General features: G+C 36.5%; 1 protein-coding gene, 1 long non-coding RNA gene and 1 pseudogene across 7 annotated transcripts; all 3 read right to left on the bottom strand.

Annotated features, from left to right (window-relative positions):
* Positions 1-23,938: 23,938 nt before the first annotated feature.
* Positions 23,939-27,508, bottom strand: LOC145796953 (uncharacterized). Of its 6 annotated transcripts, none has more exons than XR_014337745.1 (5): positions 27,319-27,508; positions 25,519-25,691; positions 24,853-25,079; positions 24,708-24,769; positions 23,939-24,195 (listed from the first exon to the last, which is right to left on the bottom strand). It is a non-coding gene; the product is annotated as an uncharacterized LOC145796953 (long non-coding RNA). The 6 variants fall into 6 exon arrangements; XR_014337748.1 differs by having other exon boundaries at positions 24,853-24,964; XR_014337746.1 differs by having other exon boundaries at positions 25,519-25,635.
* A 22,557-nt stretch (positions 27,509-50,065) lies between these two features.
* On the bottom strand, positions 50,066-50,776 carry LOC145796952 (protein SPIRAL1-like 1 pseudogene; annotated as a pseudogene).
* Positions 50,777-51,506: 730 nt separating this feature from the next.
* On the bottom strand, positions 51,507-62,669 carry LOC145796552 (anthranilate synthase alpha subunit 1, chloroplastic-like). The gene is made up of 11 exons (XM_082881778.1): positions 62,517-62,669; positions 62,035-62,219; positions 60,981-61,170; positions 57,815-57,966; positions 54,605-54,720; positions 54,259-54,505; positions 54,082-54,138; positions 53,739-53,891; positions 53,021-53,101; positions 52,708-52,794; positions 51,507-51,932 (listed from the first exon to the last, which is right to left on the bottom strand). Exons 1-11 carry the CDS (start codon positions 62,653-62,655, stop codon positions 51,609-51,611), a joined length of 1,731 nt encoding a protein of 576 aa, XP_082737904.1. The 5' UTR covers positions 62,656-62,669; the 3' UTR covers positions 51,507-51,608.
* Between the last annotated feature and the right edge of the window lie 9,420 nt (positions 62,670-72,089).

Below are 72,089 nucleotides of genomic sequence, written 5' to 3'. Positions count from 1 at the left end.
CGGCCGGCCATGGGAAGTAGCCGACCGGCCACCTGAAACCAAGATAAGCAGCCGGCCATGTTCCTTGCTACAGGTACATCTCAAATATGCATCTCTTTTCCCCCCAGATTGTGTATCCGGGGGGGTGCATTTTTGGAGGGAAACTTGGATTGTTTTCCCTCCATTTTTTCCCCCATTTTCCCCCCTCTTTTTGCCTATATAAACCAGCCTCCAACTGCATATTTAGGGTTGACAAAAATTTCCCTCTAAGGCCCTTGCATTATATCTCTCTCCCTCTCTATATTTTCCAAGCTAAAACACCCTTAGCCCTACACCATTTCTTCACCAACCCATAGCCCTACCCTTCCATCCTCCATTCCAGCAGTTTGAGGGTGTTCTCCAGAGCTTAGGAGTGCTGCATTTTGGTCCAAGAAGCTACCAAAGTTTGGTCTTCAAGGGTGAGTGCCATTCCCACTCTTTTGAGCTTATTCTTGTATCATTTCTTAGCCATACATGCTTGCTGTTTTGAGCTCTGGCCATAACTGAAAGTGGCATTTTTTTGAGCTCCTTTTCACTTTTGTTTAAGGGCCCCTCACTGTTTGAGGCCCCCTTGATGCACTTGCTTCATTATCCTTCTTGTATGCCATTATCTTGTGTAGTATTTTTGGCCTAGGTATAATCTGTTTTGAGGCATGTCATAAACTATAAAGGGGATTATTTTGAGTCCTTCTTAAATTTTGTTGAAGGGCTCAATGATTTTTGAGGCTTATATCTTCCACTTGCCTTTATATCCCTTCTTTGGGTCCATTTTTGCATGATTTGTTAGCCTATTGTGCTTCTGTTTTTGGGCTCTTTTCAGAACTGAAAGTAGTCTTATTTTGACCCTCTCTTCATGTTTCATTAAGGGTCTTTCATTGTTTGAGGCATCCTTTATATACTTTGTGTTATATCTCTCTTTTTGGCCTTATTTTGTGTAGAACTTTAGGCTTGCATGCATACTGTTTTGGGTCCGGCCACCAACTGTAAAATGCCATGTTTTGGGTCCCTCTTCAACTTTGTTGAAGGGCCCTCTTGTGTTTGAGGCCAGAAACCTTCACTTGCTTCTTTGTCCATCTTTTGGCCCATTTCTTGCATGAGAGCTTAGCCATACTTGTGTTTTTTTTTTGGGGCTCTTTTCAGAACTGTAAAATATCATATTTTTGGTCCCTCTTCAACATTGCTGAAGGACCCTCATCTGTTTGGGGCCAGAATCTGTGGCTTGCTTCATTATCTCACATTTAGGGGCCATTTTTGCATGCTAGTTTTGCCCTATTTGTGTTTGCTGTTTGGCCCTGCTTAAAAATGGAAACATACTTGTTTTGGGACTGCCTTGAGCCTGTCTTTACATGTCATGATCAAATAATGCATGCTTGATGTAGCTACAAGTCATTTCATATGCCTAATTTTGCATTTCGGGTACCATTTCATGCATCGGGTGCCATGCTTTCATGATTCGGGGCTGTTTCAGGTCATATTTTAGCGCTGAAATTTGCATGCTAGTATGCCATATTCCATGCCTTGCCATGTCTTGTTAGAGTGGCATTCGGTGCCTTAGGGTCGGTCCTCGGTTTGCGTGCATGCGTGTACGCATCTCGAGTGTCTCATTTTCATCTCATGGCCTCTTATGTGAGTGTGGCTGAGGTCCACTCGTGTTGGTGTAAGTCCATTGTGCATTGCGTATGCCATTTCATTTCATAGCATTGCGTATGCTAGGTTGTATGTTAGCGCATTGTGTATGCCATGTCACATCGCGCATTGTGTAGGCCATTTCATAGCATTGTGTATGCTAGGTTGCATGTTAGAATTGCATTCATGCATGTCATGCATATTGCATTGTTTTTGGGATAGGAGTTAGCCTGAGCACGGGAAACGAGGTACGTTTCATACTCCGAGTGACGGAACGTGTCTCAATTCCCCGGTCGCCGACACTCCGGATTATCCATGATGGAGTCTAGGCCTTGTTGTGTTTTCATATGCATTCATTCTATATTGAGTTGCACAATTCGACTTCTCGGCCATTATGCATCGATATGCGTGATTGATGGCACGAGGATCGAGGCATGCATACATTTGTGAAAATACATTGCCATGCCCTTTTCCTGCCCTCTGTTGCAGCAAATCAAGAATCAGCAGTCTTCCGGAGCTTGGCGTGTTTTCCAAGAATAATTGCAAAACAGAGGCTAATTGGGGCATCTCAGTGGATTTCCGCGCGAGGCAGCCCAAACATACATCATTCATCAGAGTCGAGGCAGTCCCTGGCTTGCATGCCAGTTTATTATTTTTCTTAATTAATTTGTAAATTAATTAGGAATTTGTATATATTTGGACTGTATTATTTTGGACTGTATTATTTGGGACTGTAATTATTTGGGACTGTACATTTATTCGGACCCTCTACGCGAGGGCGTAATTGTAATAAGTGTGCGTGCGTGTGATGTATGTCTTCCAACCCCACGTCTTTCTCCCTTTTATTTACCAGCTTATGATGGTTAGATTAAGGCATATTTCAATTAGCATACAGTATGACAGCATGTTTTCATCATTCATCTGTTTTGCATACACCGGGCTCGGCGCATCATACTAACTGCATTTGTATTTCAATTTCAAAGTTGAATACTTGTTAGCTGTTGCATCTCATATGCCATCTTTAGAATAGCCGAGCCTATCTTAGTTGCATTTTGCATGTGTTGCATTCGGCATTTCTGTATAATTAGGATCATGCATGGATTTCTAATTAGTTTCTGTTTTGGCTTGGAGTACTCGGTGAGTTTTATGCTTTAGCATCCTTGCATGCGTGTGAGTGACTGCCATGAATAGCATGCTTACCATGAGGCTATATGCTTATGTGATATAACTGCCTGAATGCCTGTGGGTGAAGGTTGGGTTATTTGGATTGGAACAAATCATCAACTGTGAGTTTTAAGCCCACTAGATAGTGGCAAAACCATCTTTTCTAAGCCCACTCGAGGGTGGCAAAATCTGCATTTTAAGCCTACTTGCGAGTAGCAAACCATCTTTCAAAAACAAACATGAAATGTTTTGTTCCAATTCAGGCGACCCAGTCTATACTTGTATGTTGTGCACATCACATAGTAATCTAGGCTAATAACCGGAATAAGAACGCATAATGTTTTCAAAAATAGATATCATGGTTAGTAGAGGCCGATCTTTGATCGGGCGAGCGGGGGTGCTCATGAAGTGACCTTCCCCAGTCGTACCCAAGTTCCTGAGCCGAGGCAACTTTGGTGATGACGGACACGTGGCCTTAGGCAAACGAGTCAGGGTTTCCTAAATTTCCCAAAATAAAATATTTAGGTGGCGACTCTGTATCTGGCAAAGCAGTCCATGTTTGGCACTTCTTTCAAAATCTGTTTTCTCAAAACGATTTGCCGGATTTGGACTCTTTGGTTCAGATTACGAACCGTGACAAATTTGAGAGTCCTGAGCTGTAGTGAGCCCAATATCGAACGGAACGGGGGAGCTCGTTCCCTCCTGGGGCGTTCAGGGACGTCTACAAAACCGTGCAGACTGCTCGAGCGACCAAAGGTGAGCTTGAGCAAACTACCCTGTTTCAACAATTTTTGAAGAACCCTTCCACATGCATATCTTCATTCTCATGCTCTTTTAAGCATTCTTGGGCATCATTTAGGCATCACTAAAGATGGAATAAGCTAGAAACACATTAGAGGAAACTAAATTAAGATGTAATGTTTGTTTAGTCAAAATGTTTCAATGTGTATCTTTGTAATATGTTTTGTATAGGTTGGTCGCCCGAAGCTTACATTAGTTTAAGCCTATTGTGTGTAGTATCTCTATAAAGATATATTTGAAATGTACTTTAAATTGTTTCAAGAATGATATTTATGAAATGTTATTTTATTTGAATGAATGAATGTCCTGTTTGAAAAGTATTTGTGGCATCTTATAATGAGACCCTCGCCTAGGAAAAACAATACCATGGCCCTTCAATTATTGAATTGACAAAGATCTCTAATGAATGACCCAAGTAGTCCCTTTGCTAGACCTTTATGGTCGTTTTGTATGTACCTTTGCAGTCCCTTTGCTAGACCTTGACGGTCCCTTTGATTAGGCCTTTGGGCCCCTTTATTACTCTCTTGGATGTATCACGTATGATGTTTGATTAATGGATTTCGATATGTCAACTATTCAATTTGAAATCATTAGTTGATTACTTGGAAATGCAAGATATGATTTGTATTGTATCGGACTTCATTCATGTAACCTCTTTATTTTGATATTACTCATTGGGCTTTAACTCACCCCACTCCCTTATATATGTAGGTGGGCATGTGGATCGCCAAGTCTAGAGTTGCTCGAGAGTCCACCCCTTTTTGAAAAACCATTCGTGAAGTTCCTCCGTGATGGGGCATTACTTGGTCTCTAGTGAAGCCAAGCTTTGTCAACCATTTTTTGTTTAGTCTTTTGTTTATGCTATTTGAGGAACATGTTTTTGTATATGAAGTTAAGGTTCAAGTTTGTTGTAAATATTGCTATGGATGATTCAAGTTAATTATGAAATTTGTCATGTAAGCACCGCTTAATGGACTCATTATATTTTGTTATTGCTTCCACTAAGCTCTATTTATAATTATATGTTTTGATTTTGTCTTTGAGGCCAAAGGTAATCTAGGATTACTGGCCGGTCATGACCTAGACCTCTAGGTGCAAGTTCTGGTAGTGACAAGTTGTCAGACTAAAAGCACAGCATACTTGTTTCCTACATTTCCTGCATGAATGCTATTGGCAAACTCCACACATAAACCATATTGGCAGAACTAAAACGTCTCATGAAGAAACTAGCTTTGGCAATCCTATAGAAGCACAAACCTATTGCCTATTGGAGGTACATGGGTCCAACCTAAAACATGTCATTGTCACAAGTCAACCCCGTAAGATGACATGTGGACCAATTACTATGGGCAAGTGCCACTGCCATGCTCGTTTGTGCCGAGCTCATCCAGGCTCACTTGATTTTCTAGCTTGCCGACAAACACCGCCGAGCAAGTGCCTCAATCTTGAAGAACTAAGATGTACCACGCTCACTCACTACCTAGGTTGGGATTAGGCCCCAGGCACCTTGCTCACTTAGGACCACAAGAGGACACGTGAATTGAGGGTGGTGTTTGAGGATATGCCTTGGTGCTCACCAAGCTCCCCTTCTCGTTGGGGCAAGGCACGCTCAGACCAGTCTTAGAGAGATAGGGGACTTGAGCAAGACAAGATATCTCAATGGCCATATCATACAGACCTTGGAGTCACACACCCAGAAATGGATGTATCATATCTACCCTTTGTCTATGTACGATGTAACCCAAAGTTTGTTCCAGGAGTCGCAGAGTTGACCCAATCGACTTTGCCTAGCTAAGGAGATTGAGCTACTTGTCCTTAGTTGAGCTAGCTCCCCTTTGCTTATGACCACATATAAAGAGGCTCACCATGCAAAAAATAACAAAACTTACATCAACTTGCTCTCTGGCATAGGAACTCTCTACGACCACCCTCTCTCTTCTACGATTGCACTTGGCTCTCTCCTCTACCAACTTCGGTGGTCCTCAGTCATAACAGTGCCTGCCATCTTCCCAAAGGGCACTTCTCAACCAGCCCATCCTCTCACCATCTATACCTACTAATAATGTAGCATATAAATAAAGATAACCTTTGACTTTGTAAAGAGCCCCAAAAAACTTATCACAATCACTTGGTGCCAAGAAAACTCCATCTCCATTTGTAGCAGTCTTAAGTTTTCAAACAATTAAAATAAAGTTTTTTGTAAAAAATTTACATCCATAACCCTATTCAATTTCACAACATTGCTTCACATTTGAATACTAAGAGCATCTCTAGTGGCAAACGCTATAATAGCATTGCCATTGCTATAATTTGGCAACGAATAGTAGAGAATGGTAAAATTATAGCAATGGTGCTCCAATGGTCAAATGTCATTTTGACAGAACCAAACACAAAAATTGGTGGTCATCCCGATCACTAATTTTTGTGTTTGGTTCTGTAAAAATGGCAATTTTGCAAAAATTTATCTGTTTTGCTGGAAGGGATGGAAGGAGAGAGGGAAATGGTTGGTTTTGACTGAGTTGGTGAATATGGAAGCTGCCAAATTTGACACAAGCTTTGGTATTTGCCAAATTTGGCAGTTGCCATATTCACCATTGGAGCACCACTATTGTTATATTATAGCAATGGCAACTCTAATGGCAAACCATTGGAGACTGTAGACTCGACTTTCTTCGCGCCCCCTTTCGGAGAGCTCGAATTGGTCTTACAGTTCGGACTCCTGTCACGGTTCTGAATCTAACCTCACAAAGTGCAATGCGAGACTGATAAACACCATAGAGTCCAATCCGGAAAATCATTTTGAAAAATCGATTTTGAATCAAATAATATCAAAACTGGACTGTTTTGCCGGATTACAGAGTCGCCACCTAAATATTTTATTTTTGGAAAATTTAGGAAACCCTGACTCGTGCCAAAGGCCACGTGTCCATCATCACCAAAGTTGCCTTGGCTTGGGAACTTGGGTACGAGAGGGGAAGGTCCTGAAATGAGCACCCCCGCTCGCCCGATCAATGGATCGGTCTCTACTAAGTATGAACTAACTTTACTAACTTTACTACGTGGCGCACACAAGCAAGTATAAACTAAGTCGCAAGACTTGGAACATTTCAACTCATGTTTGCTTTCAAAAATGGTTTGAATTTGCCACCCTAAAGTGAGCTAAAACGCGATTTTGCCATCAAACATGATGGGCTTAAAACATGATTTGCCACTTCACAAAATGGACTTAAAACTCATATTCGTTGAATTCTTCCAATTCAAGTAACAAAGTCTTTATCCACATGCATTCATGCAGTTAATCACTTAAGCAAATAGCCTCATGGCAAGCATGCTATCATAACAAGCATGCTATCATGACAACACTCACACTTATGCAAGTATCCTAAAGCGTAAAACTTACCGGGTACTCCAAGCTAAAACAAAAGCTAGTTAGAAATATGCATGATCCTAACTATACAAAATGCCTAATGCAACACATGCAATAATGCAATTAATAGGCTCGGCTACTAATATAGCATTTGATACAATTTGATAACATGCTTTGAAACACGTATTCAAAGAAGTGTATTGAAATTGCAATGTAGTTTGAATGATGCGCCGAGCCTCGGTGCATGCAAGACAAATGAATGGATCCAAACATGCGAGCATAAGGTATGCTAATTAAAATATGTCCATAATCTAACCATCGAAAGCGGATAAATAAAAGGGAGAAAGACGTGGGGTTGGAAGACATGCACACACGCACGCACAGTTATTACAACATTGCACCCTCTCAAAGAAGGGTCCGAATGAATAAGAGCTAAGCTAATCTACGCTAAGCTAAGCTAATTATTACAAAATGAAACTAATTAACTATTCTAGCTAATTAATTATTACAACACAATTGAATAACTAGCTATGCTAAGCTAATTAAAATACAACACTTGAATTGAATAATTAGCTACGCTAACTAATTAGTAAAGCGATTTAAACGGCCTCGAGGGACGAGGGATGCATGCATGCTCGGTTGCACCACTCGAAAATTCCCTTGCCTTGCCATCGGATGCCTCTATTTGCACTCATTTGATCTCTGAAAATTACACCAACTTCTAGATTGCCTCTTCTCCAACACAAGAACACATTTGTGCAAAAATTCACTGGTGGCCGGTCAGCTACAAAAAGTGGTTGTCGGCTTGCTCAAGTGGCCGGTCGGCCACCCACTTTTCTAGACTTCTTCTTTTGCTGCAACAGAGAGCAAACAGAGGCAAATCAATGCATTTTCAAGAAATATATGTACTGTTATCCTCTTTATCATCTCTCAAGCTCAAAGGAGTGTAGTTCTTGGCTCTCAAGCCATCAACCAAGCATTTTCATGCATGATGGCCAAAGAACCAAGTTTGTTGTAAGGCCCTGGTGTCCCACATTGGGAATGGAGAGGGAGTTCCTGGGCTATAAAAGTAAAAACCTGGACCCTTATATAGCATCGAGGCCTTTTCCCGGGTGGTGAAATCCCTATTAGAACTCCCCAGTTAAGCGTGCTTAGGCTGGAGTAGTTCTGGGATGGGTGACCCACTGGGAAGAATAAATCCGTGCGGGCGTGGCCCAAAGCGGACAATATCGATGGCATGTGAAGGGTTGGGGCGTTACAAATGGTATCAGAGCTGACTCTACGAAGTACCGAGTGTGGGCCCCTGGCGTCTCTCGGTGTATGTGGGCGGGCTTACGAGCTGGCAAGCTACTGCACAGGGACGTGCAGCCCTAAGGGGGGGTGATTGTAAGGCCCTGGTGTCCCACATTGGGAATGGAAGGGGAGTTCATGGGCTATAAAAGTAAAAACCTGGACCCTTATATAGCATCGAGGCCTTTTCCCAGGTGGTGAAATCCCTATTAGAACTCCCCAGTTAAGCGTGCTTAGGCTGGAGTAGTTCTGGGATGGGTGACCCACTGGGAAGAATAAATCCGTGCGGGAGTGGCCCAAAGCGGACAATATCGATGGCATGTGAAGGGTTGGGGCGTTACATTTGTACAAAGTCAATGAATACACAAACAAAACCAAAACAACCACCACCCTATCATGCACGATCAAAGGTGACGACGACCAAGAAAAATGACACGTTTCATCACTTTGAGTATGAAACGTCTCATTTTCCTTGTGTTTGGATTAACGTCCGATCGAAACACATGTAATGCAACACAACATGCTTATCTTATTCATGTTTCACTTGTCAAATTTTGTTTACACATTTTACATTACCAAATCATTTTTTAACCGGTTAAATCCAAGATGAGTGTCCTCTAATGAAAGATGGGTCAACCAAAGGATGACTTAAGACATGAGAGAGATCATGCCGTTGGTTAGTAAAAACCCTCAAAAGATGATTAAAACCATTAAGCACGAGTCTCAATCTCATGCTTAAACACAACCTTAAGGCTAACCAACCTCAAAGAAAATGGAAAAATGAAGAAATGAGGGAGGTGGCAGATATTTCAGTGCTGAATTGGCATGCAAAATGACACTAAAACATGAAAACAACACATGCAATACATGCTAAGAGCCTAAAACATTAAGCTAGTGAAGGAGATTGCACCACAACCACACAATGCAAGCCTCAAAGGGCCAAACTAACTCAAAACAGAGTTAAAACATGTCAAAAAAGTGGCTAAAACATGCTGAAGTTAAGCTAACACAAGCTAGAATGATAGGCTAAACCATTAGACATGCTAGACTAGTAAGCACAATTGCACTACAAGTACAAAAAGTAAGCAACAAATGCTCCAACCAACCTAAAATAGAGTTGAAACATGTAAAAATAGAGCCTAAAACATGCTGAGATTAAGCTAATTTAAGCCACAAAATCATGCTATCATGTGATGCTAATTAGACATGGAAGTTAGACATGGAAGTGAGACACAAGGAGGGGAGGCTAACCCCTCCATTTTTGGACTTCAAAACATACTTTTTACCACTGAAATAACTCTGAATTTTAGTGATTTAAAGGCCCAAAAAGTTTGACTTTAACATGCTAAAAGATGATACAAAGGCTCACACAAATAAGCAACACGAAGAGTAAACAACCCCTTAGCACAAAATGACTTCAAACCAACATGTTAAGGCCCAAGAATCAGAACTTTTTGTAGTTGAAAACTAGGCTCAAAACAGCATAAAGAGATAGCAAAACAAGTATGTACAAAGAGCTTAAATGAGGTAAGTCTTATACCTTTGAAGCACAGCACAAAACAGCCACTGTCTTAGGCTCAAACAACCTTCCAACAACCCAAAATAGGTCCCAAGAGGCCTCAGCTCCAAGATGGTCTAATTTGGTTAAGGGCTAGTATGCAAATGTTTAGAGAATTCTAACTATAAGGCACAAAATAAGAGGAGAGAGAAGGAATTCTAGAGAGAGGGGGACAAATTTGCTCAAAAATATCCAACCCTCCAAAATGGGGGAGAGACCCCTCTATATATAGAAAATCAAGCTAAAGGCTTGTATTCATCCCTCCATACACGTGTATGGAGATGAGCATTAGTGAACAACAGCTGGCATAACTGGCAAATAAATATCTGAAAAAGGAGAAAAATGGTCGTCGGCCATCATCAGTGGCCGACTGGCCATAAACATAGCCGACCGGCCACCACTGGTGGCCGACAGGCACAAGTAATGGCCGGCAGGCTAGGGAGATGGCTGACAGGCCACCCTCTTCTCCAGAAGTGAAGCAACAAGCTCTTGGTCCACAACCAAGCACAAAACAGATAAGATTAGAGGTTCCAAGGCAAGGCGCTCAGCCGAGACCTTTAGGGACTCAAAACGAACACGAGCAAGCACAATTATCAGGTGTTCAAACGATGATGTCCGAGTCTTGAGGACGGTCAAAAATGGGGTGTCTATAGAGATGCTCTAATAAAATATAAAAATGAGCTCAGTTCCAGTATGAAACAATTGAAATAGGCACAAAAAATTTCAACTTTGAAATGAAACCTCTGGATTTCTGCTGTTGAGCTTAAAATTGAATTGAAGAACTAATGAACTAAAACCTAAAAAGTTAAAAATTACAATAATCTGCAGTAATAATCACAATGGTCAACCCAACAAAAAATCAACAGCTCAAGAGAAAAGGCATCACAAGCAAATTAAGATACAGTGCAAATTAACAATTACCAAAAGTTAAGAACATTTTGACAGCAAAAGATATGCATAAAATATCAGAAATTATATCAAACACAATCAAATTTAGCAATAATTGCTTCAATTAGAAAAGAGGGACTCATCTATTTCGATTTTGATCTTCTCGGTGTCGTCGAAACGGTCCTTCTTGGGTGGTATTGGAGGAACCAAAATCCTCTTCCATTCTTCTTGTTCCGATGCCTTGCCTATACATACACATAAAGAGCATCAACAACATAATTCAAATAAACCCCCCCCCCCAAAAAAAAAAAATTCCATTCAGCAAACTGAGCCCAGAATAGGGCTACGAAGCGCTCACATTTTTGAAAGTGTGGTTGAATCGCTTCCTTCTGGCGGTCTTCTTGTCGCCTCTACCACGGTAAACTGAGACACAACAAAACAAAATTCAGATTGAAATAAGAATATATATATATATATATATATGGGGTAACATAAGAATGAATGTGCACACGTAATGGAAGTGATGGAGAGGTTGAGAGTAAGAAAGAAGTTGAGAGAGAGAGAGAGAGAGAAGGGGTGAGTATGGTTCGAATTGGTCTAAATTAGGATAAAATTAGGACCAATCCTTATCTACTGCTCCTAAAAAATTGGAACCAATCCAATCCGTTTAAATCGCGGAATCAATCCGAACCAATCTATTTAAACATGTATTGGATCAGTTTAAGACCATGGATTCAGATAATTAAATAACAAAAAAAAAATATAGAACATTTTAATTTCATAAAAATATAAACATAGCATCATATTAGTTCTACAATAGCAACATGTTTTTCCATAATAGCGACATATTATTCTAGAATTTAAACAATCATAGGAAACCTAATTCCACCATAAGTATTTAGATCATTACAAATTAAAACTTTTAGATCATTACAAATTAAAACTAAAAACCATCAAACAAAAACAAAAGAAAAAGATACTATGCGGGTTTAAGTTTGGGTTTAGGTTTTATATGGAATAAGAGAAGATACTATACGAGAGGGTATATAATATAAATATAGACTATTTGTGTACGGTCCGGATTGGTTCTAATGTAGAACCGTAGGGTTCAATCCGAAACCGATCCGCGGACTACAGATTTTTAATTTTTCAATCTAGAATCGAACTACGGATTCAAAAAACCAATTTAAACCAACCGAATTGGACTGGATCGGATCGGATTACGAATTTCACGGATTCCTTACTCAGCCCTAAGAGAGTGATTGGGATCAAGAAAAGGAAAGCGTAAGGGAAAGAGTGAGAGACTCAACGTTTCGTTTAGGGTGGAGGACGGGCCTGGTGATCCAACCTGCACTTTTGCACCTTACTTTTGTTTTGAGAGATGAAATGTGAGAACCTGAATATACAAATCAAATAAATAATTAAGTAATAATTATTTTACAATCTCAAATATTTTGTTTGTGAATCTTTAAGTGCAAACTAATTATTATTGGGAGGTCTTTTAATTAATTTTAAACCTAAAATAAATTTATGGTGGAAATCTGTAATTTAGGGGTAATATTTATTATTTAAAAAAAATAAGGAGCAAGTTAGTAAGTATATTTTGATTTAATAATAGTTGTATTTTATTTAAATTAATGATGAGAGGAAATATAATAAAATAAAACACAGGATAATAATTTAAAATATTTTAAGTTTAGATATATATAAAGCAACCCTAGTTTTCCTAACAAAAACCCTAACTCTTATTATAATATTTTTCCACAACACTTTCAACACATAGCAGCCGTGAGAGAAAGAAAAGAGAGAGGGAAAGAGACGACAAGGTGGTTGGGTGAAGGGTGCCTAAGATTGTTTCAGTTTTGTGGTGTCCATTAGCAAGGTAATTTTCCTCACTTTCCTTTTTGTTCTTATTTTCTTTACCTATTTCCTTGCCGTTGTGAGTGTTGCATCGTTGGTGGGTTTTGGAATTATTTATATAGATGTACCTGCATACATACTTATACTAATTTAAACAATAAGGTTAATTGGTCAGTCATATATATTACATGTGTATCTTAATTGGTTTGTGTGAGAGTAGTGCATTTGTGGCAAAGGAATTGTTGGGTATGGCAGGTGTGAAGTAATAGGGCTGTTGTGGTGTGTTTTGATGATTAGATATGTAGGGATATTATTTAGATTTCTATGTATGTAACTAAAAATATAAAGGTATGCAGGTGGGGTTTTCTTATTTCTTTATATTTAATTGGTGGATTGGATATGTTGCGATGGAGTTAAATTCATGTATAAAGAGTGGTGTAATTCTTAGTCTAAAAATTCTATATAGAATCGCAAACTTTAAAAATCAAGAAACCATATCAAACGAATGAATTTTGAACTGAAATTTTTATAGTAGATTAATTACATTTTTAATTCCACATCTGAATTTTCTCATAATTTTTGGGAGTTAAAATCTTTATTAACTGGTGCGTTCAAATCTGTCCAGAAAACTGGTGTAAAACAGTAAGTTCGGGAGTGTCGTTCTCTTTGGATATACATCCGACAATTATCAAATTAGCGCCATTAGAACCGGTTACGAGTCTAGTTTCGTAAATTTTTGGCCTTGCATTGATTGCTCGTGTATACTAAGAGAACCATTATTTTCCTTAAAGTGGTGCAGAAAATAATCTGGTTGGATATAATTAATTGTAAAAAATTATTTTGACAAGCAAATCAAGTAAAACCAATTGAGTTTGAAACTTAGGATATATTAGTTGTTATCTGGAGGGTTTTGGAATTTTCCAAATAGCGTGTAGTGGGTTTTGTAATTTTCAAAGTTAGCAAATAGATTGAGAAAACTTGTTTAAAACTCTGTTTTATCTTAAAGTTACTTTTAGTTAAGTTTCGATCAGAACCCATGTCTTGGGTAATTTTAGACCTTGAAGAACATGAATTTAGGTATTATTTAAGAGTAACGATGAGTGGGGTTGAACCGTGTTAGTGCGCTTTAGTGTGGGGTACTTAATTTATTATTCTCTTTAGTATTTTTAAATTAGTGGTGACGTGTAGTCTTCATACTTGGTTCAGGGCACTAGTTAGACTTTCATACTCTATTTGAGAAGTATATTATTTCGTTTACAGGTGAGTAGTTTCATGCTACATATTTTTATAAATGTTCCCCTACCCTGAACTGTTGGAAAATTAAATTGTTGTTTCAAGACTAAACTGTTTCGATAAATTATTATATTATCAATAGAATCAAATTATTTCTTAAACATGTGTGAACTTGACATACTGTAAACTATTTGTTTTGGTCTTATGTTTATAATGGTGAACTACCATGTTTTGCGAAACTGATGTGTGTTGATTATTGGGACCATCTGTATATTTTAGTCCAGGAAAATTATTCCACTGTACATGTGTGTGGTGACTTTGGCCACTAGGGAATAGATCCGGGTTGAGCCGTGATGATTCTAGTGCTCAACGTTTGTAAGGAAAAGACCTAGGTTAAGCTAGGTGACCTTCAATCAGATCGTCTTAAAGAAAAGGCCGGGTTGCCACCCTGAGGATGACTCTTAGTTCGGTATTAGATCCAATGGGGCTTATAGCCTTGAGAACTGTGTGGCATGTTACTTATTATTTCTTGGTACCTAGAAAATTATTGGTGTTCATGTTGTAATCTGTTTTAAGTGAAAAATGACATTTATCATGTTCTTGAGAGACTTAAGTATTTTAACTGTTGAACTGTGAAACCTTCATTTGAAATAGATTGTCTTTAACAAACTGTATGTCAATCTAGCTTCTGTGATATATATCTTATTTTGGAATTGAACCATGTTTTCAGAACTCTATTTACTATCCATGCTGCTACTCACTGAGCTATCAGCTGACTTAGTTGTTTATCATTTCCAGGTGTTAGAAGGGCTTAGAGTGGACTCATGGAGTAGCGGGGACTCAATTGCATGGACCTCTAGAACATTCATTGATTTTCTTTTAGCTTGTTATGTCGGTTTTGTGCATACATTGTGGTTGGATTTTATTTAGAATTATTTTATTTTGTGGGCGATTTGTGTTCCATTTAGGATATATTTTTGGAAGTTGGTTATGGCTGGTTTTACCATTTATACTTGTGACTTGTCACTGGATTGGGTCTTGATTTATTTATTTCTGTGCTATCATCACATTTGTTCTTTGTGATTTTGGATTTGTGTTTAAGCTTACGTGTGCCTTGGGCAAAGGCTCTGTGGGCCACTGCCGATTATACCCGGGTTTGGTATGTGACATGAAAGACAAGACTCAATTAACAGTGAGCTGTGTCTACAAAAATTATGTCTATTTTAAAAGGATTGGGTTTATTTCATGTTAGGATTTTAATATGACAAAATTTGAGGGACTTGTGAGCTTCAATACGGATTTCGTTTTGATAATTTGAATCATTCAATTTCTAAGATCCACATTGTATGTTATTCATGAAAAAAATTAGAGTGATCTAATAATTGTAATATTTTTATTTTATTACATTTGTCTCTAAGAAAATGGATGGTCAATTTTAAAAGTATATTTGTCAACCATTTTTTCAAAGACAAATGCAATAAAATAAAAAACAATTATGATTATCGAATCGAACTAATTTTTTTCATAAATGATATATATTATAGACTCTACAAAATGAACGGTTCAAATTATTAACACGGGACCCGTAGTGGGCCCTGTAGGTCCCTTAAGTTTTGTCATGTTGAGATCTTAACATGAAAGAAACTCGACCCAATTTAAAATTTTGCTAAGAATTAAGAATTTTATAAGACTATGAAACCTTTCTAATGCTTGAGTTGGTATTTTATTGATATTTAATCCCATGAGATTGAAAATAAAAGGATTACAAAAATAACAAAGTTATATTCTATATAGAATAAGATTTTTATATAATTTCATAGATTTAATCTCAGCCAATTAATATCATTATATAATGCACAAACAAATTTATCTTATATCTCCAATCTAAAAACACCTCCAACCCACCCAGCGTATAATGCAAGTTAGTTAAAACGCTTAGTATAATTATTTTTTTTTTCAATTTTAATGCACTAAGGATATGATTAGTCATTTTGTTCCAATTCACATTCACTAGTTAAATGTAATTAGTCTTTAAAGGTTATGTGAAATTTATTTGATCCTTATGATCCTTCCGTCCATCTTTATAGAGATGTACTAACAATTGAAATACCAATTGTAAATAGAAAAAAATAACTCAATGTTCTTTATCAAACTTAAATATAAAAATCATGCTAGTAGAAGTGCATCAAATCAAGGCATCTCTCATGACGAACATTTTTTTTTTTCTGTAGTAGAACTCAAGCCAATCTATAGATTTGATTATTAAACCATACTATGTGCTCTTTCTTCCTTCTCTCTTAAATTCTATCTCTATCTCTCAACCCAATGCAGTGATTGATTATGATATGTGCCCACGAATCCTTCCCCTCTTCCAATATTTTCTCTATAATGTTTATATGAATGTGTATGTCTAGATATTAACGTATTGTTGTATATATTTGAATTGAGAGAGAGCAAGGAGGTTACAAAGATGAGAAAGAGAGGGAGTTGAGAAATTTTAGGATGTGGTTTTGTAACTGTTTGTTTCCATAAGAGAGTAACTGACATTAAGTAACATTTGTAAGGCTTCAGGACACCAAATTTAGTGTTTGCTTTATTAAATAGTATAGATTATAGAGAGGTTGTTTGTAATTACAAAATTGCACTTGAGGGTGTTTTCAAAAATCAAATTTTTGTGACATCCATGCCAAGTTAACACAAGTTTTTCTTTTTTTTTTTAATATTCTAAATATATATATATATATATATTTAGAGAATTGACCCACTTTTTCAACTATTTGAGAAACTAACTTGCTTTTTAAAATCACATTTTCAAAATGTAATTTATGATGACATGATGAAATTGCATGTTCAACATGCGATTTCAAAAAGCAGGTTAGTTTCCCAAATAGTTTGAAAAGTGGGTCAATTCTCTAAATAGTTTTTTTTTTGTTGGAATATTAAAAAAAAAAAAACTCAAGTTAACACATAGATAGGGTATTTTGAAAAATTGAATTTTCGTGACATCCATGCCAAGTTAACATATATATATATATATATATAATATTATAGATGTATTAAATAAAAATATCAAATTTTGAAAATGGGAATAGTTGAGAATTAAGATTAAATAAATCTAACATTTATGAAAAATGTTTTATATGACATAGTTGAGGGTTAAGATTAAATTTAAAAGAAAATTTCAAAAAAGCCCTCAGAGCTTGAGCTTGACCTTTATAACAAAATAAATTTCAAAATTTTAATTTTATCAATTTAAATCCTAATCTTTTGATTTGTTCTTAATCTAAACCACAATATATTTTTGTTAAGTAAAATTGACAGAAAAATAGTATTTTAAATATTAAACTCAATATAGATGTACATAAAATGTCTAAAATATCATTTTTTATTGAGTTTAATAACTAAAATATAAATTTTTCCGTATGTTATACGTTATGAAAATAGGTAGATGGTTTAGATAAAATAAATAAATAAATAATTTAGGATTTGAATCGACAAAATTAAAAAATTATAGGGTTAATTACACTTTGCACCCCTACACTTTGCATCAAATCTCACTTTGGGCCCTATACATGAAATCATGACAGTTAATCCCTACACTTTTAGCCAAATCCCACTTTGGTCCCTACACATGAAATCGTGACAGTCAACCCTCTGCACTTTTACTCAAATCCCACTTTGGTCCTTGCACAAGTGTTAATATCCCTCTTTTGTTGTTTTATTTTTAAATTTTTAACAAAATCTAGTGATGTGACAAAAATGGAACTATGAAACGAGGGTAAGAGAGGAAAATCATCCATATTTCCCACCAATACACTTTGTCCTACGTGATAAACACATGAGAGTTATATAATACAATATATATAGATATATATTATATATATGTTCGTATGGTAAAAATTGAGATGAAAAGAAAGTAGAGCTTTTGAAATAAAAAATAAAAAAAATGCAACAAAAAAATAAAGAGAAAGAAAGATGAATAGACAGAAGACTGTTATAGTGAAAAATAAAGTTCCGTAATTTCAATTATGCAAAATCCTAGTTTATCTTTTTAATTGTTCACAATTTGTGTTTTATTTTAGGCTCATACAATCATATTTTGATCTAAATTTTAGGATAAAATATAGATGATTTTTCTTTCTTACCCTCATGTTGTAGTCACATTTTTATCACATGATTAGATTCTGTTAAGGATTTAAATAATTGTGTAACAGAAAGAGAACATTGATACTTGTATAGGAACCAAAGTGAGAGTTTACCAAAAGTATAGGAGGTTGACCGTCACAATTTCATATATAGGGACCAAAGTGGGATTTGACCAGAAGTGTAGGGGTTAACCGTATGATTTCATGTGTAGGAGCCAAAGTAAGATTTGGTGCAAAGTGCAGGAGTGCAAAGTGTAATTTATCCAAAATTATAATTTATTTTGTTACAATAGTCAAATTCTAGAACTTTTTTTGGTAATCTCTCCTAAATTCAACTATTAGCATTGTTTCTCAAATGATTGAAATGCGTTCAAACATGAACAATTTCGCTAGTTTATATAACTAAATACATTAAATTAGTTTTCTAAAAATGTGTTATGTGGCATAGTTGAGGGTATTCACACACAAAATTTTATTAAAAAAATTAAAAAAAAAAAGAAGAAGAAGAAGACATAGTTGAGTGGTAAACTCGAATAAATCTAGTGGTTATAAAAATAAATAAATAAATGTTTATTATGACAGTTAAGGGATAAGACTGAATAGTTGTAACTAGTGTTGTTGTCTGAAATAATGAAATGCCTTTAAGCACGAACATATTTGCTAATTTATTTAAGTTTTTATTTAGAATAAAGAAAGTACACTTAAGAAGAAAAATGCACCCATCAAATTTTGGAATTAAAATATAATGAAGAAAAATTAAATAATTATGCCAACTTAATTACAAAGTTATATTTCTTTATTTATACTACTAAAATTTAATTTTTATTTAATATATGAATTTATTGGGTGAGCTTAGAATTGTAATATAATTTTAAGATAAAGTTTGGCATAAAACATTCATCGATGTCAAGTCAAATTTAGCTCGATTTTTTTAAAATTTTGTTCTAGGTTTGATTGGCCTAAACCCTAATTTGATCCAATTAATGCTCACCCAAAAAAATTTAAGAAAAGGAAATTTATTTATTTATTTATTTTACAAAGAATAACTCCCATTTGATAAATATTTTTGTTAATGTTGGCAATCCTAAAAAAGGTGAGAAACTTGACTCTCTGAAAAAAGTAGACTTAGAAATTTGTTTGGAGAATTTGTCAAGAAACATAAATAATGGCTTAGAAACTCCGGTTTCATTTTTGAAATCTATTTTCAGAATTTATAAAAAAATAATAATAATAATAATTCGATAAAAATAAATATTTAAAAGATATTTTTATATTTTTAAAAATTATTTCTACATTTAAAAAAGATAAAATCATATGAAAATGATGACCATTTTTTATTTTCTACACCTACTTAGTTTTAATTTTTTTTCAAAACGTTAAAAAAAGAATTTTTGTGAAAATCAAACCAAACAAAATTTCATTTGATTGGAATGGATAATAGAATTCATTATTCCAGTAGGCATTACATGGTAGATCCTATTTATGTGATACATGATGATATATGCACATGATCACTTTTTCAATTATATTTGTAACATAAATTTGAATATAATTTTAAAAAAGAAAAGAAAAACAAAAGAAAAAAAAAATATTTCGGGCAATACTAGAGGTACTTAAAATTTTTCATTTTGTTATACTTCATTTATATTTGGATAATTTTCTGAATAAAATTTCTAAAATTGTAGTGTTACTATTTTCCCTTTAATAAGTCAGAAACCTAGATATTGGTCCCAGATTCGTGTCATGAAATGAAGTGTGGTAAGGATTGAATAAGTGAATTACAGAGTCCATATGTAGAATGAATTTGAATAACATATTAATATTTTTAGACAATTTTATAGATAAAATTCAGACCTAGCTTTGGGGCAAAGCCCACAAAGCGCTTTAGGCCTCCTAAAAATGTTTTAATAAAATCCCAAATTGCCCGCTTATATTTGAATAGTTTGAAGTTGTTTATAAAAAATTCTACTCCCAATTCAAAAGGCTCACTAAATCAAAAAGAAAAGGAAATTTACTGAAAAATTCTCTTAGGGAGATAGGTGCATTGATAAGTTCTCTTGATCTTTTAGTACATCAAAAAGTCCAGTTTACTTTTAATTTACAAAATCCTTTTTTTTTTTTAAATTTAAAGACCAAAATACCCTTATGTTCCATTATCACTATCGCTGCCACATCTACTACCGCCGAACTTCTGTGAACAGCCGCTAAAGATTCACTAGAATGTTCAAAACATTGTCAAAAAATTGCAGGAGTATCGTTGGAAGGTTCTGAACTTCATCAAAAGTCACTAGAATGTCTAGAACGTTGCTGAATGTCGAGAATTTCGCCGAAGACTCACCGAAATGTCCAGAACATTGTCAGAAAAAAAATAAAGGGAAAAATTAGAGTGAAAAATAGCAAAATTTAACCACATCCTCTCCAACATCACAAAATAGGGGGGGGGAATTCTTTATTATACAGGACACATAATTTTTAGTTCACAAAATTACAAATATTTAGAGTTTGAATTTATTGCTCATAAAACTCCACAAATTTGTTGTCTCAAAATTGAAAAAATTATTAGTTTGCTTGTTTGAAATTTATCAAAACATAATTTCATATCACGGCAATGGTGAAGATCTCTAATCAGTAGGTTCTAAGGGTTTATAACTTTTCAGTTTGTTAATATTTGCTAAATTTTTTTTGTTGTTTTAGTAAAGGAGAAAAAATGCTGGAGTCATAGAGAAAAATAGAAATGTGTTTTTAAAATGTAAAAAATTAAAATTTTCAAATCCTATAACTAAAACTAAAAAAAAATATTTGTTCAAAACTTGAAAATTTTCTCTATTAAGACAGGAAAAAAAAAGTGTGTAGTAGAGAAAAAAGAAAAAGAAAAAGCGAGAGATCGAAGAAAGAAGATAGACATAGAGAGATGATTGTGCTCTGATGATCATTTTTTATTTAGATATTGCTGGATCTTATGTAGATCTAGTCAGATTTGATTTAAATATGACAGACAACAATAATGAAGGAGCTTCAATCATCAATGGCAAGCAAAGACAGATGGGGGAGTGTAAGAGGACACTAAGAGGGGTTTCCCAATGGCGAAGGAGGTGAGTGTGAAGCTGAGGAGAAGCGGCTGTGACATGCTATCGGTGGTTGCTGAACCCCAATCGATGATGGTTGGTGGTTGCCAGTCAATTTACATATCAAAAACAAAAAAAGAAGATGAATGAGTCTTTTTATATGCAAAAGAATTTTTTTGATCTACACAAACACTTGTACGATTTAATGATGCACAGATTCTAATAGTAGAACCTATGTGTAAAGACCCAAATAAAAATATAAAAATGTGGTGGTGGGAAATTATTTGAGAGAGAGGCTAAGAAAAATTTGAGTGGGAAGGATTTTTTTTATAATATATATATCTCTCTCACATTAGGAGAGTGGTTACATTCCAGCTGGGGTTTGCTCACTTTCGAGCTGGGGTTTGCTCACTTTTGGTGGGAAAATGATGAGAGTTGTAGAGAAAAGGTGGTGTGGTCTACTAAAAGAAAAGAGGAGGTGCTGGAGTGGGGTCAAAAGGTGTAGAGAATGATTTATTTAAGAGAGAGAGAGATGGGTCTGATTGCTCTCAATACTATACACACTATAGATACATGGCAAGAAGCATTGGGGGACCCAGGGGAAGGTATCCCCAGTATTATGGTGCATATAATGAACTCAAGGCTGCTGGAGTGAATTTCTTCCAAAAGAAGAATATAGTGTACCTTTACTTACTCTTCCACAGACCCAGCTGATTAGTCACCTTGCTTCAGAATACCCTCCTCTTTCAGCATATGAGGAAGCTGCTGTGCAAGCGTCTCTCCAGTCTGATGCTTCTGGACTCAGCTTGGAAAAGATGCAAACTGCTCAGGGACTAGAAGATATGGTCTATAAATTGCTACGCACAGCAACATATGCTCCATTGGCATCTTCCCCTGTATGGGCACAAAGTCTTCGCTGGTAGCTTTCCAGGTCTCCGGCGGTTTTGGAGTGGTGGGATGGTTCTTTTACAGCCCTGGCAGACTGGGTTTCGTGATGTTGGAACCATCGCCATTTCTGGGTAGAGCCATCTTGATCACCGTCGCTAGTGGCTCGCCGGTGTAGAAGGTATTCCGATGACGACACCGTTGTGAATGGAGTTGGAGAACAGGTATTTTCCGGTCCTATATTGTTGGTAGCCCAGAGTTTGAGATTTTTGTAGATGGGCGTGTGCCTCATGACCTGCTTCATGTGCGTGATTCAAAGGTCGGTGCTGAGCTAATGAGAGTATTTAGAGTGAGATTTTGTCAAAATATTATACATGAAAGTTGGAGGGCTTGTCGTGATCTTCTCAATGATGATCTCGGATCCATAATTGGGTGATGTTTGCATTTTCGGATTAGCTCTTCTTTAAACTTGGGGTAGGGATTTTCTTTGAGTTATATATATATTTTTGTAATATCTAGATGATTTTCAAAATCATCCTCTGATTAGTTTTGAAAATTGATTGTTGATTAATTCAAGAAGATGAGTGATTTTGAAAGTGGGTTTACTTTCTTTTCCTTTAAAAATTGAAGTTTGGGTTTTTGAACTTTGTTGATGAAAGAAAAATGTTTTTGGTGAGATCTTCTCAACTATTTGAAAATTGTTGATTTTGGTGAGAAAACGTAGAAATTAGGAGTTTTTAGAAAGATGTTGAAAATCTTTGGAAGATGTTGAAAATCTTTGGAAGATGTTATATTTATTTTGTGTGCCAAAATAAATGATGTTAGAAAATTGTTTATTTATTTACATATAAATGATGTTTTCATAGAATATGGGAATTGTTGAAGTTTTGAGAATTGTTGTTTAAAAGTATTAATATAGTCTTGAGATGACTAAATTGTTGGAAATGTTTGAAATGTGAGAATTATGTTATCCCTTGGATGAATTGAAATAAAAGTATTTATTCATCTTGTGAAATTGCATTGAAGTGAGAAATGAGAATTTTGATCACAATTGGAATATTGTGTGAAAGTATTGAAAGTGAAAAAATATTGCATTATATTATTAATCATTGCAGTAGCATATCAATTCATTTGATAATGAAGAGCTTTGAAATTTGATTTGAAAACTTTGCATTTAGAAAAGAATGTTAAGAAACAAGTTTTCATGAAATGGTTTTAGGGTAAATACGGTGGTAAGTCTTGAAATGTGGTGTAGATTATAGGTGTCGAGCTTTCCATTTAATACTGATAAAAATGACAGATTAGAGGTATCAAGCCTTCCAGTTGATACTGGTAAAAATGGAAAATTTGTAGTACTTGTACAGTCTACTTACAGACACTGACTTAGGGATTACCAGAGTTGTATTTACGGCACATTGAATTAAATTAATAAATTTTGAACAATTGAAATTGCATGATATCATTGAGCATGATGGTTTTCAAATGATGAAAAATATTTCAAAAAGGACATAGCATGACATGTGCATTTCATCTCTTGAGACTTGTATAAAATGTACAACAAAAAACAGTTTTGGCAACACAACAAAATTCGTCGCCAAAAGGCAAAAATCGTCGGCTAAAAGCTTTGCCGACCCATAGAGCTTCGCCGGTAACTCGTCGCTGAAAGTGTGTCGGGAAAAGTTTTTACCAACGAAAAATTCATTGCATCGCCAAAAGCATGTCTTTAGCGACAAACATCTTTGTGGGCAAAAACCTTCAACCATCATTGCCAATTTACCATTGCGTCGGCAAAAGTGGTTCAAATAAGATGATTATGTGTCACTTTTGCCGACTCAAATTTGCATCAGTAAAAATGATACTTTTGGCAACAATTTGATTGCGTCGGCAAAACATCTAATTGTTTTATAAAAAATAAAAAAAAATAATAATTTGGTATTTGGGTTAGCAAAAATTACCATCACAAATAATAAAATATTTTCCAATAAAAAAAATTATTAAATAATATCCACACTTTAATTCACTGACATCCAAATACATATAAATAAATAAATAAATTCTATTTATGATAGCAACAATAGCCCATGTGTTCTTACAATTCAAAATTTAAGTTTATGTACAACAATACCTAAAGTTAAACTAACTACAAAATAAATAAAATCAAGTCAATCCCAATTGGAACGATGTGTTTAATGCAACTATAACATCACAAATGACAATATGCAAATGCATGTGAACAAGCCTCTTCTCATTTCCAATTAGTACTTGAGTAAGATCATAATCTCCATCTTCAACAACCTACATTCAAGAAAGAAAAATAAATTTTTTTTTATTATTGATATTGTCATAAATGAAAATTTAAACTTGCAAATTTAGAGGACTGAGATTTAAGGGAAATGTATAAAGAAATCTCAACAGAATTGAGTTAAAGCATTGAGATTAAGATTTTTGTAATTAAGATTGAGATTAAGACTAAGAAATGTCAAAAATTCATAACATAATCCTAAGGGTTTGTAATTAAGATTTTGTTTTTTTAATTTATGGTGCACCTTTCGTAAGTATATAAAATTAATTCGTAACTAACACCACAAAAATTCAACACTTTTTTTATGATAAGGTGGTGTGTACAATAGTTTGACTCTATAAAGTAATATAACACACAAAAATATGTTATTTACAACCAAAAGGCTAAAGCTGTTGTCTAAGTAGATGATCAAGATGCTGACTTACATATGAACTTGATTACAAAAAAAAAAATCAAAGCAATAAAGTGGTAAAATAAAATGGGTCTCAATCCACATTGAAATTACCTGGTAACAAGTAGGAGGAAGATTGCAATTACTCGAAAATTTGTGGAAGAACCTCAGCCCACCTAATAAATAACAAAACCATCATACATATATTCTTATATATATATATAAGAAGTATATATAAAGAGAACAAAAATGAACATACCCACTGAAGGAAAAACAGAGGAAGACCTCACTACAAGAAATCGCATTTTTCGCAACGGAACAAAAAAATGCCCCCTCTTTAAAATCTTCTTTAACAGTACAATGTCCACTTCCTGATGAAGGAGTACTAGTTTAACCCTCAAGCATGTAAAATTACAAGCTACGTTGTCAAAGACTCAAAATCACTCTAATCTCATGAACAGCAGGGGTAAAAAAAAGACAGACCACCTACAAAAATAGAAACCAAATCCAAAATTCACATTAATAGACATGATTATTAGTGGAGCCCACTTATAAAACAAATCATATCCCGCTATATACATTTTGTGTCCAGCTTATGTGCTCTCTTAGACTTGGCAAAAAAACTGATAAAATGGAGAGAAGCTAAAGAACAAGAAGCACTGGAAAAATCAAGGGAGCATATCTTCTTTTTAGGGCAAGTAAGTTATAGGGAGCATATCATCCAACCCATTATATCACACATCCACTCAATACTATCTGAGAAACAAAGAGTGTGAACTGAACATTAATAATGGGTTTTTGCACTGGCTGCTATTCAAGATCAAGACAAAGCTAGATTTATAAATCAAGATATTAATCAAGGTCTAGGAAAAGGAAACATTTATCCCGGAAAAAAGAATTAAGTCAATAAAGAGAATTAAGATACCTCTTTAAAAAGTTGGAAGTGATATCATATCACTCAACCTGAGGAATGTGATGAGAATACCACACAGTTGTATCAGTTGCTATCATAAACAATGAGAACTGAATTAGTTGGTTTAATCTGCAACCATACCCAAAGCCATCTCAACAAGAAGTCAATAGCATGTATGGTTTGCTCTGTCACAGGTTTGTTAAAAGAGTGCAATACAAAAATTAAAACAAAAAAACAGAAAAAACAAAAAAAAAACAAAGCCCAATTAGTACACATTAATGTGTGATACATATTAAAAAAAATAATAAGAATAAAGTTTAGAGAAAAAAAAAAAAAAAATAGCATCAAAGAATAATAATATGAATTGAAAAGAATTTGATATACTACTATTGTTTCTTTTCAAGACTTGAAGTTTGTTCTCTTTCTTGGGTTTGTTTGGGAATGACCATTTGGACTAAAATAGTCAAAAAAGATAAAATATGTTAAACAAACACCTTACCTCTCTCTCTCTCTCTCTCTCTCTCTCTCTCTCTCTCTCTCTCAATATGAAAGTAAAACTAACAGTAGATTACTTGAATTTGTTTGGTAGAGGACACACTTTGGGTTGGGATTTCTGAAAACTACACAAACCCTGATGCACCAAAGTCACTGTTGGTGATCAAGAAGCTCGTTGATGATGGCCAATATGCCGAAGCTACTACTGAAGCGATCAAGTTGTCAGACAATCCTTCAGCTGTATGCTACTTTATTACCTTTTATTGTGGCAATTTTGGGATCATCAATTGAACCATGTGGATATTATATACAAAAATGTGCTATTATTGTATCATTTGTCCATAACTAAATTTTGAAGCACTTCAATCCAAATTAGAAGTTTTGATTGATGGAGGCATTGAAACATTTAACTAGCAACACATTTAACACTGTTTGGATCATGGATTTTCAAATCCCTACCCAAATCCATGACACAAACACAGCCTAAGAAAATAGAAACAAATTCAAATCTTGTTTGTGAGCTTTCAATGCTAATTCTATGGTTAAACTTAAATAATTGGATGATTGGATCTTTTATGCAAACTGATTATGTTCTGTTTCAAATTTTCACTTACACAATCTCATTGTAAAGCTCATATAGTTGTGAATGTGCACCATTGTACATGAGGAAATTTTCAACAAGCATCTACAAACAAAATTAGAACACCCAAGGTGATTCAAAAAGATACAACGAGCATATTACATCCACTTTGGTTAATTTGGAACTTTCTGCATCCATTAAAGCTAGCTTACATCTGAGTTGTAATTGATATAGTATCATATTGGGGTTAGTATTCCTGATCCTAAGTGAAATTTCATATTTTTCTATGATTTTTCTTTTTTATTTTTCATAACCTTGTAATTTTCCTGTGATGATGAGAAGGTTTACCACCTTCTGGGTGATATCAAGCTAGAATTTGATGATTCTCATGCTTCATATAGTGAAGAAACATATTCAAGAGTACTGGACTTGGATACTGCAACTACAAAAGTGAAAAACATTGTTCCTACTGTGCAATCTAATAAGAAATAGGGTCAAATAAGCAAGAAAAAAAAATCTTTAAAAAGCCCTAGCAATTCACTAGAAGCTAGAGATATAATGGTTCTCCCCTAGTTCAAAACTCAATAGAAAGCAGATAGAATTGCAGGTTATGCATGGAACCCTTGACAAAGAAACGAATAACTGAAACGAATGAAATACACAGCAAATAGAACAAAGATTCAGATAACAAATTGAGAGAGAGAAGTAAAATACAGAGCAAAGAGGGGACGACCTACCGAGCCAGAATGAAGAGGCGATGGTGTAGCACAGCAACGGCAAATGGCGAAAACCCGACGGTCGACAAATATCTACGTGGGCGTGCGATTGTGAGGAGAGAACTTCCAATCGTGAGAGAATGGCTGTGCAAGGAGAAAATCGTGGAGAGAATAGGGGTTTTTTTTGGAGGGAAGGTAAAAAACATGGTCACTGTTGTTTGGTTTGAGTTCAATTTTATTATTACTAGTGGCACACATAATGTGTGTGTAATTTAAATAAGTTAGAATAAAAAAAATAATAATGAAATTAATATTATAATGTGTATTTAACTTAAGTGGTATGTGATCATGAGTTCAAATCTTGTCCATCTCTTTATTTAACTTTTTTTTAAAAAATAAAAAATACCTTGCCCATCTCTTTATTTAACTTTTTTTAAAAAAATAAAAAATACTGCCACATGGCATGAGGAGAGTAAAACTTCAGGACACCATAAGAGGTGTTCACTTTATAATAGTATAGATAGATTATTTATTTTTCTTACCCAAAAAAATCTTTCTATTCTTTTTAAATATATTTTAAAATTAAAAATTATTCATATACTTTGTAAAATTATATAAAATTGATATGTACTTTTTAGTATGTTTGGTTTCAATTTTTTAAATTCAATTTTTTTAAAATTGAATTTTTTTTTTTTGTTTTTCGTGTTTTTTTTAAGTGAATATTTTTAAAATTTTGAGTTTTTTTTTTTTTTTACTTTTTTGGATGCACCTTAGTTAAATGTATCTAAAAAGTAAAATATTTATGAAAAAATATTTTAAAAAATTAATAAATACACAAAATATAAAAAATATACTGAATTTTTGTTTTTTTTTTTTTATTTAGTGAAATTTTTAAAGTTTTTTTTCACAAAAATTATACTTTTTAAGTGTATTTATGTTAGATGTGTCTAAAAATTAAAAAAATTGCTTAAAATATTAAAAAAATCAGTAAAATTAAAAAAAATACAAAAAACAAGAAAGTAGAATTTTTTAAAAATTGAATTCTAAAAAATTAAACCAAACAAACTATTTAATTTTTTAATTTTTTCACAAAACTAATTTTTAGCCTTTTAAAAGAAATCTAAAACAAGTTTTAGAAAATCAAAGCCATCTCAACTTTTGCCGACAAATAATTTTGTTGTCACTAAATGTCTAATTCTTTGCCAATGTGTCACGACCCAAACCCGGCCCTATGGGTTTAGCACCGTAACCGGCCAGTAATCCGAGATTACCGAAGGCCTGCAGAACAGTAATACAGTAAAACAGAGTACAGGGCCTGGCGGAAGCCAATACAGTAATTAAACAATGTCCAATGAGCTGTGACAGTCTGTATGCAAAAGATTTTCCATGCATTCATACATAAACAGTACAGAACAGTATGCACAATATTCACATCCATTCAACTAGGGACTCAACCCTACAGAACAGTACAGGAAACGTTCCGTCTGTACAAAACAGTACGGTCTATCCAAAACAGTAAAACAGTACAGAAGGGGGAAAAAAAAAACAGACAAAACACCCCCAAGCCATAGCATGGCAACTCGGAACCTCGCAGTGAGGCACAAAGGCTGGCTTGACAAAACTGGAGTAACCCTGACGCCTCTAGCTGCGGTCTGGTGCCTGTACACCTACATATATATATAAGCAGTGAGCTAAAGCCCAGTGAATAACATAAAGCGTAAAGAGGTTTAGAATGAATGTCCTTACAGTAATGAAAACAGTTCAATTCAATCAGTATTTCAGTCGTTCAGTACAGTAAACAGTCATATGTGGTACATCCATTAGCATAACAGTAACAGTAGGTCTTGAAAGACCGAACAGTAATGATGGCCATCAGTCAGTAAACAGTAGTGGCTCCACGAGGGAACCGACAGAGAATTCTGTCGCAGTAACAGTAACAGTAAACAGTAGGTACTAAGGATGCCACAGTACAGTTCAGAAATAAAGGACATACATTCATTCAGTAAATAATACCAGTTCAGTAAACAGTTCAGTTCAGTATTCAAAAGATAGTCAGTTGAACATATCTTTACACAATTGTTACTCACAGAGTTCTGGGCTACAGTATGCTAGAGCGTGTCTCTCCAGTCGCCAACCCTACACAGTTCACAGGTTGGACACACACTAAGCTACACAGTTGGGAAAATATCATAACTTAATCCCTAATTTGCCTTGGTGTGTTCTACAACGATATCCTCATCAAGATGTCTTAAACTAGGCCTAAGAATGCCTAGGATGGGATGAGGATGCAAAAATGCACATTTAAAAGCGTTTTCAGAAAAACAGAGTCCCGCTCGAGCGCATGTTTCCCCGCTCGAGCGTACATGCAACAAAGGTACACGCTCGAGCGTAAACTTTACCGCTCGAGCGTACTGTAAAAGTACTGGATGGGTGAAATCTCCGCTCGACGCCCGCTCGAGCTTGAGACATGACTCCGCTCAAGCGCCCTATCCTCCGCTCGAGCGGTCTGTAAAACAGTGCAGAGAGATGCTGGTTGCTCGGATTCCACGCTCGAGCGTAACTTTCCCCGCTCGAGCGGAAGTGCGAAATCTGGAAAACCCAGATTGCACCTCCAAGCTCAAACTCAAGTTTAAATGCATCAAAACCGATCCTCTTGGGCTCATTTTTTGGAAAACTCTTATAAACACATGGAATAACATGATTCAAAGCTCAATTTGAGAAATCAAAGCCCAAGGGTGTTTAATTCAAACCCAATTTCAAATCATTTTCCAAGAACAATCTTCAAACATGACATGCATGAGTTTTAAACCAAATTAAAGCTCCAAAGCTTGATCAAATGAGCTCATTTCTTTTCAAACCAGTTGGAAACATGGTCTATAACAACAATATGAGCATGCATGCACTAATGTCCATGTAATCAACCTCAAAATGCAACAATACCAACATGCATGCAAGAAATGATCTTCAATCCATCATTAATGAACCACATCATGACTTAGCTCTTCAAATTAACATGAATCATGCAAGAACTAGCTCAAACACATCAATAAAGGTTGAGTTCTCTTACCTAGAGCCTCAATTACAAGTGTAGGACCACAAAGCAACAATCAACCTTCAATTCTCTAAGTTGCTTAAACCAAATCTCAAGAACTACACCAACTCTCACTCTCTCTCTCTAAATTCGGCTAGAACAAGAAGAAATGGCTGAGCAAATGTGTTTTGATTCAAGTATAAGGCTCAAGTGTGTGTATTTGAGATAGTGGCCCACTCAAGGGCATAACGGTAAATAAGTCCAACTCTTTAATTAGCTTATTTAATCTAATTTAATCATACCTAATCAATTTTCAGATAATTGTACAATAAAATCACATAAATTACGAGGGTCACAGAACACTAATCGGTTTCAGATTCGGCCGCCGATAAGGCCTTCAATTAGCAGTTTAAACACTAAAATACGAACAGATCAAATAAACAATCAACAGATAGAATGCAGTTCAAACAGATGTATTCATTCAATTCAGTTTCAATTTCGGTCAGTCAGTTCAGTACTTTAGTCAGTTCAATTATCAGTCATTATCAGTTCCATTTCGCAGTAATCAATGATTAACGGTAATCATTCGGTCATTAATCAGTAAACAGTATGAGGGTTGTTACAGTCTCCCCTCCTTATAAAGAGTTTAGTCCTCTAAACTCGAGTTACCTTCATTCTGGAAGAAAACAGGATTCAGTGGAAACAGTTCAGGATATCGTTTGGCCATGTCCTCTTCCCTTTCCCAAGTGGCATACACGCCACCGTGGTTTTGCCAGTCAACTTTCACTAACGGGATCTCTTTGTTCCTCAGTTTCTTGATTCGTCTGTTTACAATCTGTATAGGCCGCTCCTCGTAAGTGTAGTCATCACTCAACACTATCCGAGCAGGCTCAATCACATGGAAGGGATCCCGGAGGTAGTCTCTCAACATAGAAATGTGGAAGACGTTATGCATATGCTCCATTTTAGGAGGAAGCGCAACTTGATACGCCACTGGATTGATTTTCTCAATGATCTCATATGGTCCGACGTATCTCGGTGCTAACTTGCCTTTGACTCCAAAACGAGTCTGGCCTTTCATTGGTGTCACTTTCACAAAAACGTGATCACCCACTTCATACTCTCTGTCCCGTCTTCTGACATCTGCATAACTTTTCTGTCTACTCTGTGCAGTTTTCAGTCTTTGCTGTATCAGTTTCACTTTTTCAGTTGTTTCATACACAATCTCGGGCCCAAGCAAAGGCCCATCTCCAACTTCTGCCCAGCAAATTGGAGATCTACATTTTCTGCCATACAATGCCTCAAAAGGCGCCATACCAATACTCGAATGGTAGCTGTTGTTGTAGGCGAATTCAGCTAAGGGCAAATGACTTTCCCAGTTTCCCTGAAAATCAAGGACACACATTCTCAGTAAATCCTCCAGAGTTTGGATGGTCCTTTCTGACTGTCCATCTGTCTGAGGATGGTAGGCACTACTCAGCCTCAATTCAGTACCCAATGCAGTCTGTAGACTCTGCCAAAACCTCGATGTAAACTTCGAATCCCTGTCAGAAACAATAGACACAGGCACTCCATGCAGTCTTACAATTTCATCAATATAGATAACAGCCAATTTGTCCGCATTATAGATTGTCTTGACAGGTAAGAAGTGAGCAGATTTGGTTAGTCTATCAACAATAACCCAAATTGAATCCATACCTTTTCTGGAGCGAGGTAATCCAACGATAAAATCCATCGTGATATGCTCCCATTTCCACTCTGGTATGGGTAGAGGTTGCAATAGTCCGGCAGGTCGTTGATGTTCAGCTTTGACCTGTTGGCAATGAAGACATTTGGATACAAAATCAGCAATTTCTTTCTTCATTCCCGGCCACCAGAAATTCTGTTTCAGATCTTGGTACATTTTCGTATTCCCCGGATGGATAGACAATTTCGAATTGTGGCCTTCTTGCAGAACTCTTCTTTTCAGTTCAGTATCATTTGGTACACACAGTCTTTCTTGAAATTTCAGTACATTATTCTCAAATTTGAATCCCGATCTCGGTTTGGATTCTCTTTCCTCGATGATCTTCTTCAAGAAATCATCCAGTTGCTGTTTCTCTTTAATCTCTTCAATCAGTGCCGGTTGAGCAGAAATAGCAGCTAAGGTTCCACCTTGTTCTCGTAAAACAATTTCGATTTCAGATTTTTCAAGGTCACAAAGCAACTCTTTCTGTCCTGTAAGCAAACAGGCTAAGTTTCCAATCGATTTCCGGCTCAATGCATCGGCAACGGTATTGGCTTTTCCCGGATGGTACAGTATATGTAGGTCATAATCTTTAATCAGTTCGAGCCATCTCCGTTGTCTCATGTTCAGTTCTTTCTGTGTGAAGAAATACTTTAAGCTCTTGTGGTCGGTGTATACTTCACATGTCACCCCGTAGAGATAGTGACGCCAGATTTTCAGTGCAAATACTACTGCAGCAAGTTCCAGATCATGGGTCGGGTAGTTCTTTTCATGTGGTCTCAGTTGTCGGGAAGCATAAGCAATAACCTTCCCATTCTGCATTAAAACACATCCCAAACCCTTATGAGAAGCATCACTAAATACAGTATAACCATCCGTACCTGATGGTAAAGTTAAAACTGGTGCAGTCACAAGTCGAGTTTTCAACTCCTGGAACGCAGATTCTCTTTGGTCAGTCCAGTCAAATGATGTCCCCTTCTGAGTTAACTGAGTCAATGGTAGAGCAATTTTGGAGAAATCTTTGACAAATCTTCTGTAATATCCAGCCAATCCCAAAAAGCTTCGGACTTCAGTCACATTTGTTGGTCTAGGCCAGTTCACCACAGCTTCAATTTTCTGCGGATCAACAGAAATCCCGTCTTTGCTAACAACATGCCCCAAAAACATAACATGGTCAAGCCAGAATTCACATTTAGACAGTTTAGCATACAGTTTCTGTTCTCTTAAGGTTTGCAGGGCAAGTCTCAGATGATGTTCATGTTGTTCTACACTTTCGGAGTAAATCAATATGTCATCGATAAATACAACAATAAAGTCATCAAGGTATGGTTTAAAAATTCTGTTCATGAGGTCCATAAAAGCAGCTGGTGCATTCGTGACTCCAAAAGGCATAACTAAAAATTCATAATGTCCATACCTCGTTCTAAAAGCAGTTTTATCAATGTCTTCCGGTTTAACCTTCAGTTGATGATACCCCGATCTGAGATCAATCTTAGAAAACACTTGTGCACCCTGTAACTGATCAAATAAGTCATCAATACGCGGTAATGGGTATTTATTCTTTACAGTTACCTTATTCAGTTCACGGTAGTCAATGCATAGTCTCAGTGAGCCATCTTTCTTTTTGACAAACAAAACAGGAGCACCCCATGGCGAAGTGCTGGGTCTGATGAACTTTTTGTCTAACAGTTCTTGCAGTTGCACTTTCAACTCCTTCAGTTCAGTTGGAGCCATTCGGTAAGGAGCTTTCGAAACTGGCTGTGTTCCGGGAATCACATCCACGGTGAATTCAATCTCCCTGTCAATCAAATCCCCTGGCAAATTCTCTGGAAAAACGTCTGGGAATTCTCTGACTATAGGAATACAGCTTATATTAACATTAACATCAGTAGATACAGTTAATACAGAACACATATATCCTTTACCTCCCTTTCTAATCAGTTTAACAGCTTTCACAGACGAAATCAGATACGGAGGAGGTACTACTCCACTCCCATTAAACACAAATTCAGGCAAACCGGGTGGACGGAAAACAACTTGCTTGGTCACACAGTCAATAGTGGCATGATATTTTTGTAACCAATCCATCCCCAATATTACGTCAAAATGATCAATGTTCAATGGCAGTAAATCAATAAACAGATGCATATCCCCAACAATGATTTCACATGCGGGGTACATATATGCACAGGTCATAGATCCTCCTACGGGTGATGATACGGCTAGCAGATAGTTCATAGGTTCTAAGGGTCTATTCAATTTCCGTGAAAAAGCATGCGACACGTATGAATGCGTAGACCCCGAATCCATCAGTACATATGCATTTTGAGTACAGATAGAGAGAATACCTGACACAACGGTCTCGGTATTCTGCACATCTCCCGGTACTAGTGCGAACACTCGGCCTTGCCTCACAGGCTCTTTCCCGGTAGCTTTAGGGTTAGGCTTTGGTGGAGCATTTGATACTGCTGCGCTTGGTGCAGCTTTACCACTGGCTTGTGGAGCAGAGGGGCAGTCTTTAACCATGTGGCCCACCTTGCCACACCGGTAACAAGCTCCAGATATTCTGTAGCAGACCCCCTTGTGCTTCTTGCCACACTCAGGACAGGGTGGTATAAATCCACTCCCCTGACTGGGGCTAGTTGTCAACCCCGTATTCTGTTTCTTGTTGGCTGGGTTGTGCTTGCCTTTCTTGAATTTGAAACCCTGCCTTTTACCATGCCATTCAGTTGTTGGTGTTTCAGATTGCTTCACCGCTGCAATGTTCGACTCGGCCATCAATGCTCGGTCGAGAACACCCACAAAAGTCGGTAATTTCAAAACATTTATCCGGTCAAGTATTGCCACATTAAGGCCACCTTCAAATTTTCTGGCCTTCTTATACTCAGTATCCACCATATGCGGTGCATATCGGGCAAGTTCAGTAAATTTGGTTTCATATTCTGCAACGGACATTGTGCCCTGCTTCAACTGTTCAAATTCAGTCACTTTCCTATCCCTAACACACTGAGGGAAATACTTTTCAAAGAAGGACTCCTTGAACTGAGCCCAAGTCATAACAGTATTTGTATCACGGATCAACATCCACCACCTTCTAGCCTCTTCTTGAAGAGTGAAGGTAGCTAACAATACCTTGTTCGCTTCCGAGCACGGAAACACTTCAAATAATTTCTCTGTTTCCAGAACCCAAGCTTCAGCTTTTAGCGGTTCAAGGCCTCCCTGAAAGGATGGCGGTTTCATTTTGCTGAACTTCTGGGTAAGAGCAATTATATCCCCATCATTCACATTCACATTAGGTTCCGGCTGAACCGGAGGAGGAGGAGGTGGGGGCGGTTGGTTCTGTTGTTGTTCAAGTCTAGCAGTTATCAGTTCGATCATTCTTTCCATTCTTTCCATTCTTGCCTCAGTAGATGAGGACTCAGGTTCATTTGCATTGTCCATTTCACTATAAGCAGTTATAACAGTTTTAAACATAAGCAGTCATTTGTTTAACAGTTTAACACATTAGCAGATATTCAGTCATAACATAACCACACACTTTTCAAGTTCATGAGATGCCCTAATAACTTTTCTAGGACACCCTATAGCTCATTTGGACACGTGTGTGCGGTATAACTCGTGGTAAGTATCGCTCTGATACCACTCTGTCACGACCCAAACCCGGCCCTATGGGTTTAGCACCGTAACCGGCCAGTAATCCGAGATTACCGAAGGCCTGCAGAACAGTAATACAGTAAAACAGAGTACAGGGCCTGGCGGAAGCCAATACAGTAATTAAACAATGTCCAATGAGCTGTGACAGTCTGTATGCAAAAGATTTTCCATGCATTCATACATAAACAGTACAGAACAGTATGCACAATATTCACATCCATTCAACTAGGGACTCAACCCTACAGAACAGTACAGGAAACGTTCCGTCTGTACAAAACAGTACGGTCTATCCAAAACAGTAAAACAGTACAGAAGGGGGAAAAAAAAACAGACAAAACACCCCCAAGCCATAGCATGGCAACTCGGAACCTCGCAGTGAGGCACAAAGGCTGGCTTGACAAAACTGGAGTAACCCTGACGCCTCTAGCTGCGGTCTGGTGCCTGTACACCTACATATATATATAAGCAGTGAGCTAAAGCCCAGTGAATAACATAAAGCGTAAAGAGGTTTAGAATGAATGTCCTTACAGTAATGAAAACAGTTCAATTCAATCAGTATTTCAGTCGTTCAGTACAATAAACAGTCATATGTGGTACATCCATTAGCATAACAGTAACAGTAGGTCTTGAAAGACCGAACAGTAATGATGGCCATCAGTCAGTAAACAGTAGTGGCTCCACGAGGGAACCGACAGAGAATTCTGTCGCAGTAACAGTAACAGTAAACAGTAGGTACTAAGGATGCCACAGTACAGTTCAGAAATAAAGGACATACATTCATTCAGTAAATAATACCAGTTCAGTAAACAGTTCAGTTCAGTATTCAAAAGATAGTCAGTTGAACATATCTTTACACAATTGTTACTCACAGAGTTCTGGGCTACAGTATGATAGAGCGTGTCTCTCCAGTCGCCAACCCTACACAGTTCACAGGTTGGACACACACTAAGCTACACAGTTGGGAAAATATCATAACTTAATCCCTAATTTGCCTTGGTGTGTTCTACAACGATATCCTCATCAAGATGTCTTAAACTAGGCCTAAGAATGCCTAGGATGGGATGAGGATGCAAAAATGCACATTTAAAAGCGTTTTCAGAAAAACAGAGTCCCGCTCGAGCGCATGTTTCCCCGCTCGAGCGTACATGCAACAAAGGTACACGCTCGAGCGTAAACTTTACCGCTCGAGCGTACTGTAAAAGTACTGGATGGGTGAAATCTCCGCTCGACGCCCGCTCGAGCTTGAGACATGACTCCGCTCAAGCGCCCTATCCTCCGCTCGAGCGGTCTGTAAAACAGTGCAGAGAGATGCTGGTTGCTCGGATTCCACGCTCGAGCGTAACTTTCCCCGCTCGAGCGGAAGTGCGAAATCTGGAAAACCCAGATTGCACCTCCAAGCTCAAACTCAAGTTTAAATGCATCAAAACCGATCCTCTTGGGCTCATTTTCTGGAAAACTCTTATAAACACATGGAATAACATGATTCAAAGCTCAATTTGAGAAATCAAAGCCCAAGGGTGTTTAATTCAAACCCAATTTCAAATCATTTTCCAAGAACAATCTTCAAACATGACATGCATGAGTTTTAAACCAAATTAAAGCTCCAAAGCTTGATCAAATGAGCTCATTTCTTTTCAAACCAGTTGGAAACATGGTCTATAACAACAATATGAGCATGCATGCACTAATGTCCATGTAATCAACCTCAAAATGCAACAATACCAACATGCATGCAAGAAATGATCTTCAATCCATCATTAATGAACCACATCATGACTTAGCTCTTCAAATTAACATGAATCATGCAAGAACTAGCTCAAACACATCAATAAAGGTTGAGTTCTCTTACCTAGAGCCTCAATTACAAGTGTAGGACCACAAAGCAACAATCAACCTTCAATTCTCTAAGTTGCTTAAACCAAATCTCAAGAACTACACCAACTCTCACTCTCTCTCTCTAAATTCGGCTAGAACAAGAAGAAATGGCTGAGCAAATGTGTTTTGATTCAAGTATAAGGCTCAAGTGTGTGTATTTGAGATAGTGGCCCACTCAAGGGCATAACGGTAAATAAGTCCAACTCTTTAATTAGCTTATTTAATCTAATTTAATCATACCTAATCAATTTTCAGATAATTGTACAATAAAATCACATAAATTACGAGGGTCACAGAACACTAATCGGTTTCAGATTCGGCCGCCGATAAGGCCTTCAATTAGCAGTTTAAACACTAAAATACGAACAGATCAAATAAACAATCAACAGATAGAATGCAGTTCAAACAGATGTATTCATTCAATTCAGTTTCAATTTCGGTCAGTCAGTTCAGTACTTTAGTCAGTTCAATTATCAGTCATTATCAGTTCCATTTCGCAGTAATCAATGATTAACGGTAATCATTCGGTCATTAATCAGTAAACAGTATGAGGGTTGTTACAGTCTCCCCTCCTTATAAAGAGTTTAGTCCTCTAAACTCGAGTTACCTTCATTCTGGAAGAAAACAGGATTCAGTGGAAACAGTTCAGGATATCGTTTGGCCATGTCCTCTTCCCTTTCCCAAGTGGCATACACGCCACCGTGGTTTTGCCAGTCAACTTTCACTAACGGGATCTCTTTGTTCCTCAGTTTCTTGATTCGTCTGTTTACAATCTGTATAGGCCGCTCCTCGTAAGTGTAGTCATCACTCAACACTATCCGAGCAGGCTCAATCACATGGAAGGGATCCCGGAGGTAGTCTCTCAACATGGAAATGTGGAAGACGTTATGCATATGCTCCATTTTAGGAGGAAGCGCAACTTGATACGCCACTGGATTGATTTTCTCAATGATCTCATATGGTCCGACGTATCTCGGTGCTAACTTGCCTTTGACTCCAAAACGAGTCTGGCCTTTCATTGGTGTCACTTTCACAAAAACGTGATCACCCACTTCATACTCTCTGTCCCGTCTTCTGACATCTGCATAACTTTTCTGTCTACTCTGTGCAGTTTTCAGTCTTTGCTGTATCAGTTTCACTTTTTCAGTTGTTTCATACACAATCTCGGGCCCAAGCAAAGGCCCATCTCCAACTTCTGCCCAGCAAATTGGAGATCTACATTTTCTGCCATACAATGCCTCAAAAGGCGCCATACCAATACTCGAATGGTAGCTGTTGTTGTAGGCGAATTCAGCTAAGGGCAAATGACTTTCCCAGTTTCCCTGAAAATCAAGGACACACATTCTCAGTAAATCCTCCAGAGTTTGGATGGTCCTTTCTGACTGTCCATCTGTCTGAGGATGGTAGGCACTACTCAGCCTCAATTCAGTACCCAATGCAGTCTGTAGACTCTGCCAAAACCTCGATGTAAACTTCGAATCCCTGTCAGAAACAATAGACACAGGCACTCCATGCAGTCTTACAATTTCATCAATATAGATAACAGCCAATTTGTCCGCATTATAGATTGTCTTGACAGGTAAGAAGTGAGCAGATTTGGTTAGTCTATCAACAATAACCCAAATTGAATCCATACCTTTTCTGGAGCGAGGTAATCCAACGATAAAATCCATCGTGATATGCTCCCATTTCCACTCTGGTATGGGTAGAGGTTGCAATAGTCCGGCAGGTCGTTGATGTTCAGCTTTGACCTGTTGGCAATGAAGACATTTGGATACAAAATCAGCAATTTCTTTCTTCATTCCCGGCCACCAGAAATTCTGTTTCAGATCTTGGTACATTTTCGTATTCCCCGGATGGATAGACAATTTCGAATTGTGGCCTTCTTGCAGAACTCTTCTTTTCAGTTCAGTATCATTTGGTACACACAGTCTTTCTTGAAATTTCAGTACATTATTCTCAAATTTGAATCCCGATCTCGGTTTGGATTCTCTTTCCTCGATGATCTTCTTCAAGAAATCATCCAGTTGCTGTTTCTCTTTAATCTCTTCAATCAGTGCCGGTTGAGCAGAAATAGCAGCTAAGGTTCCACCTTGTTCTCGTAAAACAATTTCGATTTCAGATTTTTCAAGGTCACAAAGCAACTCTTTCTGTCCTGTAAGCAAACAGGCTAAGTTTCCAATCGATTTCCGGCTCAATGCATCGGCAACGGTATTGGCTTTTCCCGGATGGTACAGTATATGTAGGTCATAATCTTTAATCAGTTCGAGCCATCTCCGTTGTCTCATGTTCAGTTCTTTCTGTGTGAAGAAATACTTTAAGCTCTTGTGGTCGGTGTATACTTCACATGTCACCCCGTAGAGATAGTGACGCCAGATTTTCAGTGCAAATACTACTGCAGCAAGTTCCAGATCATGGGTCGGGTAGTTCTTTTCATGTGGTCTCAGTTGTCGGGAAGCATAAGCAATAACCTTCCCATTCTGCATTAAAACACATCCCAAACCCTTATGAGAAGCATCACTAAATACAGTATAACCATCCGTACCTGATGGTAAAGTTAAAACTGGTGCAGTCACAAGTCGAGTTTTCAACTCCTGGAACGCAGATTCTCTTTGGTCAGTCCAGTCAAATGATGTCCCCTTCTGAGTTAACTGAGTCAATGGTAGAGCAATTTTGGAGAAATCTTTGACAAATCTTCTGTAATATCCAGCCAATCCCAAAAAGCTTCGGACTTCAGTCACATTTGTTGGTCTAGGCCAGTTCACCACAGCTTCAATTTTCTGCGGATCAACAGAAATCCCGTCTTTGCTAACAACATGCCCCAAAAACATAACATGGTCAAGCCAGAATTCACATTTAGACAGTTTAGCATACAGTTTCTGTTCTCTTAAGGTTTGCAGGGCAAGTCTCAGATGATGTTCATGTTGTTCTACACTTTCGGAGTAAATCAATATGTCATCGATAAATACAACAATAAAGTCATCAAGGTATGGTTTAAAAATTCTGTTCATGAGGTCCATAAAAGCAGCTGGTGCATTCGTGACTCCAAAAGGCATAACTAAAAATTCATAATGTCCATACCTCGTTCTAAAAGCAGTTTTATCAATGTCTTCCGGTTTAACCTTCAGTTGATGATACCCCGATCTGAGATCAATCTTAGAAAACACTTGTGCACCCTGTAACTGATCAAATAAGTCATCAATACGCGGTAATGGGTATTTATTCTTTACAGTTACCTTATTCAGTTCACGGTAGTCAATGCATAGTCTCAGTGAGCCATCTTTCTTTTTGACAAACAAAACAGGAGCACCCCATGGCGAAGTGCTGGGTCTGATGAACTTTTTGTCTAACAGTTCTTGCAGTTGCACTTTCAACTCCTTCAGTTCAGTTGGAGCCATTCGGTAAGGAGCTTTCGAAACTGGCTGTGTTCCGGGAATCACATCCACGGTGAATTCAATCTCCCTGTCAATCAAATCCCCTGGCAAATTCTCTGGAAAAACGTCTGGGAATTCTCTGACTATAGGAATACAGCTTATATTAACATTAACATCAGTAGATACAGTTAATACAGAACACATATATCCTTTACCTCCCTTTCTAATCAGTTTAACAGCTTTCACAGACGAAATCAGATACGGAGGAGGTACTACTCCACTCCCATTAAACACAAATTCAGGCAAACCGGGTGGACGGAAAACAACTTGCTTGGTCACACAGTCAATAGTGGCATGATATTTTTGTAACCAATCCATCCCCAATATTACGTCAAAATGATCAATGTTCAATGGCAGTAAATCAATAAACAGATGCATATCCCCAACAATGATTTCACATGCGGGGTACATATATGCACAGGTCATAGATCCTCCTACGGGTGATGATACGGCTAGCAGATAGTTCATAGGTTCTAAGGGTCTATTCAATTTCCGTGAAAAAGCATGCGACACGTATGAATGCGTAGACCCCGAATCCATCAGTACATATGCATTTTGAGTACAGATAGAGAGAATACCTGACACAACGGTCTCGGTATTCTGCACATCTCCCGGTACTAGTGCGAACACTCGGCCTTGCCTCACAGGCTCTTTCCCGGTAGCTTTAGGGTTAGGCTTTGGTGGAGCATTTGATACTGCTGCGCTTGGTGCAGCTTTACCACTGGCTTGTGGAGCAGAGGGGCAGTCTTTAACCATGTGGCCCACCTTGCCACACCGGTAACAAGCTCCAGATATTCTGTAGCAGACCCCCTTGTGCTTCTTGCCACACTCAGGACAGGGTGGTATAAATCCACTCCCCTGACTGGGGCTAGTTGTCAACCCCGTATTCTGTTTCTTGTTGGCTGGGTTGTGCTTGCCTTTCTTGAATTTGAAACCCTGCCTTTTACCATGCCATTCAGTTGTTGGTGTTTCAGATTGCTTCACCGCTGCAATGTTCGACTCGGCCATCAATGCTCGGTCGAGAACACCCACAAAAGTCGGTAATTTCAAAACATTTATCCGGTCAAGTATTGCCACATTAAGGCCACCTTCAAATTTTCTGGCCTTCTTATACTCAGTATCCACCATATGCGGTGCATATCGGGCAAGTTCAGTAAATTTGGTTTCATATTCTGCAACGGACATTGTGCCCTGCTTCAACTGTTCAAATTCAGTCACTTTCCTATCCCTAACACACTGAGGGAAATACTTTTCAAAGAAGGACTCCTTGAACTGAGCCCAAGTCATAACAGTATTTGTATCACGGATCAACATCCACCACCTTCTAGCCTCTTCTTGAAGAGTGAAGGTAGCTAACAATACCTTGTTCGCTTCCGAGCACGGAAACACTTCAAATAATTTCTCTGTTTCCAGAACCCAAGCTTCAGCTTTTAGCGGTTCAAGGCCTCCCTGAAAGGATGGCGGTTTCATTTTGCTGAACTTCTGGGTAAGAGCAATTATATCCCCATCATTCACATTCACATTAGGTTCCGGCTGAACCGGAGGAGGAGGAGGTGGGGGCGGTTGGTTCTGTTGTTGTTCAAGTCTAGCAGTTATCAGTTCGATCATTCTTTCCATTCTTTCCATTCTTGCCTCAGTAGATGAGGACTCAGGTTCATTTGCATTGTCCATTTCACTATAAGCAGTTATAACAGTTTTAAACATAAGCAGTCATTTGTTTAACAGTTTAACACATTAGCAGATATTCAGTCATAACATAACCACACACTTTTCAAGTTCATGAGATGCCCTAATAACTTTTCTAGGACACCCTATAGCTCATTTGGACACGTGTGTGCGGTATAACTCGTGGTAAGTATCGCTCTGATACCACTCTGTCACGACCCAAACCCGGCCCTATGGGTTTAGCACCGTAACCGGCCAGTAATCCGAGATTACCGAAGGCCTGCAGAACAGTAATACAGTAAAACAGAGTACAGGGCCTGGCGGAAGCCAATACAGTAATTAAACAATGTCCAATGAGCTGTGACAGTCTGTATGCAAAATATTTTCCATGCATTCATACATAAACAGTACAGAACAGTATGCACAATATTCACATCCATTCAACTAGGGACTCAACCCTACAGAACAGTACAGGAAACGTTCCGTCTATACAAAACAGTACGGTCTATCCAAAACAGTAAAACAGTACAGAAGGGGGAAAAAAAACAGACAAAACACCCCCAAGCCATAGCATGGCAACTCGGAACCTCGCAGTGAGGCACAAAGGCTGGCTTGACAAAACTGGAGTAACCCTGACGCCTCTAGCTGCGGTCTGGTGCCTGTACACCTACATATATATATAAGCAGTGAGCTAAAGCCCAGTGAATAACATAAAGCGTAAAGAGGTTTAGAATGAATGTCCTTACAGTAATGAAAACAGTTCAATTCAATCAGTATTTCAGTCGTTCAGTACAGTAAACAGTCATATGTGGTACATCCATTAGCATAACAGTAACAGTAGGTCTTGAAAGACCGAACAGTAATGATGGCCATCAGTCAGTAAACAGTAGTGGCTCCACGAGGGAACCGACATAGAATTCTGTCGCAGTAACAGTAACAGTAAACAGTAGGTACTAAGGATGCCACAGTACAGTTCAGAAATAAAGGACATACATTCATTCAGTAAATAATACCAGTTCAGTAAACAGTTCAGTTCAGTATTCAAAAGATAGTCAGTTGAACATATCTTTACACAATTGTTACTCACAGAGTTCTGGGCTACAGTATGATAGAGCGTGTCTCTCCAGTCGCCAACCCTACACAGTTCACAGGTTGGACACACACTAAGCTACACAGTTGGGAAAATATCATAACTTAATCCCTAATTTGCCTTGGTGTGTTCTACAACGATATCCTCATCAAGATGTCTTAAACTAGGCCTAAGAATGCCTAGGATGGGATGAGGATGCAAAAATGCACATTTAAAAGCGTTTTCAGAAAAACAGAGTCCCGCTCGAGCGCATGTTTCCCCGCTCGAGCGTACATGCAACAAAGGTACACGCTCGAGCGTAAACTTTACCGCTCGAGCGTACTGTAAAAGTACTGGATGGGTGAAATCTCCGCTCGACGCCCGCTCGAGCTTGAGACATGACTCCGCTCAAGCGCCCTATCCTCCGCTCGAGCGGTCTGTAAAACAGTGCAGAGAGATGCTGGTTGCTCGGATTCCACGCTCGAGCGTAACTTTCCCCGCTCGAGCGGAAGTGCGAAATCTGGAAAACCCAGATTGCACCTCCAAGCTCAAACTCAAGTTTAAATGCATCAAAACCGATCCTCTTGGGCTCATTTTCTGGAAAACTCTTATAAACACATGGAATAACATGATTCAAAGCTCAATTTGAGAAATCAAAGCCCAAGGGTGTTTAATTCAAACCCAATTTCAAATCATTTTCCAAGAACAATCTTCAAACATGACATGCATGAGTTTTAAACCAAATTAAAGCTCCAAAGCTTGATCAAATGAGCTCATTTCTTTTCAAACCAGTTGGAAACATGGTCTATAACAACAATATGAGCATGCATGCACTAATGTCCATGTAATCAACCTCAAAATGCAACAATACCAACATGCATGCAAGAAATGATCTTCAATCCATCATTAATGAACCACATCATGACTTAGCTCTTCAAATTAACATGAATCATGCAAGAACTAGCTCAAACACATCAATAAAGGTTGAGTTCTCTTACCTAGAGCCTCAATTACAAGTGTAGGACCACAAAGCAACAATCAACCTTCAATTCTCTAAGTTGCTTAAACCAAATCTCAAGAACTACACCAACTCTCACTCTCTCTCTCTCTAAATTCGGCTAGAACAAGAAGAAATGGCTGAGCAAATGTGTTTTGATTCAAGTATAAGGCTCAAGTGTGTGTATTTGAGATAGTGGCCCACTCAAGGGCATAACGGTAAATAAGTCCAACTCTTTAATTAGCTTATTTAATCTAATTTAATCATACCTAATCAATTTTCAGATAATTGTACAATAAAATCACATAAATTACGAGGGTCACAGAACACTAATCGGTTTCAGATTCGGCCGCCGATAAGGCCTTCAATTAGCAGTTTAAACACTAAAATACGAACAGATCAAATAAACAATCAACAGATAGAATGCAGTTCAAACAGATGTATTCATTCAATTCAGTTTCAATTTCGGTCAGTCAGTTCAGTACTTTAGTCAGTTCAATTATCAGTCATTATCAGTTCCATTTCGCAGTAATCAATGATTAACGGTAATCATTCGGTCATTAATCAGTAAACAGTATGAGGGTTGTTACACAATGCCAACTTGTTGTTGCCAAAAATAAATAGAGTAATAGCAACGCTTATCATGTTGCCAAAAATTAACCTTGGTTGCTAAAATTTTCAAAAAATTGGCGCCAACCAAAAATTTTGGCGCCTAGTGAATATTATACATTTTTAGCAACGATAGTAAATTGCATTGTTAAAGGTCTACTTTTACCAACGAAATTGACTACTGTGTCGCCGAAAATATACTTTTTGCTATGAAAAATTAGCATCGTCGCCAAAAGTGGTTGCTAAAAGTGTAATTTCTTGTAGTATATATACTTTGTTAAGAACTTCCTACTGAGCTTTATACTCACCCTACGAGATTTTTGTGCAGTAAAGAATGTGGTGATTCCGCCTAACCAAAGGCTAGAAAATATGTGTATTGAGAGTACAAAACTCTCATTCTGCTGTGACTCTGTCTGTAAGCCAAGGACTGTATTTGTGTTGGTTTGAATAACCATTTTGTGTAACCAGGTGTAAGCTTTGAAAACTTCTAAACCCTTGGGGATATTTATTTGTTCAATTACTTGTTGTTGGACTAATGTATTATTGCATGAGGAATTATTTATATTAAGAAATGCAAGCGTGTGATTGTATAATTGGTTTTCCTTTAAAAGGGCTATGATTATTGTATTGTCATTTGAGTATGAAAATTGAGGCGTTACACTATGGGTAATTAACCCAAAGAAAAAAAAATTTGGTCCAAAATTTTGAAATCCAAATTTATATTTTAATAAACATTTGAGGTTTAAACCAAGTATTTATCTTAGCTGTTGGGGTTTGCCCTACTCCAACACCCACACATAAGAATGTAAAAATGGCCCGGCCCGTTCAGGCTCAGGCTCGGACCAAGCCAGCCACAAGCTTAACGGGCTCCCATCATTTTTCGAGCTGAGCTGGGCCGTCCTAGTTCCCAAAATACTAGGCCTAGGCCCAAGCCCAAGGGGTAATTAGGCTTGGGTCGAACTTAACAATTTTTTTATTATTTATTATTTTTTTTTACCAAAATAGTTTGAAAGTGACGTTGGACGTAGAGTAGTCCAGGTCACAGATCAGGCGGTCTAGGTCGTAGGTCGAGCAATTCGAGTTGCGGATCGGGCCTTAATCGGTCTGCGTGGGTTGGTCAAAAAAATGGCCCAAGCCCTAGCCTGGAAGGTCGAGCCGGGCCAAACCTAAGGCTTAGGCAGGCTTTAGGCGAGCCATTTTTACAACCCACACATAATCGTTCGACAAATTGGAGGCTCAACTCAATACCACTTATGTGTTTTATCATCTTCACTCAACCCATATCCATTACAAATATTGAAAGCACTTTCTTTCTCACTATTTTAAATTTCTTTTTGATGGAACTATTCATCTAAAACTTTTGAAACAAATTGGGGAATTATCACATTTTTTTTTGGTTTATTTATTTATTTATATACCAAATTATGATGGAAAGTCTCATATTTGTAATACAAAGATAGAATTTCAAGATTCAGACTCTATTATGGGTATGAATTCATACCCATATTCATACCCATAATAAATGAAAGGAAACATTAAAAAAATAAAAATAAAAATGATGTAATCATAACCGACAAAATTTTTTTATAACCATAATCAAACAAACATTTAATGAAGCAAAAACTGATGCAGATGGTCAGTAGACGCTAAAATAAACAAAAGTAAATATATATTTTAGTAGAAAAGAGATGATATCAACATCTTTTCATCCATATAACTCACGAATTAATGATGAAAAATAAAGTGTAATGTAAATTAAAATCTCGAGGGAAGCTGGTATAATTATATCAAAAGTGTGGAGTTAATTGTATTTTTTCTAAACTTGAAGGGAGGTGAGTGTAATTTACCCTTCTTTATATATATATATATATATGTGTGTGTGTGAGCACATGGCTTGGTGTCCAATTGTGTGGGGCTTCTCCTTCTGCCACGTGACAAATTTTTCTATTCTAAAATAAAAAAATATTATTCAAAGGCGTGAACAAAATTTGAACACAAGACCTTAAATTTCATTAAAAAAATTCCTACCATTTTGACAACATGCATAATATGTTATTAATTTCTTTATTATTTGTTTTATACTTACTTATCTGAATTAGATATACATTGTGTGTGCCACCCACTAGTATATATATATATATATATGAAAGGCCTTTCTTTAAAGTTCGCATTAGGCTCAAAAAATGTTTGGCTTGGTAAAATTTATGGAATTGTAGTATTATTGTTTCATTTTTCATTTCTAAATTCATATCTAAATCCATAATTTAAATACAATCGTAGAGTCTAGTATGTATAGTAGGTACCATGAGCATTCCAAATGTACAAAGCAGAATTTTACTGTAACACAAATTTTTGTATTTGTATATTAGGGGTTGTTTGGGGTGTCCTAAATAACTGCACTTTTTTACTTTTTGAACTAAAAAATTAAGGAAAAAAATATGGTTGTTTGGGTTAACTTTTTGACTTTTTATGAAAAAGTGTGTATGTAAAAATCAATGTATAAAGAGAATTGTATAGAGAATGAATGATGTATTATTGATTGATATAATGTTGATATTTATTACAATGATTCATGATTCCTATATATAGATGAGTAGGTGGTAGTAGGTGGTAGATGGAGTAGGTAAAGTGGAGGTGGTAGGTGGAGTAGGTGAAGTGGAGGTGGTAGTGGTGTAGTGGGTTTAGTGGAGTAGGTGAGATGGTAGTGGTGTAGTGGGTTAGGTTTAGTGGGTGAAGTAGGTGATAGGTTTTAACAGCCCCCCGCAAACTCAAGGGGGATAGAAACTAACCAACTTGAGTTTGGAGAGAGTAACAAAACAAAAAAATACATAAAAATAAAAGAGGATAGGAGACACTGTATGGTCGTGTCAGACCATTGGTGAAGACACTGGATGGTGGTGTCATAACGTTGTAGAGGACACTGTATGGTGGTGTCATAACGGTGTAGAGGACACTGGATGGCGGTGTCAGACCGATGTAGAAGATAGTTTATGGGGTCATGTCGGACCGTTGTAGCAGACAATGTTGTGACAGTTGTTGTGACAGTTTACGGAGTCTTGCTGGACCCTTGTAGAAACTTACCGGAATCAATGTCGGGACAGTTTACAGAGTCTTGTCGGACCCATGAAGGAGCTAACCGGAATCAATGTCGGGACAGTTTACAGAGTCTTGTCGGACCCATGTAAAAACTAATCGGAATCAATGTCGGGACAGTTTACGGAGTCTTGCCGGACCCATGTAAAAGCTAACCGGAATCAATGTCGGGACAGTTTACAGAGTCTTGTCGGACCCTTAAAAAGTCGCACCCTCAAAAGGTGTGCCCAATTTTGTCAAAAGGCGTGCCATCAAAAGGCGTGCCCAATTCATCAAAAGACGAGCCATCAAAAGGCGCGCCAGACACGCGGTGATGCACGTGATCGACAGTGCGCGTGTCGGCCTCTTCGTCATGTTCTATATAAATCAATGCGGAGGCTGAGGCAGAAAAACCTGCTAAAATCTTCTGAAAAAACTCTTCCTTGCCTGAGAGAGAAACTCTGTAATACTCTGTAACCAACCCGTCTCTGAAACACTCAGCAACATGGCCTCTTCTTCCCGTCCAGCTACCCAAAACATGGCCTCCTCTTCCCGTGGTCTACTCACGCTCTTTCCAGAACTGAACGAGCCCACAAGAGAAATAACTGGTTCGGTGGCCAGTGAACCTCAACCAAACACCTCTGGTTTTGCTCCGTTGAACTTTCCGATGCGGTCGGTGGAGCAAAAAATGGCGGTGCAAACTGATATTGAAGCCAATCAGTATACTCTGAAGTCATGTGTGGAAACCATGACTGCGGTCACAAACTTGTCGCACCGGCTGCAGAGCAGGACAAATGAGGTGCAACAGTTAAACTCCCAGCTGGCTCTGCTCCAACGCATGTATAAGGATGCGCGAGCAGAGATAAGTGTGCTAAAGGCAGAAAACAAGGAGCTGAAGCGGAAGGCCACCGTGATGTTCCGATTTGCAGGTCCACCATATGCTGTAGTGGAGGAGCAGGGAGGAGGAAACTTGCTTGGTGGTCTAGGAAGCACGGAGGCAACACCGTCAAGGGCCGGCCAGGACGGAGGCAAGAAGAAAAGACCGGCGGCAGAGTAGAGAAAAATCCCACTGTGGGTGCGGGTTTTTGTTGTTGTTGTTGTTGTTTTTTTTTTTCTTTTTTTCTTTTTTTTTTTTTTTTTATATGATGTAAAATTGTGATCGGGGTTGATCGTTGAGATGAATAAAAGATGGTTTGGTGTGCAAAGCTATATGGGTATGAATGGAATTGGAAAAAAAATGAAAAATAATGTGAAAGAAAAATAAAGAAAGAAATAATAAAAATATATTTGAAAGCAAAAAGAAAGATGGGAAAAATAAGGAAAGTGGTTTGGAGAAAATAAATAAAAATAATGGAGTTGAAAATCAAACGGAGGAGAGATGATGATTTTTTTTTTTTAATATAATATAAAAAAGGGATATATATATATATATATATATAAAATAACGAAAGTGGGGGAACAAGGAGTGCACCAATAAGCTTTATAATAAAAAAAAAAAGTTTGGGCGGTGGATGCAAAGTGAGGAGAGAGAGTGTTTACATGCAACTCAGATGTCTGCAGTGACAAGAATAAGAAAATATTGTTTTCCCCAAACTTCAAATGGAACCTGGACAAACAAACAGTAAGCAATTGTTTTATCCTTTCAAAGAACACATCATTAGTTGCTGCTGCCACTGCCAAACAGGTAGCCCAGGGAAGATCCGCCACCTGGGGCCGCGTGGACTTTAGTTGAAGGCCGATCCGTGATGAAGTTTCCAGTATTCTGTCCATCAGCTCGAAAATAGTTGTTTCCAGCATTTCCTTGAATACCAGCTGGAATCTGCTTAGTAACATCTACTGGTGGTGCAGCAGCCGCAGGCTTCTGAGAAGGTTCATTGCTTGCAACCTGTATTGAACTCTGAGGAGCTTCAGCATTCTTTGGGGTGGCTTTTGGAGCCTCTCCACTTCCGAAAAGGTAATCAAGGGAACTCTGTCCCCCACCGCTGCTGACCCCACGGCCCATAATCTGATCTGAATATGTAAATAAAACCCCTAACCCTGTGTTGTGTCTGGTGTTAGGATCAGATCTGGAGCGAAGATAAGCAGTTCCAGATTGATTATCCCGGTGCATGTATAATTTCTACAGCACAGGGTGAAGAACTAAAGAAGCAAATAGGAGCCGTGGCATATGTAGAGTGCAGCTCCAAGACCCAGCAGAATGTGAAGGCTGTCTTTGATGTTGCAATCAAGGTGGTTCTACAGCCTCCAAAACCAAAGAGAAACAAGAGGAGAGGAGAGCTGTGATGTTGTGGGCATTTGTGGTGGTGGTGAAGATGGATGAAGGTATGTGTAGAAAATTTTAGCGGACTAGGTTGAGGTCCGGTGGGCGGCTAAGGCGAGGTTGCCGCCCGCCGGTAAAGCGAAAAATACTAAGTGCTTAACTTTGCTCTGATACCATGTAAAAATCAATGTATAAAGAGAATTGTATAGAGAATGAATGATGTATTATTGATTGATATAATGTTGATATTTATTACAATGATTCATGATTCCTATATATAGATGAGTAGGTGGTAGTAGGTGGTAGATGGAGTAGGTAAAGTGGAGGTGGTAGGTGGAGTAGGTGAAGTGGAGGTGGTAGTGGTGTAGTGGGTTTAGTGGAGTAGGTGAGGTGGTAGTGGTGTAGTGGGTTAGGTTTAGTGGGTGAAGTAGGTGATAGGTTTTAACAGTGTATTTAAAAATTATATAAATTAGTGTGTAGGAGAAAATTAGGATTAGGAGTTGTGCAGTCGTACTTTTTGACTTTTTGTGAATAGTGATAACTTTTTAACTTTTTGAATAACTTTTTGACTTTTTGACTTTTTTTCAACTTGTCAAACTTAGCCTAAAAAGCAAACATGTTTTCATTTTGTTTCTCTGTTTCAAATAACAACTTAATACCCTCAAAATACAAGTTGCCAATATCACGGACGGAATCAAGATTTCATCATCGTAGAAGCCAAACAATAAATAATATTTTTTTACTTTATAGGCAAACACATATATATGTACAATACGATATATAAATTATATATATATATATATAGAAGGGTTATGACAAACATAATTTTTTAAAGAATCAGGGGTCATGAACCCCCATAATCTTCTCCTAGTTTCACGCCTACCTATATCTACCTTGGCTAACTTGAGAGAGACAGATATCATTTGTCAACAAATGCAGACTCAGCCAAGTCGATGGCACGAGCAAGACCAGCAGCTTTGTTCTCACACTCTCTTTGCTCATCATCAGGAACACTGTCGGCTACAATTCCAGCCCCGGTTTGAAGGTAAGCAACCCATTCTTTGCGCTTGTTGTCATCCTTGTACGAGTACATTGTGTCATAACGATTTCCAGTTGGGAATACAATGGTCCTCAGAGTTAATGCAATATCCATGTCACCAGCAAACGAAATACCGCCAAATCCACCAGCGTATGGCCCACGCCTTGTTACTTCGAATTGGTCAATCAACTCCATGGCCTTTACCTGTATGATGTCATAGTTGATAATCACAACATAGATAATATGTATAATAGAGCCTGAGGGGACCATAATGTAGGGATGGAAGGCATAGATATTTAGGCCTAGTTTGGGAAGACTAAATAAGTGCACTTTTTGACTTTTTTTGTATTATGTGTAGAAAAAGTAGAGAGGAGATGTTGATTGATGTGACCCAAAAAAGATAAAAAGATGAAATAAGTGCACTTTTTTAGCAGTAGCCAAACTTGGCCTAAATCTGAATAATAATAATAATAATAATAAAAGCATAAGAAAAGCCATTGATGTCACTGTCGAAGGCCTGAATCTCTCTCCCCCTATAGATGCCAAGAAGGGCACTAGTAAAAAAACGATTGAAGACTTTAAAACTAAAATTTACCATCCCACTAAGCAAATCTCACAGGACAAGATCAGTCACCTTGAATAAGCAGAACTCTACCTACACTTTTACTGAAAGTCTCATAGAGCTGATTAGAAAACTATTTTGCATCAAGAGACGTAAAGGCTTAAAAGATAGAGGTGGTGAAATCAATATATCACTAATTGCTAGAATGTGTGAGATCCACGCATCCACAAGGTGGCAAAGACACAGAAGAACAATTCAAGTATTTGCTGATTTATCTCATAAGATCAGAAAATGAGGTCAACATATTAGCTCCAGCTAAGTTCCAGATTGCTTCAAAAGTATTTCATCAATCGAAGAACCAGAACCAAACAGAACAAGTTGACAACTAAAGGGGAACAGACAATGAAAAATATTAACCTTTGGTGCTCCACTAACTGTTCCGACAGGCAATGCAGCACTTAGGGCATCCCAACAAGTTAGATTATCACGCAATTCCCCTGTTACCTGAGAGGGGAAAAAAAAAGAAAAGAAAAGGAAGACATTGTTTATTTCAGTAAAAGTTTCAGGTTGCTTTTTATTTTAATGTTTCTCCATGAATCAATGAAAAAGAAGGCATTGTTTATATCATGCATGCAAATATTTGCTTAGCAAAAAACTCATCTCCAGAACAAGAAGACACAAGTTTCGCATTAGAAACTCAATCCACATTTAGTTTAAAGCAAAATCTCACCGTGGAGCTGATGTGCATCACATGAGAGTACCGTTCAACATTCATGAGCCTCTCCACATTTACAGAACCGTATTTGGCCACCTATGTCAACAATCTTGAGTTAACTACAAGAGTGGAATGCATTTAATGTTTGAAAGATACACCAATTTTGAGAAAACAAAGATGAAAATTGTACAGTCAATGCTGATATAGGGATATATATATATATATATATATATGTGTGTGCATGTATGGATAAATAATCAAAACAATATAAATCATATCTAAAAAATTCAGCTGACAATAACTGCAAGCATTAACGGGCACAACTGGCACCAAAATTCACCAGTATCCTAAATTTGCTTCCAGAAGTTTCATGCACATGAGATTTGATGGGCATCGAAAGAAGAAGCAACCAAATGGTAGAACTGTAAATTAGTGAGAACGGTAAATGATGACCTCAATTGACAATTGCCCCATCTGATTCATACTAACCAAGATCCATTGACCAATAGATGGCAAAAAAGACACTCCAAAAGTCTTTTAGTAAACTTCCAAACAAGCATTGGCCAACAGAATACAAGTCAAAAAATGTGAATATAGGATCACATTGAGTGAATGTAATAATTCAGCTACTATAAACTATAGATTTCAGCAGGAACAAGCATGAGAAAAATTCATATTGGTGCAACCACTACGTTATAAATGTCCATATAAGTAGAGAGAATTTGACCAAAACCTTTCCAACATCATTTCGCCCCAAATCAACCAGCATGATGTGTTCGGCACATTGCTTTTCATCATTTAGCATCTGCTTTTCTAAAATCTCATCTTCAAGCAGTGTCCTCCCTCTTCTACTAGTCCCAGCCAACGGTCGATTAACAATCTTATTCTGTCAACAAGAATGGCAAAATACACAACCATTAGTCAACGTGTACCAAAGTAGAAACGATAAGCACTATATAAGATTTTGCAAACATCCAGAAGTAGCTAATATTCTAAGCCGAGAGAAGAGATAAAGTAAACTTCTGTAAGAATCTCATATGAAAGTAATCAGAAGTAAAATGCTTGATTATATGTACCTTTTTTAGACGTGTAAGAATTTCTGGGCTTGAAGCAACCAGAATACACCCTCTAGCCTGATAGGATGGAAAAGAATTTAAAATGGTTAATTGTAATTACCAAAAAAAAAAAGAGGAAAAAGAAGGGAAAAAATAAGCAACATTGGACATTATGGATAGCCTCAGAGAAGATCATACTTGCAAGTAAGTCATATATGGACTTGGATTCACAGCTCTCAATGCTCTGTAGACTTCAAATGGGTCAGCAAATGTTCGTCGTTCAAAGCGTTGACTTAATACAATCTGGAAAATATCTCCTGCAAAAATGTACTCTTTTGCTTGCAGTACTGCATTCTTGTATTCTTCACTTGTCATGTTTGAGTTCTTCAGACAAGGACCGAAATGGTGAGTGTGTAAGTCCACAACACCAGGAGACAGCCTTGGGCTAACAATTGGGAATCAAATAAAAGGACATGCACATAAATGTGAATGACTTTGTGAAAACCATTATTCTTACGTAGAAAAGAGTTCAATGTTTACTCACGGATCAATATCCAGTACTCTGGAGGCCAACATTTCCAAGCGTCTCATTCCATCAACATAAGCCTTGTCAATGGAGGAGTATTGATCCAACCTAACCCAATGAATCACATATGCTTTCTGAGAATGCACAGAACACCCAAAATGTCCTCAATCAAAGTTTTGAAAGAAACCCTACAGCCTCAATGAAGATAAAGCTGAGTCATAGTGACAGAACTTTAATAAGACTTATTTGCAGATTGATGATTGTAGTTTTATTAGAACAGATTTGTGATCTACATTTTTATCACCCAACCAAATGTTGAGAATGAATAAAGGGAATAGTGAAAGTGATAATGAAATTGTCTAATTCCTAATATACACAAGCATGCCATATATACAATATATATTCTCACAATTTACTCACTAATAACAAAACCAAACCAAACCAAGCCTTAAGTTTCATTAAATGGGGTCGGCTACATGAATTCTTCTTCTCCACTCAACTTTATCAATGGTCATTTGGTTAGTTAAATTAAAGAGATTCATATCTTTATTTACTACATTAGCCCACGTCAATCTAGATCTGTCTCCCTTTCCCTAACACTTCCATCTACTGTCATTATATCACATCGCTTCACAATTGCTTCTGTTGCTCTCCGTTGCATATGACAAACCATCTCAATCTATTTTCTCTCAACTTACCTTCTATCGGTACTACTCCTACCCATTCATGAATATACACATTTCCAACTCTGTCTTTTCTAGTCTTGCCACACGTCCACCTTAGCATCCTCATTTCAGCAATACTCATCTTATCAATATGTTGTTTCTTAGTTGCCCAACATTCCATCACATACAATATTGCTAGTCTAATAACCATTCTATAGAACTTTCCTTTTAGTCTAGTGGGTACTTGTTTATCGCACAATACGCCAGACGCACTCCTCCATTTAAGCAACACCACCTTAATTCTATGGACTACATTCGCTCTAATCTCTCCAGCCGTTGTGATAACCGATCATAAATAACGAAAATGTTCACTCTTAGGTAGTTTTTGGTTCCTAATCTCCACTTCTCCTATGCTTCCATTGTTACTGATACTAAAATTACACTCCATGTACTCTGTCTTGATTCTACTTATCCTAGATCCTTTAGCTTCAAGTGCTTCTCTTCAAGTCTCTAACTTAGTGTTAACTCATTCTCTAGTCTTATCTACTGACATGATATCATCTGTAAAAAGCATACACCACGGCACATCATCCTAAATATTTTTAGTCAACTCATCCATAACTAAAGCAAAAAAATAAAGACTTAATGTTGATCCTTGGTGTAACTCATAGTAATTGGAAATTCACTTGCCTCTCCAACAGGCGATCTAATAGTAGTCACCACACCTTCATACATGTCCCTAATCACATCAATGTAACATTTTGTCACCATTTTCTTCTCTAACACTCACTAGATTATATCTCAAGGCACTCTATCATTTGTTTTCTTAAGATCAATAAAAATCATATGAATGTCTCTTTTCTTTTCTTTATACTTTTCTATTACTCTCCTCAAAAGATAGATAGCTTTTATTGTTGACGTACCAGGTATAAATTCAAATTGATTCTCTAACACCTCTGTTATATCTCACAATCAACGTTCCATCACTCTCTCACATACTTTCATTATATGACACATATGCTTGATTCCTCTATAGTTGTTACAATTCTGGGGATCTCCTTTATTCGTATAAATTGACACGAAAATATTCTTCCTCCACTCCTCTGTCATTTTCCTAGACAATAAAATCTTACTAAATAACTTAGTCAACCAAGCAACCCTCTTCTTACCCAAACATTTCTAAGCTTCAATAGGGATATCATCGGGATCTAAAGCCTTATTCGATTTAATCTTCTTAAGTGTAATCTGTACTTCAAAATTTCTAATCTTGTGATAGAACCTATAGTCTTGGGTTTTCTTTTTTATTGGCTACTTCTTCCCTTTTTGACCCACCTCCACGTTCCTCATTTAATAATTTCTTAAAATAGTTCTTCTACCTCTCCTTAATCTCTTCATCCTTCACCAACACCTTAGAGTCCTTACTCTTGATGCACTTAACCTGATTAAAATTTATTATTTTTGTTTCTCTTATCTTAGCAAGTTTGTATATTCTCTTCTCTCCCTCCTTACTATCTAGTCTAGGAACAAATCAAAAAACATCATTTATAGCACAAATTAAAAAACATTATTAATAGGAACAAATCAAAATTCTATAATAGTGTGTAATAGCTCGATGTGGACTGGTGATGTAAGTTTATAATTTTAGCACAAAAAATTATGGATCAACATTCCTAATTTTAGAAAATAAAAACACATCATTTATAGCACAGAAAATATTAAAGAGATGATATTGCTTATAAATGATGTGTTTTGAATGGAAGTTGTTACATAGTCTTAGAGTACCATATGGGGTTGCCTATGTGATGTTCAAAGTATGAGAAATCACAAATCACACTAAGTAGTTTGTCAACTACCTGAAAATAGTGAGTTAATTACATTCAATCCATAAGATTTTCCACTACGCTACTGGTTTAGACTACTACATAAACAATACCACATAATGCTCCAAAGGTATCAAATAACTACTTATTGTGAACATGACAACAACTCCTTAGCCAAAGAAAATGTTAAGAAAAAAAAAAAAAAAGAGAATACATTTTGTATATGACCACAAAACAAAAACAAAAACAAAAACAAAAACAAAAAAAATTCAAAATTGAGGGGGGTACGTGACCCCCCCGGGCTTTCTTTGGCTCCGCCCCTGACACCCACTATCCTTTGTAGCTTGGTATTACCCTTTAAAGCATAAATCTAGTACCAAAATAAAGCAGTTAGTACCTCTCTCCATAGCTACTAACAAATAGATTGTACAAATTATGGCATGATACATGTAACAAAACTTCTTCTAGTGACATGCATCTGACACTCGGAAAAGGGGGAGAAAAGGGAGAAAAAGCCCAGGTATTTGCTGTTCCATTATGTATTTTTGTGTAATTAGTCTTTGCATTAGAAGGGGCTCTTTCTAAGAACTTAACTGCATTGTTTTCCAATGTTGAAAGGGAATTAGAAGAATAACGGCTCCAAGATGACTAGATTGGACATGAGAGGTGATGGAAAGACATAAGCGGAGACTTGAATTATATATTCTGTGTAAGATCTAAGACATTTAATGAGTGAAGAGTACCTTCTCTACATGATCAAACACAATTACGTCTTCATAAAGACTTAAATGAATATCAGCAAGATTTCTGTCATCCTGTGGTGCCATTAGGAATGGAAGCTTCTTCTTCTCTACATAGCGAACTGTATCATATGAGAAATAACCAACCCATCCACCTGTTCATGATGTAACAAAATTCCTAAGCATGCCGTTTAATGTTATATAATGTATATGCATTAATTAAAAATGCACTGAGAAATAAATTGTTAGCTTTTTCTGTACTTTATTTATTTAATATTTTTAGGTTAAGTTATAACTTTTCTCTACCTGCATGGAAGTCAACTGAATGAAACATTAAATCCCATTGTCGCCGCCATTGATTTATGAGATATCCATCATAGTTATAGTAACATCTATTGCCAAATTCTTCAAATCTAAACATAATCTAGTGCAAGCAAAAGGTTGGCAAGGAGGCTGCCAAAAGACCGCTTTGTTATACCGGGAATAACTTCATTTAATCATGAAGAATTTGCAAATTTTTCATATGATTTGAAAAATCAGTGTATCATTCATAACTTAATAGCAAAGATATACAATTAGTTTGTTAACCGAAGTGTCTATTTTGTAATATTCATACTATTTGCGTTAGTAATGGTATACCGCTAAGTGTCACTCATGATGTGTACAGGTCTGTAGAAAAGTTCCCTAGGAGAATTAGAAACAATTCTAATTCGATTAGAAAGAACTGTAATTAAATATCAATAGTTGACATTATTTCTCCTATCCGTATAAGTGTGACCAAGCCGTCAAAATGTGTAATTCAAATGAATAAAGACAGTTAAATTAACTATGGAGACAGTTAAACGGTGGAATTGGGGTTAACTTGAACATAGGAATTGAATTTTTGCAGTTGAAATATTTAATGTAACTATCTTATAGGTGGTTACTATATTATATATATATATATATCATAAATATGATCTCGGATTTATAGAAATCATCAAAAGTTTTAAATTCCGTTGTGCCTACCCCTACAATTCTCAACATAATGGTTTGTTGTACATAAAGAAGGTCCTACTGTCAGTTCTATTGGGCCAAAGAACATGCCCTGTCTGCTGTTTTGTTTTGGTCTGTGGGTGCCTCGGCAGTATTGCTGTTCTTTTTTTGGAGGATTGGGAAGGCTTCTGATCTGTTGCAATGGTGGAGGTTTAATATTTCTGCAATGTTGCTGTTCTTTTAGTCTGTCTACTTCCAGTTACTTTGTTTGTTGCTTTCTTTTATTCTTTTGCTTTCTTTGTTGGTGCCTCACCAACTGGGCGCTTGGAGCTTCTTCTTAGCTCTAAGCTCCTCTATATTGATGTAATATTTCATACTTTGTTTGTTTCATCAATATAGTTTTTGTTTAGCCGATCAAAAAAAAAAAAAGAAGGTAGAACAAGACAGGGAGCCTTCGGATGAGAAAAGGCTGTAAAGAATGTCAGATTCTGATTGACACCATTGCCAAATAATCCCAACGCCTAAATTTGTTGCATTGCTTCAAGGCAGACTTACCAATTAGAGACCAACACAAATGCCCTTGATGCACTAGAATTCACATCAAGAAACAAAAACAAACTCTGAATCCTTGGTTTGACTGACAAAGATATACTACAACACAAATGCCCTTGATGCACTAGAATTCACCTCAAAAAGCAAAGACAAACTCTGAATCATTGGTTCGATTGACAAAGATATACTACATAATGAATATTGTCAGATTGTTATGGATACCATTGCCAAATAATCCCAACGCCTAAATTTGTTGCATTGCTCCAAGGTAGGCTTACTATTTGGAGACAACAGAAATACCCTTGATGCACTGATGCACTAGAATTCACCTCAAAAAGCAGCGACAAACTATGATTCGTTGGTTTTACCCACAAAGATATACTACATAATGAAGAATGTTAGATTCTTATTGACACCATTGCCAAATAATCCAACACCTAAATTTGTAGCATTGCTCCAAGGCGGGCTTACTAATTAGAGACAACATGACTGCCCTTGATACAGACAACATAAGTGCCCTTGATGCACTAGAATTCACCTCAAAAAGCCAAGACAAACTCTGAATCGTTGGTTTGACCAATGAATTACATGGGAAAAATTTACCTTCATTGATTTTCAGCAAGCATTTTTGGAAAGTAACAATTCCATTTAATTCATTTTGAAAAACTTGCTGGTTGCGGATTTGTTCATTCTACGCCGAGCAGCCTAAAATCAAAGGCACAAGTTGACCTCTCTGGCTAAGGCTGCATTCATTTATTAAACTTCACACGTGGGAAGGACTTACTTTACTAGTGGCTTGGCTTGGTCTCACTCCTTTCTCACACTATTCCTCCCCACTAAAAAGAGTTTTCTTTGATACTTACATTCAAATTTGAAATCATAAGTTTAGGTAAAAAATCGAAACAATTTTACTAAAACATTTTTATGCACCAAGAAGACTATCAAACTAGTAATACCAGCAAACAGGATATTTATCTGGTTCTGTTTATTAAAAGCAATATTTCCACGTAACTAATGAAGAATCGCTAACAATGGCTCGATTAGCATGAAATGAAACAACATATATTCTGCAACTGTTGTTCAGCACTACTCTTTGCATACATAAAGATACACTGTATCATTAAGGCTCCATTTGTTTCGATATAAAATATTTTACAAAAAAAATATATTTTTCTTTTAAATTAATTTTATAAAAAAAATATATTTTTGATTTTGTTTTTTAGCGTTTGATTGACACTTGAAAAAAAAAGCATTTTATTACTTGAAGGAGAAATTTTGATTAAATAAAGTGTCATTTATGACTTTTAGTGAGTCAAGATACTTATTTTAAAATGTTAAATATGTTGAAAAGTTAGTAAGTGAGAGTAAACTTCGTGAAAATTAACATACAAGGTAAGTCATTTTTAGAAAAATAATGAAAAAATATTTTATTTACTTTTTGTTCAACTAAATAACGGAAAATGAGTAAAATATTTTTGTAACAAACGGAGCTCAGTATAAATAATTCCTCAAAATCTCCAGCAAATGTGTCTTCATTCAATAATTGTGTTTTAAAGGGTTTAAACCAAACACGTGGAAAATTAACCAGAAATAATGTGGACTCTAGACTAAAAAAATAATTTTTTTTACGAAGTCATATTACCGCAAAAAGTACTTGGAAGTTCATCAATAAACTGGGGTTTCCAACTCTCTGAAATACTTCTTGGAATCGCCATTGGATCATCAACAACCTTCTTGGTCATACACCCTTTCTCGTGGTCCAAAATTGTAACATTATTTTCTTTTGCCACAATTTCCATGGCTGGCTGAGCTCCAACCACGCTATAACGACCCTAAAAACAATCAAATTTACGGCATTTAATCAAACAAGTATAAAAATGAATGTATAAAAAATTTTAGATTCATTTTCAAAGCAAACAAGTATATATGAGAAAAAAACACGTTTAAACCCAAGTTCTAATTTATGAATTTATATACTCTATTAAGATTTTGTTAGATTTTCAAATCTCATTAAATTTTTAATAGTTGGAATTATCTTTCAAATAATGATTATTTATAAAAAAATATGATGATTTGACATTTATTTTGATTTTCAAAACTTTAAAACTATCAACTTTCAAATTAAAAAAATTATAAAAAACTTTTTGAAAAAATTAAAAGAATTGAATTATTTTTTTATGCAAAACTGAAATTTTGTGTCTATAAAAGATTATGATGATACAAATTAAAAAAGATGATAATATTATCAGTTTTAAAACTAGAAAAAACTGACATTGTTATTGGTTTTATTGAATAATTGAATTAAAGCAATGCACAGAAAGACAAAAGTATTTAATTTCATATTCTGTTTTTCCCCCCTCAATTAATGAAACAATTATTTGGAACATTACTATGTAAAATTGATAATGTTTTTAGTTTTAAAAATTGAGAAAAACTGATAACATTCTCAATTTTAATAAATTGGGGATTTATTGGTTCAAAAAAAAAATCAAAAATACTAGAAATCTTAAAAGTTTTATCAAAATTTATACCAAATGTATCCCACACCACGTGGGACATTTGGTACAATTTTTAATAAAACTTTTGGAGTCTCCAGTATTATTCTAAAAAAAATCTTAGATAGAATATAAACTACCATAATATTTGCAAATAGAACTTTTAAGTAACTTTAAAAAAAAAAAAAAAAAAACACTTACAACGGTTGAAGCACGGACACCAGACTCCACCGATTCAAACAGAAAGCTCGGAGTTTCTTGATCATCTTCTTTAACCAAGCATCTGTAAGCAAGCACCGGAGTCAAGTGATCCGATAAAATGCATTTCCGAAGCGGAATTAAGTTTCCATTTCTTGAAGCCTCGAAAAACTTTGTCTCATCCGAAACTGAAGAAAACCCAACCACAAGATTAAATTCAACTGTAACTGAGACCCAATAATATATTTAAACAACCAAAATTTCAGTTAAAAGAATTTTACAACACTATTCAAATAATATATTTAAATATTTTTATATTATAATTTTTTAAATGTTAGTACATAAGTGATCAATGATATACACGTTTTATGGCAGAGGCATTTATCGAAAACCATCCACCTTTTCACTTCATCCATTATTGAATACACTAATGGGAATATATAAGAGAGAGAGAGAGAGAGAGAGAGAGAGAGAGTAAGAAGGACCCAGAGATGGAGATTGGAGAGAGCAGCATCGCAGAGTACGGAGGGAAGGAAGAGAGCTGGAGGTTCTGCAGGGAATGGCGGTGACCGGCGACGGAAACTGCCGGTAGGTTGAGGGAGACGAAATAGATAGGGTTTGCATTTTCCAGAGCACTCTTCTCAGAGATAGAGAGAAGAGAAACCGGCGACGTGAGATTCCTGAGAGACAAAAACACTCGGTGCTTTGTGTGTTTAAAGGCTCTATTTACCAGTCTACTACAAATTTCGGTTGACTAGTCAATTTGAGGGAACCATACACTAAATTGTCGACTGATTCCTTCTCACGTCCAGAGACCTAAAATAGTGATACCAACCAATTGTAATTAGAAAAATGCTTGGAGCGCTAATTAGTGCTCCCACTAATTAGGTGGTAGTGGATCCCGTCATTAATGATGCGATATTTTGATTTTGGAATTGTATTTTTTATTTTTTTTTTACTTTTTTAATGTATTAGTGCTATTAGTGGTGATGTTTTTAGTGGGATAAATCATTGTTGTTGTAATTAATGGTGACATTTTATAATTGTTTATTCAATTAATTAATTATAATTTTTATCTAGTCATGAATTTTAGTTAAAATATTGGTTTATTTTTCCAACATAATATAGTAAAATTCTCTTTATTGAGGATAAAAAGAATCTTAACATAATCGCCTAGTAAAATTAATATTTTTATCTATAAGCACTTTTTAGATTCTTGTTGGCAAACTCAAATTACATTTCTAACATTTGAAATATTAAAAATCACCAACACATATTTTTGGCACACTCAGTGAGAAATTTTTTGTGTTAAAAATATGGTTCGAACAATAGTTAACATTATCATAGTTGGTTTATATATATTGGATTTTCACTACAAAAGTAAAGTACATGATAAAGAAATTTAGGCAATTAAAAATTAAAATACCAAAACTATGGACAAAGAAAGCCAATACAGCAAGCATACACGCACACACACAAAAAAAATGATAAAAATTTTAAATCTCACAAAAATGATAAAAAAATGATAAAATTTTAAAAATTTTAAAAATGATAATTTCTTTATATATTTTCATGATTTCTCTTGATTTAAATCTCACAAAATTTATTTTCTTTATATATTTTCATGATTTTTCTTGATTTGAATGTTGCAAAATTTCTGTCACTCACTGTTTATGAGAAGATTGTAGAGGAGGCAAATGTTGAACAGGCCACATTAGTGGAATTATTAATGTAAATCAATGTATAAAACATGCAGCGGATAAAATATTTAGATCATACCTTGTTGATGATAGAACCTCGTGGATAAATCACGTGCTTCCATAGTTTGATAAACCAACCCAGCAGTGAAGCGATATCACAGATTGAATATCACCCACACAAATCACAGTGCAAATGACTTTATCGTTGTTCTTTGGGAGAGAGACAGTATATGGGTAAAAACAGATCATACGTTTTTTTTTTTTTTTTTTTTTTTTCTTTCTTTCTTAATCACCCATAACCCATATATCAGATATATAATATGTTGTTATTATCTATCCATATCAGTAATGGAGATAATATCTGTATCCTGAGTGGTTATCCTAAATAGGTATGAATTCAATTTCAAAACCTATTTGGATAGGATTCCAAATTCAAATTCAAATGGTCATGCCACATGGGCGCCCATTACTAACATCTCCCACTCGCACATGAGTTGGCATGACACTGCCACATCTCTGTCTCAATCTCCCAAAAATAAACAATCTCATACTAGCCACTGCACCATGCGACTGCTGAGAACACCTGCATGTGGGAGCTCTATACTAGAAACTCAAAATGAGCCAGCATAGAGACATCAACCCAAAAAAGAACAGAAATAGTGTCTCATATACCCCAGACCCATCTAATTACACCGGTCCAAAAAACATCTCTAATCCCTCAAAAAAAAACATGTTTGACCCTCTCAATTCTTGCAATATATTCACACTCAATTCGCCTCTGATACAGAGCGATATGAGTTGCCGGCAGTGAATATACAACAGTGGTGTAATACTAGATGATCTTCCCTTTGCACTCATGCCATTTACTTTAGGATTGACCGTTTTCCTAGTGATGTCCCTTAAGGCCGAATCATGCATGACCGCAGGCAACATACCAAAGTAGCAGAACATCAACCCCTTACCTTATGACATAGTCAAAAGTCACAAAAGGGTACATAAATGAAAGTCATATCAATAATGACACGTAAGACTCACACGGTGAGGAAGCAGGGATCCATTCTCTCACCTCATTACTCGGTCGCCAAGCACATATAGTATGAATGCATGCTACGGTGGAGTAACTCTTCCATAAAGAGTGATGTCATACTCGATACACCGTACAGATATTAGTCTAGTCGCTTTCTAGCGCCTAACCTGAATTCTCTATTTGCTCGCCTTCTAGGCGCCAAATGAGATCTCGCATCTGGCTAATCATAACAGGCACAACATGGAAAGTGGGTACTAACATCCATGTTTGGTCCTTAACACGACCTCATCTTGGTTGTAGCCAAGGCGACATGCATAGTGGATTATTTAAGCCTCTCTTGGCTCCAAATAAAAATAAACCACCAGTCTCATCCTTGCTCGCTCCCAAGCGCCAAGGGCGATTTCTCGTGTGAGTGAGCCAATCTTGCCTGCTGACATCATCATTTGCTAATCATTATGACACAAACTATAATAGTGTCAACATCCCATCATCTCAAAATAAGTGATCGATTTAAAAAAAAATGACCACAGCTTGCGCAATTATAGATTCCAAACATAAGCCTTATCAGCACCTCTTGCGATAAGTATATACAACGGAATCCACCATGTGCGCCTCACATGAAATGATTTAAGATCACTATCTCTTGCGCAATAACCTCTCTAAAGATATTTTTGATGACCAATTTGCGTTCATTCTTAATGCGCCCAACTAGCGCATTGAATCTTACAAGGAGCAAATTAATATGCTTCTAGTAAAGCATTTTATCCACAGTCTAATGAGCAAGGTCAATGTCTAAACAACTCAGTTGACCATTTACTAAAGATAACACTTATCATGCCGAATACTCCCACATAGCGTACTTTAGGCTCCCACAACAAAGAAAAGATCAAGGAATATAGGTCATCTGTTTCTCCCAAAGACAATCTGAGGATTCACTCAATAGCTAAGGCTCTGGCTTTTACCGATAGGTAAGTCAATGGATTTGCAATTTTGCATCTAGAATCATTCTAGGATATTCTCTATGTAAGTCATCGAAGACAAACCGAGAATTTTCCTAAAACAATCCCTAAGGATCGTACATCCGAGCATATAAATTACATCACCCATGTCCATCATATCAAAAATAGAGGACTGCCCACCCTAGGTGGCGACAACCTTATAAATTCCTGGCTCATAATGACTAAGTAAGGAAAAACTTCTTTCGGACCATTGATCATGCCTCAGTGGTCTTCATCGATCATCGTTGCCCTATCATGGCTTGACGAAATCTAAGAACCACTGTTTGGATAACTACTTTAGGCTGTAAAAGATTTATTGGAACTAGCAACCTTTTTGCGTTCCTAACTTTTCACCATAAAAGCAGAAGGTAAATCCCTACGGATCTACTTATCTAATTCTCTAATGAGAAATTGGGTCACAATGTCCACAAATCAATGTTCCGAACTTATGTCAATCATAGCCTAAGTCAAAATAACCTCACTCCCCAGGAGGAAGTCTTCTCATGGTCTACACTTTCCTCAATGGTGCGACCATTCGGTATCTAGCGAGCCTTATGCCTCAACAATGACTATCCAAATTACGCATAACTTTATAATAGTTTTGCGTCATAATGGAAAGTCAACCAAATTATAAAAATGGTTAATCCTCAAAGACTTTGTCTTAAACTGCGCAACATTGATCCACTTTCTAAAAACAGGGGACTAGAGCCTTTGGCATTATCCTAGGCTCTTTATCATCTTGCGGAGCAATCATGAATGTTTCCCTCTCAATCACCCAGTGATGACGTGGAAAATTTTCACATTCGCTACCACGTAACTAAGAATGTAGAGTATTTTTCTCTAATGGAGTAATCCATTAGTAGGCACATCGCTCCCACTGTCCCTAGGATATTGGAAATTTCTTTCCATTCTTAACTAGGCTACATAAAGCGCTATGCTTGGAATTCTCCATCTTATAGAGTTCCAAAAACTCTATTCACGTCACCTTTACTAATAAAACTTTATGTGACTTAGTTACACTACCACAAAGCTGCTTACCTATATGCACATGACCCGGAGGGTTTGCATGACCGTATACAATAATGCGCCACACGACCCTTTGTGTTTAAAGACAGCATACAATAATGCGCTATAGAACCCTAGGTCTGAACTTCGCAATCTTATGAGAAGTAAAATAAAGATAAGCTGCTTAACGGTTACAGATCGCCCATAGATGGCTCTCCGTTAACCCATTACTCAAATGGAGTGTAAAATCTGATATGGAGGGCACTCAGTTAGGGATATAGGCAACAAACTAGTGCAATTTCCAATTGGGAAACATTTTGCGCCATTATCCACCTAACATTAACAATATTTAATTCCTTATCTCTACTACACAATTGTGTTGTTGAGTACTAGGAATAATCAATTTTCTAAGCATCCATCTCTCTTCACAGAGTTTTCCAAAAAAATAACTCAAATAGATACTCGCCACCTTGGTCAAAACTAAAAGCACAAAAACTCTTATCTAATTGATCTCGACCTCATATGTGCAATGTCAAAAATCATCTCAAAACTTTTGACTTATGGGAGATCAAATAGTCTTGACTCAGATGCGTATCGTAATCTATAAATGTGTCGAGATTGAGGCTTAGCTATCATACCCTCACATATATCTGGTCACAAATATCATAGTGGACTAAATGCGCCAATACAAATGACCTTCTACGGCTTTCCTACTTACTTGTGCGCACCCATTGCGAACAAAGTTACACATTCACATGAGAGCAGGATGTCATAAGCGAGTGGGCTCGAGAAGGCCTACTCAAACCATCGTGTCATCATCTCATTAATGTGATTAAGTATAATAAGCCACTGGTTCATGACCAATGTCATAAACTAATTCCAATCATCTTAATGTGTGAGTTCTCAAAGACAAGTTTTAAAAGTTTAGGCCCAACTAGGTAATGACTCACGACTAAGTCATATTCACTAGATCATAAAAGGGATGTCATGGAGATATCAAGTGCGCCTAAGTCGCAAATTTAATTAGTAAGTGCTAATCTCCTGCACCTTCAAGTCAATTTTATTCTCCATACACTTTACTGCATCTAGTTGAAAGATGACGATACTCCTCTTGCCATATCTATTTCTCGCTTCATAGTTACTTGTAATTAATTCTACTATCCACAAGAAGGAGAGAACAAGCTATCAACTATGACAGCTCCAAAGTAACTTAAGCGCGAATTAGGCTAAAGAGTCTAATTCAACATAATGCTCTCACAAGTGATGCGTCAAATTCTTAGAGTCATAACAACCTTGTCGGCCTTGACCTTTTCATCACTATGCCGCAACGTTTGCGCTTAGTGTTAAACGTTTATTAAAAAACATTAGCCTAGCTAAGGAATCATGCAAAGAAGCCCCTCCTCATGTCTCACACTCAAGTGTGGAAACAGTAAGTGCCCAGACTTAGACAAGTTGGTAATGCTAATAGATTTTGCAGCCATTAAGCGCTAATCTTTTCACTTAGTGTTAATAGATTTTGCAGCTACTAAGCACTAATCTTTTCACTTAGTGTTAATAGATTTTGCAGCTACTAAGCACTAATCTTTTCACTTAGTGTTAATAGATTTTGCAGCTTCTAAGCGCTAATCTTTTAACTTCACGTGATATTTCAACGCACACTATTATAGTGCATGAAATTTTGCTCCATCCAACTCCCAATAATTGGGTAGAGAGCAAAACACTGCTCATACTGGCTACTCGTCTTACACTTAATGACTAATTTATTTAAGCTCGCATTTCTAGGATGACGTGACTCTTGAATGTTACTTCATCCAATGATGTAACATTATTTACAAATCAAATTACAAAGTCAATCCGCGCAGCTCATTAGTCAAGATCATATACTGATCTATTGAGGGCTTACTAATTTCATAACTCCAAAACTCGCCAACCAAAACTACGTATTAGTTTTTATTGTGCCAAACAAGGCACCAAAACCAGGCGACTTTGAGTCATGTTTCCTTACTTTGGCTCAATTAAGGTTTGACCTAAAGTCTCCAAGACTTTTGCTCATCTAAAGAATGGGATTAGTTTGTTCACATTTGAACATCTCTACTAAGTCTAGGTCAACCAAATTAACTTCCATAAGCTAAATCAATTTAGAGAGAAATTCGCATTAGGATTAATTTGATTAGCATAATATAATTTTGCCGCAAAAATCTAAATTAAATAGTGACAATATTACACAAGTCGCAAGATCGAAAATCCGCTATGCTCGTAATCATCTCTTGCGCCACAGGTGACAATTATCCAAAATTTAATTTAATTTATGCGCAAAATATTGATTTTCGGGAGTTAATCTACAAAGATTTCTCTCAACCGAATAACCTCCCACTGACTATGGCATATACAAAGCATGATAAATTCCATACAATAGCATCTTAATGTAAATTTACAAATAACTTATGCTATATTCATTTAATAATGGAATTCTAATAAATAAATAAATAAATAATCATGCTCCTCTAATTACAACATATTACAAACCCAAAAAAAATATGCTGTATTAAATATTTAAATTATGCCATAACAGAAAGTACATCATCCTGAAATTTTTTGAAAATTTTCTAGTATTTTCTGGAATTTTAAATAACTAATAAACACACATAAAATCAGAAATAAATATTCCAGAATCTGATAAAATGTTATAACTATACCAGTAAATAATAAACTACATCAATAGTCTACAATAAAAAATTCAGCCCCAGAAACTTAATCATGCAACACCAGATGCATTTTAAAGCAAAAATAATGCATTATTATTTCAGGAAAAATATTTTTTATTTTCATAAAATTTTCAAGATTTTACAGAAGATATAAAATTTAATTTTGAGTCTAACGGTACCAACCATGCTTAAAACAAAGCTATAACGAATAAATTATGGCCAATTAACGCAATTCAGAATTAAAAACAAACAAACAGAGCCTTAGAGCCAAGCCAGGCAGGAAAAACGGCTCGGCTCGGCTCGGCTCGCCGCCGCTCAGCGCAACTCGGCGCGAGTCGGCTTAAGGGGCGGCTCGGCGCTCGGCTCCAGCACGCGGCGCGCGTGCGAGGCGCGGACAGCGTGCGCGTAGACAACGCCGCTGACGCGCGCGTGATGGCGCATGCAGGCGCGTCTGTAGTGCGTCTGGCGCGTGTGGGCGCGTGGCAGCGCGTGGGCGCGCGTGGCAGCGGCTAATGGCGTCAGGTGGCGCGTGCATACCACACACCGCCTTCCAAGGTACTGACTGGTCCGATTTTTATACTGCCGGACTCCTTTTTTCAAAATAAAACTGTTTATGGTATGAAAAAAGACATTAATGAACATAAAAAAATATTTATGCTCTTAATCTAATCAAAGTAGATTTTTTTTTTCTCCTTTACAAACATTCATGTATATAATGTAAACATACACATGTAAAAAATGTACACATGATTAAAAGGAAACACGAAAATATCCATCAATGGCTCTGATACCAATGTAAATCAATGTATAAAACATGCAGCGGATAAAATATTTAGATCATACCTTGTTGATGATAGAACCTCGTGGATAAATCACGTGCTTCCATAGTCTCAACCCAGCAGTGAAGCGATATCACAGATTGAATATCACCCACACAAATCACAGTGCAAATGACTTTATCGTTGTTCTTTGGGAGAGAGACAGTATATGGGTAAAAACAGATCATACGTTGTTTTTTTTTTTTTTTTTTCTTAATCACCCATAACCCATATATCAGATATATAATATGTTATTATTATCTATCCATATCAGTAATGGAGATAATATCTGTATCCTGAGTGGTTATCCTAAATAGGTATGAATTCAATTTCAAAACCTATTTGGATAGGATTCCAAATTCAAATTCAAATGGTCATGCCACATGGACGCCCATTACTAACAATTAAAAAAAACAATCATATTATGATGTTTGAATGCTCATCATTTATGAGAAGGTATTGGAGAAGATAAATATTAAACATGTCACAGTAGTAGAATTATTAAAAAATAATTATATTATGATGTTTGAAGGTATTTAAATTCGAGAGGATGTTTAATTGTTCGGTAAAATTACTGTGTAACTAATAAATTTGAAGGAATATTATTGAAATACAAAAAATAAAAAATATATATATACTCTTCAAACTTTTAATAATAGTAAATTGTCCCACAACTCCACAATCAAGGGATCTGGGATCTTGATGTGCTTTTGGATATAGTAGGCAGTTGTGTGTAGTGTTGTCCCGAGCCTCTTTCGATAATCTGAACCGTTCATATTGTAGGGTTCGTCAAGTAGATCATCCATACAAAACATGAAGTTGATTGGATATCTGTAGCACTATAACCAAAACACATTTGTTTTTATAAAAATTAACGGTTAACATAACTTTCATAAAATTTTAAAAACAATTAAGACCTAATCATGGGGTTATGAATATCCGATTAACTTGATTTTTTATATGAATAATATTCTTAACGAACCCTACAATACGGCTCCGGTTATAGAAAAATTCAGGACAAACTCCCACAAAGGGGCACAACAGTGCTGTGCCCACCCCCAAGTCCCCTATCATGTATGTAATGTAAGCCCCAACATGCGAGGCAGGAGAATGATATTCCATCACACAACAGAAGGCCGTGAAATTATCATTTTCTCATGAATATAATTTAATTAAATAGAATATATTATTAAATTAATATGTGACCTTTCATGGACAAAGTAGAGATATATATCAATAATCAAAACTAATACATATGATGGATAAATACTAAAACAAGCCAAGGTAATTATAAATTTTAAAAGAACAAAAACGACATATCATCTTTGTATTCATATGAGTCAACAATTATTGATAAAAAATAATTTAAGTGTTATGTAAATTAAAATCTTTAAAGAAATTAATGTAATTGAAAATAAGTTCAAGTAAAATCGTCAGTAAAAATAATTTTTTATAATAATTTTTTGTATATGATTTTTTATAATAAGGTAATTAAAAATAATTTTTTATGATAAGGTAATTATAAGTGTTTTTTTATTGACAATTAGTGACTTTTTTTGTATTAAGATTTTTATAAATTGTCGGAAAAACTTACAGTTAATAACTTTTTTTATTATGAAATTTTCAAACTGTTGCTGAAAGTTAAAAATTAGTGACTTTTTGTGACATTTTTTAAACTATCGCTAAAACTTATAATTGGTGAAATTTTTTATGACAAAATTTTTAAATTGTCGCTAAAAATTATCAATTAATGATTTTTTTTAATAATATTTGATAAAAAACGCTATTAATTATCATAAGATCTA

This window comes from Camellia sinensis, chromosome 8 (assembly GCF_055761805.1).
Source record: "Camellia sinensis isolate YWXY chromosome 8, ASM5576180v1, whole genome shotgun sequence".
NCBI lineage: Eukaryota > Viridiplantae > Streptophyta > Magnoliopsida > Ericales > Theaceae > Camellia > Camellia sinensis.
Note: the sequence above shows the minus strand (reverse complement) of the source record. Positions and strands in the feature narration are given on the sequence as shown.

What these genes read in the sequence shown, in the direction of transcription:
- LOC145796552 (XM_082881778.1), bottom strand. Translation starts at nt 62,655, where the DNA reads ATGCAAACCCTATCTATTTCGTCTCCCTCAACCTACCGGCAGTTTCCG. An exon ending in AGAGTACTGGATATTGATCC is followed by an intron (nt 54,506 to 54,604) that starts GTGAGTAAACAT and finishes CCCAATTGTTAG; the next exon opens with CCCAAGGCTGTCTCCTGGTG. An exon ending in CATATATGACTTACTTGCAA is followed by an intron (nt 54,139 to 54,258) that starts GTATGATCTTCT and finishes CCATCCTATCAG; the next exon opens with GCTAGAGGGTGTATTCTGGT.